Raw genomic sequence first — 72,089 nt, forward strand, 5'->3', positions numbered from 1 at the left:
CCGCGGCCTCCAGACGGGGTCCCTCTGCACGACAACTACAGATGGACAAGGTTGTGGAGGAGTACGAGGACATCTTCACCTCCCCTGCAGGGGTTCCTCTGCACTGTCAGGTCAAGCACTCCATCGATCTGACCCCAGGTGCGCCGCTACCCAATGGACCAATTTATCGGCGCTCCATTCTAGAGAACAATGAAATCAAGAGGCAGATTCAGGAGCTCCTGCAGAAAGGTCACATCCGTCCGAGTTCATCGCCTTGTGGGAGCCCGATTGTGTTGGTACAGAAGAAGGATGGGACGTGGAGACTCTGTATTGACTATCGGGCGCTGAACAAGATCACTGTCCGTAATAGGTACCCGATCCCGCGGATTGATGACCTCCTGGACCAACTAAAGGGGGCGAAATATTTCAACAAGATCGATCTGAAGTCAGGATATCACCGGGTACCAATCGAACCCTCTGATGTGTGGAAGACTGCCTTCAAATCCAAGGAGGGCCTTTTCGAATGGTTGGTTATGCCTTTCGGATTGACGAATGCTCCTACAACCTTCATGAGGCTAATGGATGACATCTTGCGGCCATTCACCAACTCCTTTGTAGTAGTATACTTGGATGACATTCTGATCTTCAGCCAGAGTTGGGAAGAGCACCTCCACCACATCTGATAGGTTCTCCGAATACTGCGTCAACACAAGTTATGTGCCAATTTGGAGAAATGCACTTTTGGCATGACCCAGGTTCAGTATCTGGGATACATCATTGATGAACAGGGGGTGCATGTCGATCCAGCCAAGATCCAAGTCATTCGAGATTGGCCATCTCCAACCACTCTAACAGAGCTCCGCAGCTTTCTAGGTCTTGCCAACTTCTACCGCAAGTTCGTGTTGGGGTTTTCTCATATTACTTGGCCTTTGAGTCAAGTCACCAAGGGAGGGGCGAAAGCAAAATTCGTTTGGTCTGAATCTCAACAGAAGGCATTCATGGAGTTGAAGGATCGCCTCTGCACGGTCCCAGTGCTCGCGTTACTAGATTTATAACAACCATTTGAGGTCGAGACAGATGCCTCTGACTATGCTATTGGGGCAGTCCTTACTCAACATGGACATCCAGTGGCATATCACAGTTAAACACTTTCAGACACAGTCCGGAAGTACCCCACTTATGATAAAGAGATGTATTCCATTGTACAGGCCTGCCGACAATGGAAGCATTACATTTTGGGGAAGGAAACGGTCATCCACACAAACCACCGACCCCTGCAGTTCATACAGACCCAAGGGAAATTGCAGAATGATCGCCATCAGAAGTGGTCTACATACCTGCAACAGTTCCACTTGAATATCAAGTATAAGAAGGGCAGCACCAATAATGTTGCATATTGCCTCAGTCGGCCACCGATCATGGCGTTAACCACAGTGCTCAACTCTTGTGGGCACGAGACTTCTGATTGGCCACTTCTCTACAAAAGCGACCCAGAACCCGGCCACACATACCAGACACTCTTGGAGGGTCGGCATGTTCCAGATTTTCACCTCCAGGATGCCTTGTTATGCCACCTGGGTCACCTTTGTGTTCCTTCAAGCGAGCATGCCAAGATGATTTGGGAAGCACACTACAGTCAGGTTGTTGGGCATTTCGGGGTCGAGAAAACAGTGGCAGTACTGCAAAATTATTTCTATTGGACGAATCTTCGACAGGATGTTGGGAAGTACATCAAATCATGTACTGCCTGTGCCATTGCCAAACTGACCATTAAGAAGCACGGCCTCTATACCCCGTTACCTACCCCTAGTCGACCTTGGGAATCCATCTCCATGGATTACATGTCAGGCCTTCCTTCCGCTAAGCATGGAAATGACTGTGTTTTTGTGGTCGTCGACAGGTTCTCGAAGATGGCCATTATGGCAGCCTGCAAGAAGAATATCACAGCAGAAGCCACTGCTAAACTCTTCTTTGAACGAGTCTGGGTGCACTTTGGGATCCCACAGTCTATCATCTCAGATCGGGACAGTCGGTTTCTCAGCACATTTTGGTCCAGTCTCTGGTCAATGTTGGACACCAAACTCACGAAGTCCACAGCCTTCCATCCTCAAACTGATGGCCAGACAGAGGTTGTCAATAGGATGATTGTGCACATTCTGCGCATGTATAACTCAAAGCATCCAAGCACATGGGACGAGAGCATCCCCTATGTTCAGCACAGCTACAACTGAGCTCTTCACAGCTCCACTGGCCATAGCCCTTTTTAGGTGGGTTGGGATTCCAGCCACTATGCCCCATTGATGTGGCCATGCCACTTGCAGCTACTCACATAAATTCAGCTCATGTCCAGTCCGAAACAGATAAGGCCACCAGCTTCATTGAGCGCATCCAACATATTCGCTAGCAGGTCCATGACATTCTTGAGAAATCAAATGCCAAGTAAAAGCAGCAACATGATCAACATCGGGTGCCACACAAGTTTCAGGTGGGCGACAAAGTCTGGTTGCATTTGCAAAAGGAACGCCTTACTGGAGCCTATCGGAAATTGAGACCACTCCGATATGGTCCTTACACCATTACTAAGGCTATGGGAGACAATGCATTTGAGCTCAGCATTCCCCCATTCCTTGGCCTACACCCAGTGTTCAATGTGGACTGCCTTCGGCCATACTTTCCACCATTGCTAGACACATCTGACATTGCAGAACAGCTCAAACCCACAGAATTAAATCCAGATTGCATGGAACAAGCTGCAACTGATCGGATCATGGACACACAGATCAAGAACATTTTCCAACAGAATATCCAACTGTATCGAGTTGTCAAAGCAGGCCAACTCCTTCAGCAGGGCAAGTGGCTCACCAGGGAACAAGTTCAGCAAAAGTTTCCTCATCTCATGGAGGAACTCAACGCAATGGGGACCATTGCTTCCTAAGGGGGGAGGAATGATCCAAGTGGATATTGGTGGCCACCTGCCAAGTCCACCTGGACCCCCACCATTGTTTCTCTCAGCATTTTCAGTTTCCTTAATTGTAGCACAACTTACTATTTTTAGCAGTTTTTCGGGTCCTGAACTTCTGGAGCCGTTTTGAGGCCCTAAACGACATTTTTTGGGAAATCTGGGGGCAACATGTGTCCATTGACCGATGTTGCCCTTCCCAAAGTGGTAGTGCACGGATATATATTTCTAACGAGCTATTGTACGCGTCAAACGGAGATCGTATGCCAAAGTTACGACCCCGGGAAGTTGATGTACCAATTTACCTAAACGAGGCCCACAGTTTGGCGTTTCATCTCCTAGGGTTAGGTTTTGGAATGTTAAGGGTTTTCCATTGTTTCTCAACAATAAATAGGCCTTTGAGCCTCATTGTAACTCAGTTTGGAGGCATGTAGCCACCACATCTCTTCTCAGAGATAAGCTACCATCGCCCTAGCTGGTTTATTTCCATTTTTGGTTGTAAGCATATTTCAGTATTTTCCATTAATGAAATGAAGTATTATTTCCGCTGCATCTTTGTGTATATGGTTATCTCTGTAATTTGTTGCGTTCCTGTTTAAATCCGGATCATCCAACCAGAGATACCCATCATGTAATAGACATAGTAACTGCCGGATAACAAAAGTGGTGATGGTCGCGTGGTGATAGTGGGGTATCTACCTTAGATTAAGTAATATCGCCTTCTCCACACCTAATAACCACTTCCGCAGCAGTAATTTGTCTTTGGCCAATTCTTGGAACTTTTCGTTGTCCGCATGGTCCCAGTCTTCGAACTTGATACTTGGAACTCATCCCAGCGGTAAACCATCGAACCTTATCTCATCTAGAAGAAGTGGGGTCTGGAGTGTATTCTTTGCAGCATCCAGGTCCTTCGGTATCTTGGCCATCCCGTTCCATGGGGAGATATATGGGGGTCGTGAAGGGATTCGGAAAACATCCTCTTCATCTTCATCTTGTGCTTCAATCTGAGCAATCAAATCTTGCAGATCTTCATCATCCTCCTTGAGTTTGGTGGTGATTTCTTTCGCCTTTTCGACAACTGATAACTTATTGAATCTTGGTGATACCCTGACTGACCCCATCATCTGCTCGTTCTTCCTAGGCCGCTGTGTGTGTGCGGATTTTGGAACTTCGAGGGCCGTAGCTACTTCGCCTAGCTCCTCCTGGGTTGAGTATAGCTCTTCCGCGAACCGTGCTCGGGTTCTCGCCATGGTACTCATGGGATGCCTGGAAACCGAGTGTTTGCTGGTCTTTACTGGTTCAAATCATGAATAACCCAGTGTTGGCGAAAGATTTTTGAATGGATCCCTTCCCTCCAATTTCAGTTCACTAATAGCAGCTAGGCTGTAGATCTTGTCGTATCTACCTCGGAACTTTTGTGTTAATGGCCCGCCGCATACTCCGCCCTGTCGTAACTTGAATTTTGTGTCAGGAATAGTTGTGTTAATGGTCACCTGTTAAAATTGGCAACCAGGGAAAAAATTCATTTGGGTCATCTTATTCATGGCTGATAATATTTTTATTAGATTCCTCTCATTGAGAGGTGTAGGATTGATATAAATATCATCCGATTCTGATAAGTATTCATGGAGATATGAATTTATTTTGATTATGGAATTATTATCAAGCCGACCAACAACTCATGTAGGCTCATAAGCCCAACAGTCACATCTATTCGAACACAACCATTGTGTATAAATATAAGAGGACTTTTCCTCATTTTCACTCACCCTTCTCATCACATCTCTCACTTTCTACTGCGCAGAAATAAGTCTCTTCTCTACTGTGCAGAAATGGGTCTCTCTCTCACACATGTGAAGTCGGAAGCTGTTGAAACTGAAGCTGCAACTGCAGAAGTAAAGATTGACCTACGTGACCTAGAATATCTCCTCATCTGAACTATTCTATAGGTTCATTTGAATCTCCACTGAAAGTTGCAACTTTTGGTGGTGGAATGAAGTCAATGCGACGAACGGTTTGCAAGATATCGACTGCCCTAGTTTGAAGCCGAAAACTGCTGAAACTGAAGCTGCAACTGCAAAAGTAAAGATTGACCTGTGTGGCCTACAAGATCTCCTCATATGAACTGTGATGTAGGTTCATCTGAACATCCTCTAGAAGACGCAACTTTTTGTGGTGGAATGAAGTCAATCTGACGGTCGGTTTGTGAGATATCCTCTACCCTAGTTTGATAATGAAGACGCTAATGCTGATGCTGTTGATCTAGGGTTTGCTACTACTAATATGAATCAGATTTATTGTACTATTTCTCTCTACTGAATTATTGAAGATAAAAGAATATTTGATCAAAGGGTTTCCCCACACATTGTGAGGTTTGTCCCTGGCTAGCCGCCATATCTTGTCTCTCTTGTCTTTGCTTGTTTTCTATCTGCATTTTACTTTATGTACATGTGATTGCTAATCTATGGAATATAATAAGAAAAAGAAGTAAATTGTTATAAGCATAGAACATACCATAACTTAACATGGTATCAGATCTAAGGTGAAGACAAAGCCCGGGCAAGAGCAAGAGCAATCACAGAAGAGAAGATTGGCGAGGCTATCCTAAAAGAACTATGGGGTCCTCAACACTCTGCCAAAGGCAAGCTTAGTAATAAAGATGACTATCACGGATGGAAGATGTCTATCGATCTAACCCTAGAAGATCCAAGAGTGCTGGACCATGTAAGAGGCAATATTGTTGAGCCTCCATCAAATGCATCCACTGCTGCATGGAACAAATGGAAAACCGAAGAAGTCAAAATAGAAGATCATCCGGGACTCTATCGACAAGCACTTGGTGGCCTACATCTCTAAACTGGACACCTCCAAGGAAATCTACAATAGACTAGGAAATGGCACTCACGTTTCTTGGAGGATTACCATCTGAATGGTACGTGTTCAGGACTACTCTTCTGAACTATAATGTAATTCCTGGTTTCGAGGAATTAATGGCTAGATGCATTCAAGAAGAAACAAGGGAAGAAGAGAAAGAAATGCCCATGCCTAAAGGTCCTCCTGCTGCCTTTTCTTCTCATGCTAAGAAAAGAAATAATTCCGGGACTAAATCAAAAGGAAAGGCTGGAACTAAGGGTGGAAGAAAAGGACGATGTTACATCTGCGATAAAGCAAGTCACTATGCAAGGGAGTGCCTTGATAGAAAGGACTCACACCGGGATGACGATCAAAATCCCTCTAATGGCAAATCAAAGGAATGACAAATTCAATAGCAAAGGTAAGAGGAGAGCTAGGGATCGAGGAAGAGGACAACCATTCAAGAAGGCTAGAAAGTCTAGGATGTAATAAATGCACCTGACCTTAAAAAGAACCTAGTGTCCATCTCGGCAATCGAAGACAAAGGCTACAAGGTAACCTTCAGCAATGGCAAGGTATGTATATGGAAAAATAATGTTAAAGATGCCTTTAATCTTGGGTTTAGTGTTGATTCATTATATCAAGTCGATGGAAGTCCATTAGGTGTCATGTCTTGTGACACAACTCTTCAGTACGAACTTTGGCATCTAAGGTTTACCCACCTTCATTACAAAGCTCTACTAGATGTAAGACAAATGGTAACAGGGATGCCCGAATTCCAAGTAGAGAAAGAAGGTGTATGTTCGGGATGTGCCAAAGGAAAGCTCAAAAGGGGACCATTCCCCTCAAGCCAAAGCAAGGCCTATGATATATTACAGTTGGTTCACTCAGGCATATCTGAGGCTGGCATTAAGAGGGAGAATAATACACCACGTACTCCTGAGCAGAATGGTGTGGCGGGAAGGAAGAACCACACGATTGTGGAAGCTGTCCAGGCCATGCTACATGATCAAATACTTCCGAAGTTTCTAAGGGCTTACACTACAAACATTGCTGTATATGTACAAAATTGATGCCCTCATCAAGCATTAGGTTCCAGGACTCCTGAAGAAAATTTCACCGTAAGAAACCTGATGTTTCTCATTTTAGAATTTTTGGAAGCCCTGTATATTTTCATGTGCCGAAAGAGAAAAGAAATAAATTGGGTGCATCTGGAAAGAAGGGAATTTTCATGGGCTATGTTGAAAATACTAAAGGCTATAGAATCTATGTAGCCGATCAAAGGGAAGTCGTAATTAGTCATGATGTCACCTTTGACGAAGATATGGCTCTCAGCAAGGTGAACAATCTTCCGACTTTGAGGAGCTCTCAAGAAGCCGACACCAGGGAACCGAAAGAAAAGGATGATGAATCAATTCCTGATGTAGAAGAACCCATGGATTCGATTGATCCTCCTCCATGTGAGCCTTCCTCTTCTAGGAAGAGGCCTTCATGGCTTAGGGGGCTACTTGATGATGCTGAAGGACATGTTGCACCTCGAGGAACCTTTCGTGAAAGTAAGAAACCTAATAGGTATCAGGGATACCTGACCATCATGAGCACGATCATACAAAATAAGCCTTCATCATTCTCAGACGCCGTCAAGCATCAAGTATGGAAGGATGCTATGACCGAAGAATATGAGTCTATCATGAAGAAAGATGTCTAGGAAGTAGTTCCCAGACCCCAGGACAAGACAATTGTTACTTCCAAATGGCTTTACAAGATAAAGCATGCAGCAGATGGAAGTACGGAAAAGTATAAGGCTCGTTTTGTTGCTCGTGGTTTCTCCCAGAAGGAAGGTATAGACTATGATGTGATATTTGCACCTGTTGCTAGATATACGAGCATCCGCTCGATCATAGCCCTTGCCGATTCACAAGGATGGAACCTACTTCAGATGGATGTCAAGACTGCGTTCTTACACGGCTCGATCAAAGAAGAGGTCTACATGGAGCAACCCGAAGGATTTGAAATTTATGATCGAAAATCTCATGTATGCAGGTTGAAGAAGGCTCTCTATGGGTTGAAGCAAGCACCCTGAGCATGGTATGAGAGGATCGACAGCTACTTGATGAAGCTAGGATTCACTAGGAGTGAAGCTGATCCTAACCTTTACTTTAAGGTTGAAGATGACAAGCCTCTCATATTGGTGCTGTATGTGGATGACCTCTTTCTAACAAGTGTAGACCCTCTCATTCACAAATGTAAGAGGGACTTGGCTTCTGCATTTGAAATGAAGGACCAAGGACTTGAAGTATGGCATAAGCCAAGGGAGATTTTCCTATCTCAAGGAAAATATGTGGTAAAGATATTGAAAGATATGGTATAATGGACTGCAAGCCTGTAACCACCTCGAGGATCTTAACTTTTAGAAGTTATATGGTAGTGATGTCAGACCAGATTTGGGAAATGCCTCTGAGTTTCAAAAACTCATTCGCGTTGATGTTCTTGGTGAACCTCCATCCAAACATATGTTTTGCAGTTAGCACTGTTAGCTCATATTTGGTTAAGCCTCACTGCATTGATGCCAAGAATCTTCTAAGATATCTTCATGGCACAATTACTAATGGATTGAGATACACTATTGGAAATATGAAGCTGCATGATTATTCGAATGCTGATTAGGCAGGTAGTGTGGAGGATCACTGGAGCACTTTTTAGTGTTGTTTCTCTTTGGATTCTTCTTCGATATAATGGATGAGCAGGAAGCAGAAGTTAGTCGCCATAAGCACCATCGAGACCGGATACATATCTACGAGTATGATCTCATATGAAGTTGCCTGGTTGGGGAAGCTCTTCAGTGAGCTGTTTGAATACATACCATTGTGATTCTTTGTAACAACCAGAGGTGGGATTCGATTATTGAGGAATCCCGTATTCGTCGATTGCTCCAGCAGATAGACATCATCTAGGATATGGTAAGTCAATGAGCAAGGAGGCTCCATCGAATTAAGATGATGTACAGGTTGATATACCTTGTCAAAGCCCCGAGGAAAGATCTAATCTATGATTTTAACAAACGACTTGGAGTCGTCAAGAAACCCTTGTACAAGGGTCCTGCATGTTGCATACATTGATCTCTGGGAACTCTGGGGGCTTACGATTCTTACTGGAGCAACATACGACCACAGGGTGACTCACCCTCCCCTGGTGGTGCGCACTGGAACAAGATGATTCGCTCTCTTATGGAATATGATGATTCACTCTCTTGTGTAGCAGGATGATTAGTTCTCTTGTGAGGCCTAGATTGATGTGTTCTCCATGGCAGCCTGGATTGATGTGTTCTCCATGGCGATTGTAGCAGGATTGATGTGTTCTCCTGTGAGGACAGGATTGATTAGTACTCCTATCGAGGCATCCTACCCATGCAGTCTGGGACTCATGGGAAGTACCTCTCATCTGATCAATGAGCAAGGAAATGAAGTTAGGGACCATAGTAGTACCGATGGACGCATCGTTGTATCTACCGTACTCCCTAGACTAGGATGACCTCCATTGATCTGGGATTAATGATACTGGTCTGGGACCAGTGGTAGGAGTTGTACCATACTATGACGCTGACTTTGGTTCGGTTGAGACTGGTCTGGGACCAGTGGTACATACTCCGAGACTGACTTTGTGTCAGTGCAATACTGGTCTAGGACCAGTGAGAGTGGTACATACTATGACGCTGACTTCAGGTCGGTTGAGACTGGTCTGGGACCAGTGGTACACTCTCTGAGACTGCGATGCTGGTCTGGGACCAGTGGTAGGAGTGGTACTTACTATGAAGCTGACTTCGGGTCAGCTAAGACTAGTCTGGGACCAGTGGTACGCACTCTGAGACTGACTTTGAGTCAGTGGAGGATGATACTAGTCTAGGACCAGTGGAGTTGTACTCACTATGATGCTGACTTCAGGTTGGTTGAGACTGGTCTAGGACCAGTGGTACATACTCTGAGACTGACTTTGAGTCAGTATGATACATCCTCGATCATTTCTTCTTCTTCATAATTCAGACAAAAGAAGAGCAGGGCAAGGGTCAGGCTATACAGGGCAGTGCATTTGATGGATGAATAGTAACGACCGATAGACAGATTACAGATGAAGTTCTCCCTGGTTGTGAGGGAGTGTTAAAATTGGAAACCAGGGAAAAACTTCATGTGGGTCATATTACTCATGGCTGATAATATTTTTATTAGATTCCTCTCGTAGAGAGGTGTAGGATTGATATAAAGATCATCCAATTCTGATAAGTATTCATGGAGATATGAATTTATTTTGACTATGGAATTATTATCAAGCTGACCTAAAACTCATGTAGGCTCAGAAGCCCAACAGTAGCATCTATTCAAACACCAACGTTGTGTATAAATATAAGAGGAATTTTCCTCATCTGAACTTACTCTTCTCATCACATCTCTCTCTCTCTACTGCGCAGAAATGAGTCTCTTCTCTACTGCGCAGAAATGGGTCTCTCTCTCACACATGTGAAGCCAGAAGCTGCTGAAACTGAAGCTGCAACTGCAGAAGTAAAGATTGACCTATGTGGCCTAGAAGATCTCCTCATCTAAACTATGCTATAGGTTCATCTGAATCTCCTCTGAAAGCTGCAACTTTTGGTGGTGGAATGAAGTCAATCCGACGAACGTTTTGCAAGATATCGACTGCCCTAGTTTGAAGCCGGAAACTACTGAAATTGAAGCTGCAACTGCAGAAGTAAAGATTGAACTACATGGCCTAGAATATCTCCTCGTATGAAATGTGTTGTAGGTTCATCTGAACCTCCTTTGGAAGCCGCAATTTTTGGTGGTGGAATGAAGTCAATCCAACAGTCGGTTTGTGAGATATCCTCTACCCTAGTTTGATAATGAAGCCGCTAATGCTGATGTTGTTGATCTAGGGTTTGCTAGTGCTGATATGAATCAGATTTATTGTACTATTTATCTCTACTAAATTATTTGAGATAAAATAATATTTGATCAAAGGGTTTCCCCACACATTGTGGGGTTTGTCCTTGGCTAGCCGCCACATCTTGTGTCTCTTGTCTTGGCTTGTTTTCTGTCGATCGTTTAATGTTCTATCTGCATTTTACTTTATGTACATGTGATTGCTAATCTGTGGAATATAATAAGAAAAAGAAGTAAATTTTTATAAGCATAGAACATACCATAACTTAACATGGTATCAGATCTGAGGTGAAGACAAAGCCCGAGCAAGAGCAAGAGCAATCACAGAAGAGAAGATTGCCGAGGCTATCCTAAAAGAACTATGGGGTCCTCAACACTCTGCTGAAGGCAAGCTTAGTAAGAAAGATGACTATCACGGATGGAAGATGTCTATCGATATAACCCTAGAAGATCCAGGAGTGTTGGATCATGTAAGAGGCAATATTGTTGAGCCTCCATCAAATGCATCTGCTGCTGCATGGAACAAATGGAAAACCGAAGAAGTCAAAATAGAAGATCATCCGGGACTCTATCGACAAGCACTTGGTGGCCTACATCTCTAAACTGGACACCTCCAAGGAAATCTACGATAGACTAGGAAATGGCACTCACGTTTCTTGGAGGATTACCATCCGAATGGTACGTGTTCAGGACTACTCTTCTGAACTATAATGTAATTCCTGGTTTCGAGGAATTAATGGCTAGATGCATTCAAGAAGAAACAAGGGAAGAAGAGAAAGAAATGCCCATGCCTAAAGGTCCTCCTGCTGCCTTTTCTTCTCATGCTAAGAAAAGAAATAATTCCGAGACTAAATCAAAAGGAAAGGCTGGAACTAAGGGTGGAAGAAAAGGACGATGTTACATCTGTGATAAAGAAGGTCACTATGCAAGGGAGTGCCCTGATAGAAAGGACTCACACCAGGATAATGATCAAAATCCCTCTGATGGCAAATCAAAGGAATGACAAATTCAACAGCAAAGGTAAGAGGAGAGTTGGGGATCGAGGAAGAGGACAACCCTTCAAGAAGGCTAGAAAGTCCAGGATGTATTAAATGGACCTGACCTTAAAAAGAACCTAGTGTCCATCTCGGAAATGGAAGACAAAGGCTACAAGGTAACCTTCGGCAATGGCAAGGTATGTATATGGAAAAATAATGTTAAAGATGCCTTTACTCTTGGGTTTAGTGTTGATTTATTTTATCAGGTCGATGGAAGTCCGCTAGGTGTCATGTCTTGCGACACAACTCTTCAGTACGAACTTTGGCATCTGAGGTTTGCCCACCTTCATTACAAAGCTCTACTGGATGTAAGACAGATGGTAACAGGGATGCCCGCATTCCAAGTAGAGAAAGAAGGTGTATGTCCGGGATGTGCCGAAGGAAAGCTCAAAAGGGGACCATTCCCCTCAAGCCAAAGAAAGACCTCCAATATATTACAGTTGGTTCACTCAGGCATATCTGAGGCTGGCATTAAGAGGGGGACTACTACACCATGTACTCCTGAGCAGAATGGTGTGGCGGGAAGGAAGAACCGCACGATTGTGGAAGCTGTCCGGGCCATGCTACATGATCAAAGACAAGGCTATAGAAACTATGTAGCCAGTCAAAGGGAAGTCGTAATTAGTCATGATGTCACCTTTGACGAAGATATGGCTCTCAGCAAGGTGAACAATCTTCCAACTTTGAGGAGCTCTCAAGAAGCTGACACTAGGGAACCGAAAGAAAATGATGATGATTCAATGCCTGATGTAGAAGAACCCCTGGATCCGATTGATCCTCCTCCACGGGAGCCTTCCTCTTCTAGGAAGAGGCCTTCATGGCTTAGGGGGCTACTTGATGATGCTGAAGGACATGCTGCACCTCGAGGAACCTTTCGTGAAAGTAAGAAACCTAATAGGTATCAGGGATACCTGACCATCATGAGCACGATCATACAAAATAAGCCTTCATCATTCTCAGATGCCGTCAAGCATCAAGTATGGAAGGATGCTATGACCGAAGAATATGAGTCTATCATGAAAAATGATGTCTGGGAAGTAGTTCCCAGACCCCAGGACAAGACAGTTGTTACTTCCAAATGGCTTTACAAGATAAAGCATGCAGCAGATGGAAGTATGGAAAAGAATAATGCTCGTTTTGTTGCTCGTGGTTTCTCCCAGAAGGAAGGTATAGACTATGATGTGATATTTGCACCTGTTGCTAGATATACGACCATCCGCTCAATCATAGCCCTTGCCGCTTCACAAGGATGGAACCTACATCAAATGGATGTCAAGACTGCGTTCTTACACGGCTCGATCAAAGAAGAGGTCTACATGGAGCAACTCGAAGGATTTGAAATTTATGATCGAAAATCTCATGTATGCAGGTTGAAGAAGGCTCTCTATGGGCTAAAGCAATCACCCCGAGCATGGTATGAGAGGATCGACAGCTACTTGATGAAGCTGGGATTCACTAGGAGTGAAGCTGATCCTAACCTTTACTTTAAGGTTGAAGATGACAAGCCTCTCATACTGGTGCTGTATATGGATGACCTATTTCTAACAAGTGTAGACCCTCTCATTCACAAATGTAAGAGGGAGTTGGCTTTTGAATTTGAAATGGAGGACCAAGGACTTGAAGTATGGCAGAAGCCAAGGGAAATTTTCCTATCTCAAGGAAAATATGTGGTAAAGATATTGGAAATATTTGGTATGATATACTGCAAGCCTGTGACTACCTCGAGGAACTTAACTTTTAGAAGTTATATGGTAGTGATGTCGGACCAGATTTGCGAAATGCCTCTGAGTTTCAAAAACTCATTCACGTTGATGTTCTTGGTGAACCTCCGTCCGAACATATGTTTTGCAGTTAGCACTGTGCGCTGATATTTGGTTGAGCCTCACTGCATTGATGCCAAGAATATTTTAAGATATCTTCATGGCACAATTACTGATGGATTGAGATACACTACCGGAAATATGAAACTGCATGATTATTCGAATGTTGATTGGGCAGGTAGTGTGGAGGATCTTTGGAGCACTTTTTAGTGTTGTTTCTCTTTGGATTTTGCTTCGATATAATGGATGAGCAGGAAGCAGAATTTAGTCGCCATAAGCACCATCGAGACCGGATACATATCTACGAGTATGATCTCGTATGAAGCTACCTAGTTGGGGAAGCTCTTCAGTGAGCTGTTTGAACACATATTATTGGGCCTCAAAATAGTCCCTATTTTCACTCCATTATTCACCAATATTTTCACATTTTACCTTCATGTCACCTCCATTCCACCTCCACATCATTCCATTTACCTCATTATTGGGTTATAACTATGCTTTTCCAAAGTTTATTAATTCTTAACATTTTTAAGTGAATTTATGGCTAAACTTTAGAAAATAATATGCTTATACTTATACCTAACAATTAGAATGAGTTTGTTGACATGTGTAGGTACAAAGGAAGCTTCCAGGGCATCTTTATGTGGCCTTGAATGATCAAATTCGAATTTGATAAGATAAGCCTCATGGAAAAGATCATGGAGAAAATCATGGACCTCATGGAGGAAATCATGGAGGATAGGGTTATGTGTCTAGATGGTTGAGAAATGTATGGAACTAAAAGAGAGATTAGTGGATCATCATTATGAGTTTGTTATCTCATCCTATTGTATAAATAGGAGTACCTCCTCCATTCCAAAGGGAGGACTCTTAGAGCATTGTATCCAATTGATGATGGAATAGAATAAAGCTTCATTTTACATATATGTTCATTATTTAGTTTTAGATATAAGTTTTACATGTATTTCCATTATGTAGTTTTAGATTTAATTTTCCTTAATGTAGTATATGGAATAATTTGTCTTGTTCTTAAGAGAATTGAGCTCACTCTAAAAGGATGAGAGAAACATTTTATTTCATATTAGATCTTATTTCATTTAATTGCTTAGATGTTTGATGTTTGAGGATTTGTTTGAGATTGATGACTGAGTTTTAAATTAGAATCTTATCAGCATATGAGAGGACAACTAAGGGTCTAAGTTAGACTCTCTCTCTCTATTTGATTTGCATGATAATTGAAATTCATTCTTTTGCTTCTATGTTTCAAGTATCATATGAGGAGATACCAAGAGTCTAAGTTAGGCTCTCTCTCCATTGATTTATATGGTAATTGAAATTCATTCTTTTGTGTTTATGTTTCAAGTTATTTCATTTCTTATGCTTGTGAATGAATCTTAGTTTAGTTTGGACTAGTACATGAGAGGACAATCAAGAGACTAAGTTAGTCTCTCTCTCTACTTGAATCTAAACAACAATTAAGTTCATTCTCTTGTTTTCATTTCAAGTTTCTTGTTTTATGAATGATTTCTCTATGATACTGTAGGGAAGGACAACCAGGACCTCCTTAGTTAGGAGCCTCTTCCCTTGCATATTATATTGAATCGTAAATAATTTAGTTAGACATAGGTTAGTTGCCTACTCCTGCATATATTGTGCTGGCATCATCACAAGCTTACGAGTTTCCCTGGTCGATAATTTATGCAGCAATTTAAGTCCAATAAATTGCCCAACACATACCATTGTCATTCTCTGTAACAACCAGAGGTGGGATTCGATTATTGAGGAATCTCGTATTCGTCGATTGCTCCAGTAGATAGACATCATCTGGGATATGGTAAGTTGATGAGCAAGGAGGCTCCATCGCGTTAAGATGATGTACAGGTCGATATACCTTGTCAAATCTCGGAGGAAAGATCTAATCTGTAATTTTCCAAAATGACTTGGAGTCATCAAGAAACCCTTGTACAAAGGTCCTGCATGTTGCATACATTGACCTCTGGGAGATCTGAGGGCTTGTGGTTCTTACTAGAGAAACATACAACCACAGGGTGACTCACCCTCCCCTGGTGGTGCGCACTGGAACAAGATGATTCGCTCTCTTGTGGGACATGATGATTCTCTCTCTTGTGGAATAGGATGATTCACTCTCTTGTGTAGCAGGATGATTAGTTCTCTTGTGAGGCCTAGATTGATGTGTTCTCCTTGGCGGCCTAGATTGATGTGTTCTCCATGGTGATTGTAGCAGGATTGATGTGTTCTCTTGTGAGGATAGGATTGATTAGTTCTCCTTTCGAGGCATCCTACCCATGCAGTCTGGGACTCATGGGAAGTACCTCTCATCTGATCAATGAGCAGGGAAATGAAGTTAGGGACCATAGTAGTACCGATGGACGCATCGTTGTATCTACCGTACTCCCTACGCTAGGATGACCTCCATTTATTTGGGATCAATGATACTGGTCTGGGACCAGTGGTAGGATTTGTACCATACTATGATGCTGACTTCAAGTCGGTTGAGACTGGTCTGGGACCAGTGGTACATACTTCGAGGCTGACTTCGTGTCAATGCAGTACTCGTCTGGGACTAGTGAGAGTGGTACATACAATGATGCTGACTTCAGGTTGGTTGAGACTAGTCTGGGACCAGTGGTACACTCTCTGAAACTGCGATACTGGTCTGGGACGAGTGGTAGGAGTGGTACTTACTATGAAGCTGACTTCGGGTCAGCTGAGACTAGTCTGGGACCAGTCGTATGCACTCTGAGACTGACTTTGAGTCAGTGGAGGATGATATTGTTCTAGGACCAGTGGAGTTGTACTCACTATGACGCTGACTTCGGGTTGGTTGAGACTGGTCTGGGACTACTGGTATATACTCTGAGACTGACTTTGAGTCAGTATGATACATCCTCGATCATTTCTTCTTCTTCATAATTCGGACAAAAGCAGAGCACGGCAAGGGTCAGGCTATACAGGGCAGTGCATTTGATGGATGAATAGTAACGACCGATAGATAGATTGCAGATGAAGTTCTCCCTGGTTGAGAGGGCGTGTTAAAATTGGAAACTAAGGAAAAAATTCATGTGGATCATCTTATTCATGGCTGATAATATTTTTATTAGATTCCTCTCGTCAAGAGGTGTAGGATTGATATAAAGATCATCCGATTTCGATAAGTATTCATGGAGATATGAATTTATTTTGATTATGAAATTATTATCAAGCCGACCTACAACTCTTGTAGGCTTAAAGCCCAACAGTTGCATCTATTCAAACATCAACGTTATGTATAAATATAAGAGGAATTTTCCTCATTTTCACTCACTCTTCTCATCACATCTCTCTCTCTCTACTGCGCAGAAATGAGTCTCTTCCCTACTGCGCAGAAATGGGTCTCTCTCTCACACATGTGAAGCCGGAAGCTGCTGAAACTGAAGCTGCAACCGTAGAAGTAAAGATTGACTTGCGTGGCCTAGAATATCTCGTCATCTGAACTACACTATAGGTTCATCCGAATCTCCTCTAAAAGCCGCAACTTTTGGTGGTGGAATGAAGTCAATCCGACGAACGTTTTGCAAGATATCAACTGCCCAAGTTTGAAGCTAGAAACTGCTGAAACTGAAGCTGCAACTGCAGAAGTAAAGATTGACCTGCATGGCCTAGAAGATCTCCTCATATGAACTATGTTGTAGGTTCATCTGAACCTCCTCTGGAAGCCGCAGCTTTTGATGGTGGAATGAAGTCAATCCAACAGTTGGTTTGTTGAGATATCGTCTACCCTAGTTTGATAATGAAGCCGCTAATGTTGATGCTGCTGATCTAGGGTTTACTATTGCTGATATGAATCAAATTTATTGTATTATTTCTCTCTGCTGAATTATTGAAGATAAAAGAATATTTGATCAAAGGGTTTCCCCACACATTGTGGGGTTTGTCCCTGGCTAGCCGCCATATCTTGTGTCTCTTGTCTTCGCTTGTTTTCTGTCGATTGTTTAATGTTCTATCTGCAATTTACTTTATGTACATGTGATTGCTAATCTGTGGAATATAATAATAAAAATAAGTAAACTGTTATAAGCATAAAACATACCATAACTTAACATCACCTCTGGACCTTTTTGCGCGGCAACGCAACCCTTGTGGCACAGCCACGATTTGGCGGACCGAATAACTCTGTATCGAAACTATTTTCCGCGCTAGCTTCCCGTAGACTTGTTTATACTTTCGCGCCTTCTTTCAACTGCTTGAGATGCTGGGACTATGCTTTCTACGGGTGGTTAGGTGGTCACATCCCCAGTGCGATGTCTCAACTTTCCTGCTAGCCCGGGTTGCGATTACCTTTCGAGTGCCTTTGTAGTTGTTATCTCTTTGTGCGTTATTGTGTGGGGTGTATCCTTCCATAGGTGCGGGCACAGCCATGATAGCAAGGTTGCGGCTCATTCTAGTTCTGCGGGAGACCCGACCGAGCCTAGTTCCCTTATGTGCAGACTCGCGCGGCCGACGTGGCTGTCGCTACTTTCCATATTGTTGATTCCCTCCCCTACTAGCGCGCTTTTCTTTTGTAGTTGCGCCCATAGTTCATTGATTTCGCGAGGCCTGCTACTACCTCGCTTATTCTGGGCTCCTTCCTGTCTTATTATTGACAATCTCATCTTCGCCTCCCTTCTATTATAGGCCCATCGAACCTGTGGTATCTGCAACTTCCCAGTGGGTTGTTTTATCAGGTGAGCACTGTGCGTGCTTCCCCCTGTTCCCCTCCTGACTTTGTGGCAGGCCGTTGGTGAACTGGATTGTTGTAGTGAATTCGGACTTATGATTTTGATTTGGTTGGGTGCCTGCACAACATATACCTGCAACCTATGCTAGCGATGGATGCTTACCCCATTTTTCCCTCCAACCCATACGCGCACTTGCCTCCAACATCCACGCCACTTTCTCTGAATCTTTGGGCATGTACTCCATTTGTGAGCAATTGTTGCGCATGGTACCTTCGTGGGGGCATCCTGCGGCTTTTGTCTCAGATTTGTTGTTGCGCATTGGTCGACTGGTTCCTCCGCCTTCATGGCATCCTCATCAGTTGGCTGCCCCCTTGCCTCTATTGTTACTCGGCATAGTGATCTAACCATCATATTACAATTTAGTGTCGTTACCTCATGTAATCGGTTCTGCCATCGCTCAATCTCTTCATCTGAGTCTGACGTGCAGGAACTATCACGGTCCCATGAGATTCTTTCATCTATTGTCAGATTCACTCAGTCCTGATCTTGCGCTGTGATCTGGTAGATACAGTCCAGTTCATCGTCATTGTCCTCATCGCGCACCGGCTCAGTATAGCGTGCCCCTTCGGCTGGGTCTAGCGGAACCACTACGCGGAGAGATTTTTTTTCGAATATCATTTTTTGTTTCTTTAGGTTGATGACTCCATTCATATCCGTGGCCCAGTCTATCCATAACAATGCAGGATAAGGGTTATTTTCATCCACAATTTCTATGACCTCAAAATCGATTTGTGTGCTTGCACTGTCGATGTCTACTGTAACTCCTTGTAGTATTCCCATTGGCAAGATCTTCTATTGGTTCGCCATCGGTAATTGGATACGAGACCATTGTAGTGCGGGCCTGCCCATGCGCTCCCAGGTCTATCTAGGTAGGACATTCACATCTGACCCCAGGTCCAGAACAACCTGATCCATCTCATAGTCCCCAATCTAGACAGTCAATCGCATCTCCCGCCCAGTGCGCAACGCATGCTTGCCTAGTTTCTGGACCATCTGAGGTTCATCCGATCCTGCACACCTAGTTATAAACTCTTGTAGTCCCTTCACCACTTTAGTGTCCCGTAGTAGCTTCATGCATGTCTCTAAGAAGGTAGTTAACATAGGAGTATCCTTCTCCGGCTCCGTTTGATCCTTGCTACCTGAAGTAGAAGTTTCCACAAATCTCTTCTTAGCTTCCATAAATGTTTCCTTCACACGCTCCAAATCAAATTCAAGTTGTTTTGTGGGGGCCTTACGAACCCATGCATCCTCCTCTAGTTGCTTCCCCTTGTCTTCTCCTGTAGTTGCACCACTCCTGAGCATCATATTCACGTTAGGGTCTTCCTCGTGCGGTTCAGCCTTCATCATTTGGATGTTCTGAGTGGGAGTAGCTAGAAGCACCCCTTTTTCCCGCATCTGAGCAATCAGTGTGGGGCAATCAACTGCTTCATGGTCAAATTAGTAATAGTAAGGGCAAAATGCTTTGGTAAGGTTTGTGCAGTCACGCGCGTAGTGCCTTGGTCCTCCACAATTATAGCAAATTAATTGTCCCCGTCCGCATCCTTGGAGTCTGCCCCGCACTATTGCTGCGGCAGGATCCTACCTGCGCGCCTCCATCTGCATCCTATAAGCAGGTGTTCGATCCATCCATAACTCATAACTTCGGCAATTTCTTTCATCGTGGCCCATCATCCTACAAAAGTTTCAAAATAACTGCGGGGAGTTATCTCAAGTTCTGCAATAGATGACAGTTTTCCGTGGCATGCTTTCCTCCCACCTAACAGATCACGCACCAAAGTGCGGCCACCGTGCTTGGCCCTGTTTGTACCTCTGGTTGCAATGGTATAGGTCCCCCCGCTGCCACATAGTTCGCAAAGACCAGACATTGATCCTTATCATGTCCTTGGCCCTTACATTTGATACACCACACCTCTTTGCACACTTCTGATAGAGGCGCATGTCCTTGTTTCAAACTTCGCATCTCTAAAAATAGGCTTTGTATTTGTACGTGGATTTGCTGAACTCCCAACCCCGGATCCTGTATTGGGGTTTCGTGCAACCTCATTGTGGTCTCTAATGCTTCGGCTTGGGTTGAGATCTTTTGTTGTGATAGCGTCATCCTTAGATGTGGTGTCAAAGACGCCACAAACCACGCGTAGTGTTGCGCATCCATCAATGTCATGTTAGCCTCGCAGATTGTGCTTTTCAATCTCTGATCCAGATCCCACGGGGTTTCACCAAGTAACATCATGATTTCCTTGAACCCAATGACCGACTGCGTCTCTGATTTTGGCTGACCAAATTCTCTGTTCAATGCATCCTAGATCGCCGCTATTCCCGCATTCGGATGATCGCTTGAGTACTTTATATACCACGTCAACGTGCGGTCTTGCAGCGCGCTAACCAGAGTATCCTTTTTGATGTTATCATTTGTTCTACCTTGGGATTCCCATACAGCCTGTTAGTGTCAGTCTTTGCAGCCTTCCTCCAGTGATCAAACATGCTCTTACAAAGTGATTTTAAGGTTTCAAGGTCAAATTTTGTCATTGCAATAAGTCTTCAAGAAAAATTTGGTCACTAGGTATTAGGTCTAGGGTTTGCCTTTACTCCTTCCCAAGTTGTCGAAATGTAGGTCCATGTCACCATTTAGATGAGTGTGCCATCATTCAAAGGGTTTTCATCATCACGTCAGGTTCCACTGGGTCATTTTACACCTTGTTCATGCTTCAGTTGCGCCTAGGTAAGGTTCATTTCCCTCTCCTAAGGTTTTGAAGGAAATTTCTCTTGGATGGTAAAATCATCAGCAAAAAGTGTATCCTGATATTCCTACACCTTCCCCTATCCTTAATGTACCTTATTAAACACTTCCCATCACTGAGATCCCTCAAATTCCTCATTTTTGCACAAGCCCTAGTTTCTTGCTACAACTTGGCAATTTTCTAGGCTAGGCCTGTGTTTTTCCCTTTTGGACCCCTTCCCCTCACTCAATATTTGAAATTCCACTTTCCCCTGCTTCCTAACATCCTTCCCCACTTCGAAAATTTTTCTCAAGAATTTAGAAGCCCCTTATCACCTTTATTTCGCTTCATTTCGACAAATCCCCCGTTCCACACATCGGGATAGGTTTTACTCCAATGATGTTTCTGAGCAAGTAAAGATGAATTTACAAAAAATTAGAGAGGTTTTTTTCCACAACATGCCAAGGAAGAAAAACCTCCTTCACTTTTTTCACTGGTGTCATGGTTTTAGAGAAATGTCAAAAATACAATTGCCTCGGGAGAATTGATGCACCTCTGAAGTGACCTTGGGAAAATAAAGTTTTCTCCTAGCTTGGTTGGCCAAATGACTTACTTGATGAGTCAAATGATAACTAGACACAAATATTTTTCCAATGAGCTATCATGAGCTCAATTTGGAGTTGAGGAAGACCTTCCAAAGTTGACTGTAATAGCACTCTGCCTTGAGGCAGCCTCATTTGGCACATTTTGACTAGTCTTGGAAGATTTGATTTTTGATAGGAAAAATGAACTCCAAATTGAAAAATTCCAGTTTTTCTGGAAATTAAACTAAAATACCTTTCCAACGAGCTATCCTGCACCCAATTTGGACACCGGGAAGGCCTCCAAAAATCTCCTGCAAAAATCACTAAAACACAGGGTTTGGTGGCGCGGTGCATTGGGTTTGTGCGCGGCGCACATAGGCCGTGCGGCGCATTGGGCAATTTTCTGCAGTGTAAGAATAAACTGGCACGGTGCACATGGCCTGCATGGCGCGTTGGGCTGGTGCACGGTGCATAGAGCTACCAAGGCCAATTTTTTCAAAAATTGCTCCAAATTGCCAATAACAAGCACAGATTTGCCAGTTAGAGTCTTCATCTTTGTGTTTCATCCAATTTTGTGCTAGGCTATGGTGGTTGATGGATGGTAATGGTTCAAACAAAATCAAACCATACCTCCTAAATTACCTCAAGGAAACTTGTTGCTAGGGTTTCAAAATCACTGTTTTGTCACCAAAATTCACTCCCTCATCGCATTGGTCCCTTGTTTTCATCATTTCCTAAGTTTCCCTATCCCCCTAAGCTCATTAATTCTTTCTCCAAAATTCCCTTTCCCAAATTCTCAAATCCAAAACCTCAAACCCTAACCCTATACATAAATTCCCAAACTCTCCCATATTTCCCTAACTGAGTTTATCCCAACGGTCCCTAACCCTCACTGTTTTCCCCTCCCTTTGCAGTCCCTTATTTCACCGTTTTCCCCTTGGTTCCAGAGCTCAAATACATCACCAAAAGGTAGTCCAACATAGTTTCACACATTAGCAGCCATTTCTCCAAGGAGACCTCATAAAGGTGGCAAAACATCAGGGAGAATCGTCAAGCTGCTCAAAGGAGGAGGATTGAACTCTCTTCATTGGAGCAAGAGATAGAGGTTGATCGAGAGTCTTGGCTTGAGAGGGCCAATACTCATCTTGAGAAGTTGTTGGCGAAGGAAAACAAGGACAATGACATGCTTAGGCACATGAAAAACCATTATTGGGCACGAAATCACGTTTGCAATGCAAAGATCAAAATCCTGAAGGCAAGACTAAGGAAGGCACTAAAACGACGCAAAAGGCATGATAGGCTCCAAATCTTGGCCGAGGCTTCCTTGGCTGAACATGATACTCAATGATAGACCTCCAGCCCAAATTTCAAGGAATTTGGAGAAAATTTTGTCAATTTTGAATTTTTTGGCTTTAAAACAGGTTTTTCTGCCCAACGCGTAGCGCCACTTGGCGCGCGCTTATAATTGGGAGATCCTTTGGAGGAAAACTTTGCATTTCTGGATTTTTTATCAAAATTTATGCATTCTCATGGATTACCTAAGGATTTCATCAAGTTCTGGGTTGCCTAAAGGGTCAAAAACACCCTAAAAATGACCTCACTGCCCCTATTTTGACACACAGGAAGCAGTCTTGGGAGATTGAATTTTTGGAGGGGCAAATGGAGGCCAAATTTAGAAATTCCACTTGGGTTGGAAAGTATACAGGTAGGGCTTTCCAACAAGCACACTTGGTCTCAATTTGGACTTCGGGAAGTGCCTCAAAATCAGCTCCAAAGTGGCGCGACGCATAGAGAATTTGGGCGCGGCGCATAGAGAATTTTGGCCTGTTTTTCACTGTTCAGCTCAGAAATTCGCCCAGTTTTGACCAGTTTTGCTTTTTGATGTTACTCTTGATCCACCATGATGTAATTTCATAACCATGATGTAATTTTGGCACATATTTACTTGTTCTAGAGGATTCATTCACTAAAAGGTGAAAATTAAATGAATGAATCAGTTTCCCAGCATATAGGGGTAAGTTGTTTGACTACCTAGATTTCAGTTCCTTGTTTAGAATTAGTTCAAACAGCTCCTAGAATGATGAGATCGACCCTTAGAGGCAAGGGAATAGGTTTGGCTTGTCTATATTATGTAATTTCTAAGTCATTTTCAGGGTTGGATACTTGGGATTGCTTGGCACTCTATTGTACATTTCATTTCTGCAATTTTGGCAAAGGAAAGACCAGGGTTTTGCAGCACTTTTTGGGATCCATGTGGCTCTATGTTTTGATGGTGTGTTTCTCTATGTATTTGTAAGTTCGCTGATGTTTATGTGTATCATTTTCCCTTCTCTTTTCTTCTGCAATTAAACTAATGAGTGATTAAGGTAGAATTCATTGGACTGTTATGCTCTGCCTGGATATTTTGTTTAATTCTTCATGTTTTCATCCGTTTGAGGAGGACTCTTGAGACTTTCTTGCCCTCCTTAGCTCCTCACCGGTCTGATTCATCCATTCATTCAATCCAAAGCATCAAAACTACTGCCTATCTTGCCCCTACCTGAACTCTGCAAAAATCTGGCCTCATCCCCGGACCCAAAATTTGCCTGTCCCTTTTTTCTAACAAAACCCCCAAAAACTCAAAACAAATCCTTGTACTTCATACCTAGCCTAAAATTAGTTTATATTTTCAGTCATCTCAAGCCCCATCGTTTATCTTTCGCTGAGATTGACCCGGAGAGAGCCCTCTCCTGTCTTCGTAGGGCTAGCTACAAGGCTGAGCGTGGTTTGATGTGGACCTAGACCCTTGTCTTTTCAGCCTGAGGCAAATCTAGGCTCTAACACAACCTTTACCACAAACCAGAACTAACCTGGTTCCTCATTTCCTACACCTTTAAATACCAGCAACTTGACTGCTCTCGCCATCCTAACCTTCGGTGGTGGTGGAGGCGGGGTTGGTGAAGATGGATTTGATGTAGGTGAAGTAGGTGATGGCATAGGCGATGGTGGTATCAATGGAATGCACTGCTTAATCAACTAGACTGCGCTTCTTGGAGAGAACCCTGCGAGTTCTTCCTCATTTTCTCGCGAAATAGAAATCAAAGGACTATTCTCTAATCCTCCGGTTCCTCGGTAGCCTCTTCCGCTCCATGTTACGCCAGACATCAATAAATGCGCATAACATGTTTTTCATATAACAACATGTTAATCCAAGTATTCAGCGATTTGATGTACTTACCCCGTGGTCCTTTGGAGAAAACGCCTTTCTGCTTCACTATAACTCACAATTGTGTCTATCGTGAGAAAACGCCTTTCTGCTTCACTATAACTCACAATTGTGTCTATCGCGAACTCAGTGATGAACCCTCCTATTATTTGATCCAACCAGTGATCTACTACGTCTACAATTTTATCTTCAAATGCTTCTAGCTTGCGCACCAATTTTGGAGTCCACACAATGGGTTGATCTAGTCTACACCTTCCCACGCTGTTAGCTAGCCTCGCGATCCACTCGTACAACTCTGTCGAGAATGACGCAAAGAAGATCTCGTGGATCTCTATGTATATGTAATGATTCAACCACCTTTCTTCTGATATCCACGGATTTCTGTTTTCCTGAACCACGAACTCCTGAAGCTTCTAGTCTAGCTAATCTTCAAGCTCTTTCTTTGTAGGGTTTCAGTGTTCCAACATTAGACATCCATTAGGCAGATCCTGGTCCCGGCAACGGAACCATTTGTTGGCTTATTAGGCCCTGACCCAGATTCGGAAAGGTTATTAGCCAAACAAATCCGTAGCTACCAGCCCTTTTGGCAACAGCCCGTGGAGCACGGATTGAGGTCTCACCCGAGGTAGTAGGGGAGGGTGCTAGAACCAGGTTTCCACACCCTTGGGATGTCTTGATGTGGTCTGGAGGGGTCGCAAACCGTTTTGTGGCCTCACGCCACTTTGGGTAATTATCATACTTCTGCGAAGATCCATGTGGGCGTACTTGCTTATCAATGGAATCATTAGAGATCTAATCTTCTTGTTATAGTCTTTAAGCAAACATTTAAACTTAAGACCCCGTGCGTGCAATTATAAAGAAAGATATAAACCCATATAACAGATCATGCATAAATTCAAAACATAAGCAACAGACAGATCCGCAAGAAATCACGCAATGATTCAGAAACTCTTATCTTTATTGATATTCTCTTCAGTACAACCAGATCCACCCTGCGCACTCAGCTACAGGGGTCCACGCACACAACTGCGGACTCTACTAGGCCTCTGCGCACACAGCTGCAGAGCCTCTATCTCTCTACCAACTCCCTTAACTCGAACTTACAGACGCTCCAAGACTTCTTACCTCATAAACCCATTACATTCTAGATAAAAAATAATACTTACCAAAAACTACCTTCTAACCATAGAGCCTTGCTCTATTTATACATTTCCATGGTCCGCAGACCATGGACAGGCTGACTCATTTTACATTATTTTTGGGTGGACAACCCTTTGACTTGACTCATTACACTTCACACTCCGCGCATCTCGCGGAGTCTTTACCATACCTTTACCCAAAATTGCGGGCTTTGAGCCCCAAAACTGTTATGCGGGGCCTTTGCTACCCAACAGGAGCGTCATTGTTGAACCGACTGAAATATGGGGTTGGGTCGAATGCAGACAAACCAACCAAGCGTTGGTGCGACACGACCATTGATAAATGAGGTAGAACAAACATAACCTTGAACCACAATAAGTAAACCCCTATACCCCCCACAAACCACTTCACTCAACACACAAACCACTCCTCTCAGCAAAGAAACCAATTGAGTGTGATGAACAAGCATTGGGTGGCCAACATTGGGGTGTCAACCGTACAACAATCGAGGTAGCAGAACGCCCACACTTCGGCCCTAGGAAAAATAACTTTGTGTTCATGAGAGACTATACCCTATACCCTAAAACACCACCAAAAACACACGAAACAAGGCAAGAGTTAATTCCCCAACTACCGTGACAAGTGGGACTCTCGGTTGGAAACATGTCATACATGCATATCGGCGCTGACATGGTCCATATCCTACGTGGCAGGGATGGTGCCAAACAACTAGTGTCCCTCCCCTAAATCAAATCTTAATATTAAATTAATAACGTACTAAAAATTTAAATAATAAGTTAAATATAAAAATAAACAATAAATAATAAAATAAAATTTAAAATTTTATAGACAAATTTTTTAATACACTATAAATTAAAATCATTAAAAACACAATATAAATTAAAAATACATCAATAATATTTTTTTATAACCAGTCTAGATGCAATTTTAACTCTAGATCTACTAAGGGTCGAGAGGGATCAAATCTCTTTTCACTCTAAAAAAGGTTTACACCTCAAGGGATTTGACCCCTATTGGCGCTTGGTAGCTCTGGAGTTAAGATGGATCTAAGCTGATTTAATTATTGATAATTGATAATTATAATTATAGTTATAATTTTATTTTTATTTTTATTTGTATGTAATTTGACCTAGTAAACTTTTTTTGATTAATAATTATAATTATTAATTTTATTAATTATTTTGATGATGACAATAATGATTAATGTCCACTAAGACCAATATGGTCTATCAGACCTTAAGAAAGAAGTAGTTAAAAGGGATTATTTAAAAAAAAAAAACTTGTGATAAAAAAGGAGGGAGAGAAGCGTTCTGAGGTCACTATAGTTTTGTTGATTGAACAAGTCGAGGAGGTCGGTAGTGAGGAAAATGTTTTGGAAATGAGGTTAGATGTGAGTAAGGGTTGGGCAATCCAAGAGAAGGTGTTTTTCATATTCGAATCTCTTAGTATTGTAAAGGAGGCATATTCTCTCATCCCAAGGTATCTTGGGAGTAGACCAATGTCCGGTTTCACTCCAGAGTTCATGAGAATTAGTTCTAATCCTCACAATATTCATTCTCTTCTTAGCACTGGTTAAGATAGAAAGGTAATTCTGGTTAGCAAGTGTTGGGTTGATAACCTCCTTATAGTATCTTAACTTTATTTTCCCCTCTAACTCCTTATCACTCCATAACTTATCCTTAAATTTGGAAGTAGTGACATTTTTAGTATAATCCTTATTCCCCAAGATGATCTCCTCCTTTATCTCCCAATAATGAAGCCAGGACTCGGGATCCTTATGCCACCCTCGCTTGAGTTGAAGGTGGTTTTGAATAGAGTTAGAAGTAATTTTTTGGAGTCTCTTGGCTTCCGTGTTGTACAACTTCTTCTTATACATCAAATACCTAAACATAGTCGTGCATTCAATGGGGGAAAGGCTAGCCTCAAATAAGAGAATAGGGTAGGGAGTATTACCTTTAATCTTGAGGTTGTAGGTTATGATTTTTTTTTTTTATCATTTCAATCTTTCTCCATGAATATCTAGATAGAATGTAGCCCCACACCTCCCATCTATATAAAATAACCACGGTGACGAAAGTCTCGAAGAGGAACCTTTTGTTACTCCAAACCCAAAGATTAGTCATCTTATAATTGTTTTGAAGCCCATAGTAAGCTTTCCATCCTCCTATAATCCTTTTCCTAATGTTGTAGTTCCATTTGAGCTAATGGTGGATGTCAATACCTAAATATTTGTAAGAAGAAACATTCTCTATGTAATTGTTATCATAAATGAAACTAGCATTTGCACCAGGTGTTGCAAAGAAAACGTCGTAAGGCATAAAGTGCGGAAATCCATTATCCATGTAGTGTGTGCATTATTCAACAGGGTGGATCTCTCTAAATTCGTTGCAAACATTTATGTTGTTTCATTTCTAATTTATTTACAATCTACTACTACCTCCTCTTCTTGGAATATTAAATTTCTTATCACCCCATGATGACAATCCCTCTAATTATTGGCATCACAGTTTTTTCCACTTTAGTGGGTTTACCTTCAACCTAAAGAAACATGAACTTGAGTCACTCAATTAAAAAGAAATTGATAAATTGCTATTTATCAGGTTTTGAGTAAAAACAGTTAATAACTCATATTTACAACCCTTTAAATATTTACAACCTTTTAAGTCTTGTATTTATAACTCATATTTATAACCCTTTAAAATGAAACTGACTATCTATATTTTTATTAATAATAAAAAGAATCTTCTTTATAAAACTAACACTCACATGCTACTCCTATATATTTATGTTATATTTAATATTCAGTGTCCATCAGTTGAATGACAAGATGAAAGCTCAACTTAATTGCACCTTTAAAATGTGACTTAAAAGTTTAATTAGTAATTATTTATTCAATAATTTGTACATTGTTAATTGCAATTTCTCTTGAAAACCAATGTTTATATCAAAATTTTAAAAATTAACACTCACTTCTCCCGTAGTATGGTGTTTCTTTATTTGATCATGGTACTCAAGATTGCCTTTCTCCAAAGTATCCAATGTGAAGATGATATATTATGTGTTTCCGCTTTCTCAGTAGGTTCATGTGATTATTATTATTTTTGGTGTTAATGTTTATGTTTTTTTTTATGCCCATCCATTATTTATTATCTAAACATTGATGTTTGAAAATCCGTAAGTGGCTAGTGTGGAAATTGCAAGGTATGCTGAGAATTTGGTTATCTAGTAAGCTTAGAGTCATTCTTGAGTCATTATCTTTACCATCTCAGGAAGAAGAAGAAGAAGAAAAGCCTATTGAATTGAAAAAGAACCCTAAAAAGTATTAGGATCCATGGGTCATTGTTTTTGCATCATGTAGCAAGATCACATGGTTAATTGATTATGCCACATGAAGAATTAGCCTTTGCCAATATTTAGGCTTATGACTAGGTGATTTTTTCTACTAATATTCTTATACCAATTTACCATGATAATTATCTTTTAAATTAAAAGGCAAGCACCGTTTTTTAGTGTTTCAACTTCATTGATAAAGAGTTTAGTGCTGATAATTAGTAGATTATATGAAATTTTGAAAATTGCACTAATATATTATTATTGTAAGGCTCTACATTCCCAATGGAACTCATATAGTGAGTGGATAAAGAAATGATAAGTTTTTCAAATGGTGAAATAATTTTCATATGCGTGATATTGTGATCTAGATAAATAAAACCAAACTCTTCATTTATCATGTGTCTTAACTCTTTTATATCACCAGTGTATTTTTCGTACAAATAAGAAGCATTTGTTAATCATGCATCATGTAATATGATCTCCAATCAATAGAAAAAACTTAATATCAAAGAAAGAAAGACAAAGGAAAATGCTTTTAATGGCCACAAATGACTCAATGTTACAAAAGAGATGCTTGCTAATGAACAGGATAAGGTAGCTTGGGAAAAGTGTAGTAACAACTTTTATAAAGAATCCTATATAGATTTCCTGTTAACAACATATTAAGATATTTTAGAGAGTAGTTAAGTATGTTTAGAGATGTGCTAAAGAAGATAAGGTCACTAAATAAAAAAAGAAGATAAACATCAATTCTTATTCGAAAATAATGCAAAAAAGAATTTGTGGGAACTTACTACTCTTGAGAGAAGCTTCCTAAAATTTCCTAATGGTGCTTCTCCTTAAATAAATAGGTTTAAGGCTACATCTAATTACATCAACATGGATAAGACAAGCTCTCAAGGATATGGATGTAATTTAATTACTAGAGTTGATATTCATGAAGTGAGAGTGCACACATTAATATCTCCTAAGATTGAGGGAAGTGGAGGTTAGATTAACACATACATGTCCTTTGTTGTAAAAGGGATCAAAACAAACAAATAGATTTTCAGGAGTGCATCATAAAAACCTATTAGATGATGAAAAGTAGGCATGTAGGCATATTTTCCCTAGTGTGGAAAATGAGTAAATTATATTTTAGTAGAAAATATTTTCCTATTATTTATAAGGTCTAATATTTTAACAAAAGATTGGCCAATATTCCACAATTTTTTATAATTTAAAGCAAGATTGGTTGAAAATATAAGAGATTTTATAATTGAGAGAAAGATACGTCTAAATAATATATACATATTTGGTTATCAATAAGACATACATAGATATATATATATATATATATATATATATATAGAGAGAGAGAGAGAGAGAGAGAGAGAGAGAGATTTTGTAACTTAAGGTTTTATATTAATCAAAGACCATATTTACATGGGTTTATAAGGATTTCTAGACTGACCATGGAGGATACAACCTCTCATCGTTTGCTCCCTGAAAATATACCTTCAAGGTTCCTTAGGTGGATAGCAGAGCTACTATACTTGACATTGGCAGTGTCCAGTAGCTTTTCTAGCCCAAAATCTGCTATGTATGGCTCCATGTCAAAGCCTAGAAGGATGTTGCTTGGCTTAATATTTCCATGAACAAACTTCCTTTCATGTAAATAAGCCAGGCCTCTGGCTACTCCCTTTGCAATTTTAAATGATAAGTCTATGTTTACAAAACATAATCTACTACAAGGATGCTAAGCTGGAAATGGCTATCTACCTTTCAGCGAGCATTGCTGACCCCTCCTCAAAGATTTCCTGGACAATGTCTATATTTTGTTGCTTTTCAACTGACTTAGACGATGAATCAATGGATTTCCTTTTGAAAATTTCTTAAATTTTCCTTCCTTCTTAACTGGAGCTGGTGGTGTGGATTTCTTAGGTGGGATCAAATCCACTACAATGCATGTAGTGTCGTCCATAAGTCCTCTTATCCTCAAAGCCTCCTACAGCTAAAACGGTTAGGCTATGATAGAAAATAAACTTAAAGATGGTGACATTGATCGCTTATCCTTGTCAACAGTATTTGTACCTTAACAATTTGTTTTGCAGCAAGTTCTGCTGGCAAGCCTCGGCAACAATTTGCAGCCTTCTCAGAGCTCAATGCATCCCAAACACCGTCAGTTGCAATGATAAGCCTTCCTCCAACATTCGATAGCTATTGAAACAAAAAATTACCAGTCTAAATCAAACAGACACATTGTGACCAGTTATTTTTTTCCTCTAGTAAATGGATAAAATCCATCCCCTGCCACTACAACAATAATACACCATATATCACCTTCCCATTAAAACTGAGAATGCACTGCAAGTAAACAGTGAGAATGTGGATGCCTCATAAGCATGGAGTTAAGTTTGATCCCTGAGCTTTGCTACAATCCTCAACTGTAGAAATATTGAAATTTTTAAGAAGACTCTGGCCATTTCATAAGCAGCTGAGTTGATAGCAGAGTTTGTCTGTTGTTGAGTCCCAATCATAGAGATGTCTATATGAGTTATGTCAATGTCTAAGTAGAGCTGTTGAATATGGAATGTGGGTGTAAGTCCTCATCTCTGTCCAACTTATGTCAAAGCAAGGATGCTACATAGGAAGAAAGAATTGGTTAAACGGTTGTGGATGATGGCATTTTTTCTAGAAAATGCAATACCTCCATCATTGATGGTCTCTTTTGAGGGGAAGCAGAAGCACAATTCAATGCAATCCCCACAGACACTGAGATTTCTTCCCTTCCTTCAACCTCTGGTTGAAGAGTAGGATCTATGATGTGTAAAAGGCGATGCTTATCATCTACAAAGTTTTGACCCCATGCTGCAAAATCCTTATCTGAAGGCCAGCATGCACAAAAATGCCCTCAATAGGTGTGATGTCAGTTTGACAGACAGCACAAGCAAACAATCCTCATACTGTTTGCACCGTATATTCCAAGCCCAGCCTACAATGTGAAATACTCAATTATTAGCATGACAGACTTGCAACAAGATGCATTCTACAATATTCTCTACAACTAGTTTTTATTTCAGTACATCACATGGAAAAGCAAGGATTTATGTCTATATATCCCACAAAATATTATGCAGATTCCTACCTCGGCTCCACCAACAATATTCAATCTACCAATCTCACCACCACTGGCCATTATGCACTCTCTCCTACAGTATCATATATCAATACAAATCAAGAGCTTGAAACAATAAACTGGCTAAACAAAGACTGGTTTCCACAATCAACCGACCAAAGGAATACAGACACTCGTATAGCACAAAGGGTCATGGTTTGTTCTGCATCATGGCAAGAATCTTACTCTTCAAGATTGGCCTCAAGCCTGTGATCAGCAGTTAAAAGAGAAACCAACCCTCCAGGCGATTCAAGAATGCAGCGAGAATCACCTACAGATGCTACCGTGACTGTCCAGCCATCTATTATCACAAAAGTAATGGTGGTTCCCGATGTTTGTTCTGGTAAAACCAACAGATATCAAAATGAGAAGGATAGGAAGCGCCACTAGTAAAGATATACAAGACATGCAGCTAACAAAATATTAATGGCACATCCACAGGCATATATCAAGGAGGTCTCAGGATCAAATGTCATTCAATATATAGTGGTTACCAGCAGTAGCTAAACAAGGGAAAAGTGTGGAATCCATAAGGAACTCATAATATGCAGGCTTGTGATTACCAACAGTAGCTAAACAGGGGATATTGTGGAATCCATAAGAAACTCATAATATGCAAGCGATTGAAGGGCTATCTTTGTAAAAAAAATAAAAAACAACCATTCAGAAACGAATTGAACGAGATTTCCTGTAGATATACATGAAATGGAAAAAAGAGAACAAGAGAACCCACCATAATAGGCATTTTCCAAGCTTCCATGTGGAATGTAGTCATAAACCAACAGTTTTTCCTTTATACCCCAATAGAAAGCTTGGAGGCGAACGATGTTGGGATGTTTAACCCTATCGATTGCTTTAGCTTCTGCTTCAAAATCCTTGTACCTTTCCAAACCACCATCACCAAGTCGCCTTTCTACAAAAGTCAGCCCATCTTCCAAAATTGCCTTATACAATATAGTATAACCACTGGCACCCAATATATATGCAGAGGCTCTGAGTAGCTTATCTAATTCCATGTCAAGATCTCCATTTAATGTCACAAAAGCTCCTTGATGTTGATCAAAATTGTCCGAGACACTTCCATCTGAGCTCTCATCAACTTTTTTAAGGCAGAGCCATCCAACTCTACCCAAACTGGAAGAACAGTCTCCATTGTCGTCCAACTGAATATTCCTGGTATTAGGCCCATCCTCTGACTCCTTCTTTCTTCTTGTTCCCCAGTAACGGTACATAAAAACTGCGCAAAGGAGGCTTATCCCTGCAAAATTGCCAACTACAATGGCAGCTATGGTGCCTTTACTTAGACCTTTTCCCTTGTTGATAACATACATGGTTGCAATTGCTGAAGGTGAGCTGATTTTTGGAGGATCCGAGAGTGTTCAAGGAATTGAACACAAATTTGTCAGTGGGTGACCACAAAGACTTGGATTACCAACAAAAGAATCATTTTTCTGATGCAAAAGAGCTCCAAACTGTGGAATGGGTCCAGTCAAAGGCACAAGGTTACCCCAGCGTAAAAATTGCAGACGAAAAATTCGCAGGCGTCTTCAACAACACCCAACACGAATCTGAAGAAAAATTTCGACAACGGCAATGGATTTCTCAACGGCTTTTCTTCCTCTGGGGCAGATTCACCCTCGACTCCTGCAGATTCAATCACAAAAACCATTTGGACACAACAGTCGTCGTCAGATGATTCATCTCTGACCTTATTTGATTTGGATCTCATTTCTACATTCAGGAAAGCCATGGATGAAATTTGCCCCAGAGATTCGATGGATGGAGCCCGTTTCAGAGGTCTGTCAGGGCAGCACGGGAAGCAAGAGCGGAGAAGACGAAAAGGGTACCCCAGGCAAATCTTTCAGGCTCCGATCTAGCAGAATTCAAGCGAGGGTTTGCAATTGTTTCAAAAATCGTGAACAATTGCAACCACTCAACTACCTTCCCTTGATCGAACGATTAACAATCTTCTAATCGTCTAACACATAATCTAACAGCACACAGGGATGACACGTGGATTTTAGGGAAGTTCATTTCAAAGGGAAACGCCTTACGACGTAATGAATGTTATAAATAATAATGAGGAACTTATTAGAATTGGAATAATCTCAAATCCCTAGGAAATTGGTGGTTGGGGAAGCGTGACACAAATATATATTTTTTTAATTTATTAAAAGTCAATGCAACCTAACAAACTTATGCTGAGCATATTCTCTCAATCTATGCCCTCAATTAAAAAAAAATAAAATCAACAGATCCTCATCCACCTTAAAGTTGAAATAAGAAGCCTTCGCAAAAATGAAACATTACAATGTAATAAAACTCATATCATTCAAATTTAATCTAAACAAACAAAAAAATCACCCCATTATAATTACACCAAAATTATAAATAAGTAAAATTATTTTCAAATATCATAAAATTTTGGATATTAAGCTTTAAATAAATAAATAAAAATACAAAATTATATTTTACCATTTTTCAACCAAAAAGTCTAAACAAGTAAACTAGCAATTGTCCCAAAAGGTTCAAAGAGAGGCCGATAGGATTATTAAATTGGAATTGTTGAATTTTTATAAAAGAGTTAATTGGTTTGTCGAAAACCTTGTTTTCTTGGACTGGAACATTGTGCAATTACTTTTCTTTAGATATTTTGTTTATATCTATATTACAAAGAAAACATTGAATGTCTTACTTCATTTTAGAGTAAGTTAATTACCCAAAATCAAGAGGTTAAATTAATTACCCAAAATCAAGAAACCTCTATAGATGGCCAAGCATATACAAAGCTTGCTAGTGACCAAGGCAATAACCACCATGACTATCGAGTGCCAATATATTTCATTGAAAACCATAATTGTATATTGCATTTAGAAAGTCAAAACATAATATTAGAAAACATGTTGATATATTGCTATTAAAAAGTTAATTCCATTACAAACCATGATATTATTATTATATTTTATAAATAATAATATACATATATAGAATGATACTACATTGAAATCCATAATTGTATAGTGCGATTAGAAAGTCAAAATATAATATTCTTAAACCAATACTTATTGTATTCATATGTGATGTTTAATAAAATACAATTAAATTTGTGATGTATAATTAATTTTTTAACTATTTTTATTTAAATATTAATAATAATAATAATATAATTAAAATAATAAATAATAATAATATAATTGAAATGATAAAATATAAAGATTCATAGGAATGACCAAAACAACCCAATCTGCAAATTGACAATTGGACATCTTAATAGTAAAGGCATTTTAAAAATAAGCATGACTTTGAAAGAAAGTTGAAATTGATTTGATCATGTAAAACCTTTTTTTTTTAATAAAATACAATTAAATTTGTTATGTATAATTAATTTTTTTTTAGCTATTTTTATTTAAAAATTAATAATAATAATACTATAATTAAAATAATAATTAATAATAATATAATTGAAATGATAAAATATAAAGATTCATAGGAATGACCAAAACAACCCAATCTGCAAATTGACAATTGGACATCTTAATAGTAAAGGCATTTTAAAAATAAGCATAACTTTGAAAGAAAGTTGAAATTGATTTGATCATCTCAAGCCTTTTTTGACCTATGCAAAAAGTTGATGTACAGTTTTGGACATATGCAAAAAGTTGCTAAGGAGAGGTTGAGATTGAAAATATATAATCATTTTGGACGTATGTGGTGGGTGAGAAAGTAAAGGTTGAAATTGAATTAATTTTTCATAATTATAATTATGATATTATGTGATAAAGGATTAAAAAATATAAAATCCCAAAGTAAAAGTTGTTCCAATTAAATTTACTTTATCATAAAAGAACGTTGTATCTCCGTGCATATTGTTCTGTATCTACATACCTATTTGAAAATGGAAAAACACCCACTTTAAATTCAAATTATACTCGTCTATTAACTGGAAATACTTTATCAATATGAAATCATATACCATATACATGTCTTAACTATATCCACTTTATTAATGTGGATCCATGAGCTGGATGACACTTGTGGCCATATAAAAGTTTAAAGTCAAGAAGCTTGGTGATAATCGAGCATTTAAATAATATTTTTGAATTTTAAATATTTAAAAATGGTATATTTATTCTGCATCAAAAGATACCTTTAATGACAGAAAAGGGAAGCTGCCTTGCTTTTATAATTTCTAACTTCAAAAAACAGGAAGCTGCCTTTACTTTTATAATTTCGAAAAACAATGTGATAGAATTGAATAAAATATCATAGACTGAAATGAACAAAATTATAATAAAATATAATATAATAGACTGAAATGAATAAAATTAAAATAAAATATTGAACAAAGAAAGTAGTAATCTTTCCATACAAGTAAAATTTAGTAGCTAATATTGCAGAGGGAAATCCCATCATATTACAGAATGAAATCCCATCCTATTACAAGTAAAACTGAGAAATTTCATATACCACAATACAAGTAAAACTGAAACCAATCTTGTAGAGTGAAATCCCATCATATTACAGAATGAAATCTCATTCTATAGGATTTACTAGGGTCATTACAGAGAAAATAAACATAAGTGGAGAGCTGATTCACAAGGCATGACATGGACTCTGTAGAGTGAATCCCCTAATCTTGTAGAGTGAATCCCATCATATTACAGAATGAAATAGCATTCTAAAGGATTTACCAGAAACATTACAAAGATCGCTATCACAGTGGAGAGCTGCTTCACAAGGCAGGACATGGATTCTACTTACAGGATGTAAGCCCTTCATTCACCACAGAAACTCTTGTTGTTGAAGATGAGAAGTAGCACAAAAGTTAGTCATTCTACATATACTACAAACTTACAACAATATTAACATCCTGCAAATATTCTCATCTATGAGGAGCTTTGGGGGCCTATAGATTACAAGAGAATAGCATAAATTCTTCACTAAACATGTTAGTAGCGTACTGATCATCTCGGCTGTTGAAGACAGAACTGGTGTTGAAGCTCTCTTTCCTTACAAACCCAGCAGGGGCTTTCTTGTCATAATTCTGAGTAGAGAAAGGTTGGGTAACCACGCTATATGGCATGTATGGCCACAATTTTGCACGCTTCCCAGTGCATTTCACTTTCTTCAGTACCTTGTTTGGCTTCACATATCCCGTGATTGTCACTTTCTGCATCTTTCTATTTATATACACCGTTTGAACTCCTTCACAAAATGTCCCACAGAAGAGAAACAAAAGTTATTACAATCATCAAAACCCCAGCTTATATTAACGTAGAAAAGAAAATGATGGGCCACTTTGGCCTGTGGCTTAGAGGTAGATCTCGGTTGTAACAGGTGACAAAAGTTAGCATCTCCTTACAGAAATCAGTAACAAAGCTAATGGATTGGTAATGAGCAAACATAGATCCTCAGGTGCAACTTTTCAAAAGCCCAAAGCTAAAAAAATTGGTAAAACAGAGCAAACATGAACTCTGAGCTGAAAATTTGAAGAAACTTTAAAGAATTAATCATCACACAAGTAGTTAATGCTGAAACCATTTGCAAGGAAGTGTATCATTCTTCCACTTTGATCCGCATTTCCACCATATGTGTCAGTTCTCCTTGTGGTTTAAATAACCAAGCAATGCCTCTTAGTTTTCCAGTATGGAACAGCAAATTTCAATGACAGTTTCACCAGAGGCGAGGGAAAGATTTTAGTTAAGTAGTTTTCAAATACTAGGTTTCCCTAAGCTAGATACATTTGAAGAAACATCTTTGTTAAGCCATGGAGAAGTAGTATGTAGATTTGCTTTTCAATTGAAAATACTTAGGCATCCATATGCACACAGTAAAGACATCATAACCTACAGCTATGATTTACTGTATGTGCTTTTGTGAAGATGGACATTGCAGTTCATAAGATACTTTTGTTTGGAATTAAATAATCAAATAGCCATTTGGAAGATGGAAACAAGTATAAGAGTTTGACACAAGCTACACCATAGTTATTATGATTAATGCGTGTGTAAACTAAAATGATTCAACGTAAAAGTAGGGTATTGTTCTGTAGTAGGTTCTTGATCTAGTCTAAAAACTATGTATGCATATTCGTTCCACAGAAAAGATTTCCAAAGCACATTGAGATGCATTGCCATCTGCTAAAAATTGTTGGGGATGATAAAGCAACTAGTCATGACATGGGAAGGCAACATAAAATTGGATCATCCTTTGTGATTGCAAACTGGAATTATTTATCTGCTCTTGTGAAGGTGGACACTGCAGTGCATAAGATACTTTTGTTTGGAAAAATAATCAAACAGCCATTTGGAAGATGGAACTTTGCAATGCCTACACATCATTTTTACCAATTGAATATCTTTGTTTAGGATCTGTAATTTGCAATTTGTTATGGATCATTGGAAACAAGTATAACGGTTTGACACAAGCTACGCCAGAGGTATTATGATTAATACAAATATAAACTAAAATGGCTCAACATAAAAGTAGGGTATAGTTCTCGAGTAAGTTTATTCTAAAAACTATGTATACATATTCTTTTCACAGACAAGAATTCAACATCACATTGTGATGCATTTCTATCTCCTAAAAGTTTTTGGGGCCCAACTATAGACTATACCTAACTACTCAATACTAAATAGTGCTTGCTTTTCTCTGAGAATGGTCAATTAACTTGCAGGAGATATTGGGAGCACGAAGAAGTATTTACAGATGATGATGAAGCAGTTGGATATGATCCTGCTGAGAGAGAAGATTTAGCTCCTGAACTTCCTGCCCCACCCGAGATCAAGCAAGTATGATTGTATTTAGATGATTTGCTTATGATATACTAGGTTTTATTTGATAGCTGCAAATGTTGTTTGGTTATATCAGGTAACTAAGTAAGTTGTTTACTGTTTAACCTGCTATGAAGCTGGTTAGACACCCTTATAAGTTATGATAAAAAAAACTTAGTTTGTTTTGTTACTTATACATGAGATCATGCAAATCAAAGGAAATTTTCTTTAGTTTTGATCTGTCTCGCTCTAACACCCTGACACATTATTGGCAAAATACCTTCTCAAGTTCTCTTCCATGTGAGGTTGCCTTGCTGCTACGCTTGTAGTTCTCATTTTTGCACTGGAGTTCATGGCCCTAACCTAGATACATTTGAAGAAACATCTTTGTTAAGCCATGGAAAATTAGTATGTAGCTTTGCTTTTCAACTGAAAATACTTAGGCATCCATATGCACACAGTAAAGATATCATAACCTACAGCTATCATTAGAAAATCTAATTTTCAGATTGGAACCAGTTATCTTTATCAAAGATGAATAGGGTATTATCAAAAACAAAAAAATATTCAACAAAATGCATTTTACCAGTTTACTGACCTGCAAATCATGTGACAGCATCCAGATGTTTTTTCAACAATTTGTCCACATTTTCCACACAGTCGCCAATCTTTTTTTTTGGCGAGCTTTAAGAGCAACAAATCATCTTTGTCTCTCTCGGGAATAGACAATTTCTCCAGGTCAGAGCAATCCAAACCCACATGCCATGGCACACCACATTGAGCACAAAACAACCTTCTGCATTCAGGGCATTCTGACTCTTTAATAACAACAACAAAGGGCAATCGATGAATTCCACGATTTGGAGTTTAGATAATGTACTTTCATTCCACCCATCAGATCCAGCTATATTCTCTAACTTGTTTAGTTCATCCAATGTTAAAGACTCTAACATTGGATAACTGCCACTGCCAATGTCCAGCTCCATCAACTGATTGCACATAGTAATTTGTAGTTCTTTTAATTTAGGCAGCTTCATTCCCTTTGGAAACCTTTGCAATGATGGACAATTGATAATTACCAATAATTGAAGTCGGGACATTGTTCCTTCATTCCACTCACCAGATGACCCTGCAACTAGGGATTTTAACTTGAGCAAGTTTCTTAAAACTAATTTTTCTAACATGGGAAAAGACTTACCTGCAGTTTCACTTTTGGTCTCCTCCAAGGCAGACTCACCTGTAGTTTCACTTTTGGTCTCCTCCAAGGTAGGAAGAGCCTCCAATTGGTAACATGAGCGCAAAAGTAACACTCTGATATTTTGTAACTTACAAATACTGTTGGGTAGAGTTCCTTGCTAATAATTAATGAGATGAAAATCCTGCAATTTCTTCATATTCCCTATGTTTTGGAGAATACCACGCTCAGGGGCTGCACCATCTCTATCTGCACCTGCATCAGCATCGTTGTCACATTCTAATGTTAAGCTTCTCATCTCATCCATTATACCCAGTGCAGTTTTTTATTTCACCACCGTTGTCAGCTCCATGAGACTGGAGAGCTTTGAGAGATCTTCCACACTCATTGCACAAGTAGACTCCATTAATGGCAAAATGAGAGGAAGTGAGCTGAGAAATATTTTCCGGAATCTTCTTGAGACTAAAGCATGCATCCAGCTTGAGATGCTTTAGATTCTGAAGACCTCCTATTTTATTCGACAGTGCATCCAATTCTATACAAGAATTAAGATTCAAAACTTGAAGACTAGATAGATTACAAAAGTTCTCAGGCAATGAATTTATTGGAGTGTATGACAAATCCAAACCTTTAAGTGACAGGATACTACAGAGGCTATCAGTAAAATCAGCAAGCTTGGAGCAGTTAGACAAGTTGAGAAACTGAAGCTATTGAAGTTGATTCAAGGTTGGCAATCCTTTTATTGGAGTGGATGACAAATCCAAAACATGAAGAGACGGGGTATTGTTGAACAATTCTTCTGTAATCTTTTCCAAACGAATATTGGAGGCTAAAACCAAATTCCTCAATTCTGAACATCTCAAATCATTTGGCAAATCACGAATAGCATTATAGCCCACCGATATTCGTCTGCAATCCCTGGAAACTTTGTAAGTCGGAAAGCTCTGCAACTGTTGACCTACTGCAAATAAGCATGTTCCCTCCTTTTGGCCTATGTCAATTTCCATGTCACGAAAAGCTTCATGAATCTTTAAATACTCGACAATGTGATAGTCATCATCAACAATATACTCCACACGCTCCACCAAGCACCTTCTTACCAGTTCATCAATGCATTGTCGCCCAACATCCATAAAATAAGGTGTCCCTAGCTTGTTGAGGAAGCCTTCCGCATCCCACATCTGCACCAACATCTCCACAGCAATTTCTTTTTCTTCCAGAAATGCTGCACAATTTAGAAAAAAAAATCTTTAGATGGAATTCTGACAATTCATTGCAAGTCCATCTTAACACCTGATAAAGCTCTGCGTCAATGGCCCTGAGATTTGTTGGGACGGAAGCATCTCTCTTTCTCATCGAATTTAAAGCATGGCTCCACTCATACTCATTCTTTTTAAACCTCATCGCTCCAGCAACTGCATTTATGGCCAACGGCAAGCCTCTGCAATCCGAGGCAATTTCTCTCGCTCTAGCCTCTACAATATCATTCTCAGGTCCATTTTCAAAAGCTCCTTTTCTAAATAAGTCCCAGCCTTCATCTGAGGACAAGGGTTCTATCTCCAGGGAGTAATCCTTTGCTCCCATCTTTTCAATCACTTGTGTGCTGCGGCTGGAGACTAAGAGTTTGCTACCAGTATTATCCCCAATTCTGACGCCCACTTCACTAAGATCTATTTCCTTCCCAATGTTGTCCAATATAAGAAGCAATTTCTTTTTGTCTAGAGATGCACTCAATTTCATCTTTTTCGTCTCAGGATTATCATTTTCCTCCATACTTATATTCAGAGCCTCCACAATGGAAGCCTGCAACTGTTCAATTTCAAAGTTCCCACAAACTGTAAACCAAATGACGAGATCAAAGAAACGACTGACCTCTTTCTTGTAGGTATTGTAGATTATTTTGAGCAAGGATGTCTTACCCACACCCCCTTTACCATATACACCGATTACACGAGCTTCGCGACGAGCTCCCTCCAACCAACCCTGCAGCTTCTCCCGGGCAGATTTAATGCCCGCCCCTACAAATCTGGAGTCAGGCACAGGTTGAAGAAGGCGCTGTGCTCTAGGAGCAGCTGAGGACACAATCTGCTCTGCATTGGAGGACATCGAAAAAACCATTTCAAGCTCTTGCAACAGGGAAGCAAGAGCGGAGAAGACGAAAAGGGTACCCCAGGCAAATCTTTCAGGCTCCGATCAGGCTCCGATCTAGCAGCATTCAGGCGAGGGTTTGTAATCTTCTACCTTCTCTTGATCGAACGATTAACAATCTTCTAATCATCTAACACATAATCTAATGGCACACCGGATGACACGTGGATTTCAGGGAAGTTCATTTCAGAGGGAAACGCCTTACGACGTAATTATCACAAGAAATATTTTTGGATTTAATAATCATAACTTTAGTCTTATCACTATTAACTGTCATACCCATCTTGGAACAGTAATCATGGAATGTTTTAAGCTACTTATTGAGATTGTTGGGACTCCTGGAAAAAAGTATGATATCATCATCATAGAGGAGAAGTGTAATGACTATACCAGTGAGCTTAGGTCCTTCACAACCAACAACTTCTAAGAATTTCTCAAGCTTGTCAATGTAAATGTCAAAAATGGTAGGGGATAGGGGACACCCTTTCTCAACACCGATGTTGCATTTAAAATCAGTGGACCAACCCTCAGTTCTTTTAATATTGGCAATAACATTCTCGTATAATCTAATAATAATGACCCTTAACTTGCGAGGAACCATGTCAAAATATTTTCTAAAGTCAACAGAACAAAAAAAAGGATCAGTATTACTGTTACAACATTCCTCGGCAATGGTCCTAAGAGTGACAAGGTGGTCAATTGTAGAGTGATGCCTTTAAAAACCAACTTGCCCAATGGCTCTTTTACCATAAATATCAAGCCAAGTGCTAATCTTCTTTTCTAGAATGATCCCATACAACTTGGCTAAAATGTGGCTAATCATGATAGTCCTATAGTTAGAGGGAATGATTTTATCCCCACTTACGAGAAGGATTTGCATCCACATCTTAGGGGAGCCTTGTTTGACTGCCAAGTTGAGGAGATTATGCAAGTGTGGGGTGAGGATGGACCTTCCAATTTTGAGAATTTCAGCTCGGTAGCCTTCGATATCACTAGCTTTCCCATTAGAAATCTTCTTAATCCTGAATTCCACATATTCCAAAGAAAAGGTATGTCCCTCTATAGGAGTGATTTTGATGTACCTCATGGTGTATGGGGAGTCATAGAGATTCCTAAAATAGACATCCCATTCCTCTAAGGGGATCAAATTATTTTCTTTCGATTTATGGACAAGAATGTTCCTCTAGAACTTTCTAGGCTCAACTTTAGAGAGGTTAAGGAGATGACCTTGCCTCTTGTTTATATGCTCTCTCTTTTTCTCGTTGAAGAGCTTTGTACACTTTGATTTTATCATCCTTAATAGTTTCGTTGGGAGAATCTCTAATTGATTTCTTGGAAGATTTACAATCATTGTCATACCGTGGGTTGGAAGTCCTATTGTTCTTATTATATGATACCTCCTTAGAGAAGTTGTTAATAATAATGGAGTGGATAGTAGTAAAATTGTGGTATATGTGATCAATGTTGTGAGTATATGTTAAGGAACCTAGATCTCTTGTTAAAACTTTTAAGAAGAGATCTACCTTTGTCAAAATGCATGTTTCTAGGATTCTCATCATTCATATTCATGTGGTTGGTGTACATATCAAGGTTAAAGGTTAATGAGAGATATCTATGGTCAAAGTCAAGTTCATGGTCATTTAAGAGGTCAAAATTAACAATACGGTGAGAAATCTGGGTATCAGATATCACATAATCCAAAACATTGTTGCCACACCCATGAATACAAGTCATCTGGCCAGAGGACGGCCACTTCAGTTCCAAAAAGATTCTTGGTATTATCTTTAGAATTTCTTTGGAATTTACTAGACAGAACATAATCCTCATCAAGCCATAAGGGGTTAGGGTTAGAGGTATTACTTAATAGAGTAGCTTGGTTATTGGCAGTATGAGCATTAAAGTCCCTAAGCAAGAGAATGTTTTCCTCATTCCTTAGGTTGTGGATATCACGCTCTAAGTTAATGAAGGGATTATCCTGATTTAGGTTATTATTCTTACAGAAATTAGAGTTGAAGGGAGAGAAGTAGCAAGTTGCAAGGAAGATTCTATTGGTATTAGAGTCAGAGATGTCAATCCAAACGTACTAATTAAGGGGGTCAATATTATGAAGTCGCATGTGGGAAGAACTGTTATTTTTAATATAACAGACTATACCACCACCCCCGAATGAGAAGATCTCTTGTTCCAGGTAGACCAAAGAGTGAACCCATCAATTTGGGGAACCCTAGATTCGTCATGCTCCCAGGTTTCTACTAAGGGAATAAGATTAGTATCACTCAGGATGAAACTTAACATAGGACCTTTGTGCCATGGAAAACCATGCCAGTTCTAGAAGAGGATCCAGAGTGTTCTTAGTTCCTATTTATCACTTTTATTTCAGACTCTATCTTTAATAATAGTTTTTTATTTCTTGATTGCCCATTTTCCTTCCTTTCTCACCTCCTTTACCTTTTGGACCTCTTTCCTTAGTTCAACTTGGTCTTCTTGAATAAGATCCTCATTTATAAAGATTCTTGACCCTTTTAGACAGGTAGATTTTCTAAGTATATCTAATTTGTGGTCATTGCAACTTACCTTAACATGAATTAATTGGTGCTTATGCTCAAGAATCTTTCCCACCTTTGTGCTTCTGTTAGATATGTTGTTTGAATTTGTGAGTGGGTTTTCAATTGTTCTTTTATTATTGTCAATGTATCCTCATCTTCTTGCTCTTTTATACTAGCAATGATAAGGTTTAGGGCTCTTTTATGTCATTCATGATTTAATTCGATTAATTTGTTCATTTATTCTTTTATGGGTTTGATATCAAGTTGACTCATTGTGCTACTTAAGGTTGAGTTATCATCTAATTTTGCTTTTAGAGCTTTAATATCATCTCTTAAGGTGAAAATTTTTTCAGCCATTGATTATTTTTCATGTTCTAAATCTTGCATCCTATCTTTCATTTTTTGAATTTCAGTTTCGAATGTTGAAATTTTATCTTCTAATGATTTGTAGTTATTGATAAGCATTGTGGATAATTCATCTTTATGTTCTGTAATAATTTTCAACAATTCTTGTTTATATTTATTGTCTGTTTCTTCCCTTCGTTATTCTAAGGACTCAATGTACTCATAGAGACTCTCTAGCATAATTTTTCTTGGCCTCCCTCTACTAGAGGAAGGCTTATAAATATGGGGAGAAGTACTCATATTTTACCCAAATATAATTTAATAAAAGGAGGAGAGAGAGAAATTGATGCACCTAGAATGTTTGAGGAGATCACCTAGCTTGCACTATGCAAAGCCGCAGAAAATAAACTCCCACCAAGATCCACAAAGAGGTTGTCTTATATATGCGAGAATGAAGAGATGTTTATATGCTGTAGAGACCACCGAGGTCGTAAAGTTATGCTGCACTGAAAAGATGTATATATTGAAGAACACAAATGCATATAACTTTTGTTAAACTGGAACTGTTTCCTTGAAGGTATCAGCCAAATCGACTCTTAGCATAGGTGAATCCTCCACAAATTTGTGAACAAATGTAATACCACCATACTTAAACTGCACTAGAGTATGCCTTTTTCTATTCTAAAGAATATGTTAAATGGGTTTAATAAATGTGCCCTTGTGTTACAAATATTGTCCTTCAATGATGCAGAGAAAACATCCTTTAGATACCACAAAATTTGGAGCCTCAAGATTACAGATGAATGAACGATTAATTTGAAGTTTGGTCGTAACCCTTCCCTATGTCCTTGAGAAGGCTGATACTAGATAAAAATTATGAGTGGAGATTCTAGGTTAGTCCTTAATCATACGCTTTTGTTGTAGCGGCTACAACCACCCTCCAAATTTTTTCCTTAGCTTTGTTTTGGAGCCTCCATTCCAACTTTTCACAGCAGCTTTCCTTGCTTCGTCAAGTACACAAGCTTCAGTGTTTTGCTTGCACAAAGGCAGCCTTTCAATCATAGCTTGATCCATTCCCCTCACAGGCTGTTCACCCGGACTTGGTCCAGTTGTAGGCTGAGCAGATTCCCCAATAAAATAACACATTTATGGATGGAAACCAACCTTCCCTCCAGAAATTGCACAATCATGTCTGGCAGCTTGTTGGGCTCTTCTGCCAGTCAACACTCCTAGCAGGAATTGTGCAATTTTCCCCAGCAGGCTTGCTCAGCCCAAAATTTGCGCAAATCTGGGTAGCACTCAGCTTCTTTGCCCAAAATTGCGCAAATCTCTTGGGAAGTCAGCCCAGCTCCCAGCCAGAAATGCACATTTTCTCCCAGCAGTTGAGCATTCTCTTGCATGTGCAGCTAAGTTGACCGGTTCCCTCTGAGATCGAGAAAAAATGACTTGCATGCATGGGTTGCTTCTCCCAAGGCAGCATGCAAAGGCATCCCTTGTTTCAGGGATATTTTTCTAGCAATTGGAGGTTACATGCAAGGATCATTTCAGAAACCTCCCACCAAGTGTCGCTTTCCCTAGATTTGTGACATGCGCATCACAACCTCGATGTTATAAAAACTCATCAATGAGACAATGCAGAGCTCATTCCTCACATCAACCTTGCATCTCTGACATCCCACGTCACATCTAGGAGTTGTCAGCACATTCAACTCAGCTATTTTGGGATAAGCTCGCTTCCCATGCCTTGTGTTGCATTTCTGTCGCTTTTTGTGTTTTCTCTTGTGTGAGTATTGTTTGCTTGATTTCAATGAGCGCTTGCTGTTGTTTACATGTATATTAGCTTGTCCTAGCACTATTTCAATTTTCGTTGTTATCTCACTGTTGTCGCATACATGAAATTGTTTTTCACGAACGGTCATTGATTCGTCGACTCGCCTCACCCACATGCATGTGTTCCATTTTGTAAATCTATCATTCATTGTTTGCATGCATGACCATTCACTTATGCTTACACTTAGTATCAACATGCATTCACATTCACGTTCAGTAGCCCGTCGATGAGTTTGGCCAACCTTGGCCCAGACTCTGCCTCACCAAGGCAGCATTGCATAATCCTAAGAGGGAAGGCTCTACTTTCCTTTCCAGAACTATGCATTTCTGCCCAGCAGCTGTTCCCCAGGCCTGCTTTGCGGAATTCTTGAGGGACAGTGACTGCTAGACAAAAAAATTGCGCAATGCAGTCACTGAGCCTGCAGCCATTGCTAGCTGAGATTGCGCATTGCATGATTCCAGCAGCCAGCAGCCAGACTGGACTGTGCATTACGCAGTTCCAGCAATTAGTTAGTCTCCCAGCAGCCTAGACTGTGCCTTGCAAAGTCTTGGCAGTCAGTCTCCCAGCAGCCCAAATTATGCCTTGTGCAGTCTTGGCAGTCAGTCTCCCGACCTCCCGACCGAAATTGTGCAACCTTCATGATTAGTCACCAAATATGATGCAAGTCAGTTCTCAAGTTCATTTTGGCTTTCGACTGACAAATTTCTTGCCATGAGTGTTGCCATGTCTCTAGGTATTACAGGTGTTCATCTACCTCTCAGCAGTGCAGGTACAATGGTTTCAAGAGAGCAGAGTCGGAGACATAGTTCAGAGCACACTTGGGGATGCAATCGATCAAGTGTATATGAGCTTGCCTACGCACGAAGACATCAAGTTGTTCATAGAAAAGGACATCAAGATATGACAGCAACATCATCACAACAAGTAGCATCATGAACAACAGCTGAAGGCAGCATACCGAATGCGGCGAACGCAACGAATGCAGTGAGTGCAGCGAACACAGCAAACGAAATGAATGCAGAGGAAGGTTGTTGAAAACATAGAGGCAGAACAAAGTTAAAAGATCAAGCAAATCCACTGATGATGAAAGCAACTTTGGAGACTCGGGCTATGAGGTGATGGTGTGACATGAAGATCACGTGAAGACAAAGAATTGAACAAAGAAGGAGTTGCATGTGTTGAAGAAGCAACTCAAGGAAGAACACGAAGCTTCACAGACATACAAATGAGTTGTAGCAGGAACAACAGTGGGCACAACATCCACTCAGAGATGAAACTGCGCCCGTACAAGTTAAAGATCCATCCCAGTAGCTAGCACAGAAAAGACATGGTGAGCAGTGTTGTTGATCGCATGCAAGGAATTCAGTAGCATGCATGTCATTGTGTGCATGCATGTAACCCAACCCATTCAAAACACTCACCAAGGCGAAGACAAGAAACAAGTCCAACTGGAGTTGAACATGTACTTCGGCAAGTTGATGCGCATGACCACCAACACACACTTGAAGATCAGCACGGACACTATGCATTAGTGTGTTGTTGGTTCAGCCACACCCAAGAAGACCATACGCATGTTAGCAGATGAGTTGGATGAAGGAGCTGAACCAATGCACCGGTTGCAACAGAGGCAAGAGTTCGCTTTAGCAATATGTCATCATGAGGTGCATTCACACCATCACGAACGACCAAGCTTGGCATCATCTCACCACCTTCACCATCACAAGCATGCCAAAGAGTTGGTCCCATCACAACAGACCAAATGTCAATGATGTCTTGCATGGCTTTCTCAAGCCATGTTGTCTCACATGAGTACATGTGCATTGTAATTTTGAGTCATGTCAAGTGTAAGTCAAGTGTCAATAGTGGATGCAATAGTCATAGAGTAGGTGAAGAGTCATGAGGGTATTTTAATGGTCACAAAGGGGAATGTCAAGGGTCACCCCACCCTTTGCTACAAATAGTCCCTCATAACTCATTATAATGGATTTTTGGTCAGCCAAGCTTCTATTAAGACTACCTTGAAGAAAGCTTGGACAATATTGTAAAGCACCTTGGCTTCTCCACTGCACGGAGCTAGTACATCTATTTGGAGGAGCAGGCGGATGTGGTTGTAACATTCCACTAATGGGGCTAGAAGGTTTACATGGATGTATTGTATGATTGTAACTCACACTTCTTTATATAAGAATAGACAACACATTTTCATGCATATGTTGTTATTGTAGTTGGACTGTTCTGATTGCCTTAATGATATATGTTGTTTAACTTATGTATTTGTGTATGAACTGATTCATATGCAATTATAAGAATCTTGTTGCAAATGTGTTGTTGGTTTAACCATCACTTTGGATTGTCGACTGCTCTACTTTCCATCTTGTGATGCATCTTCACTCGTGTGTTCCCTTCCCAGCTGAGTATTGATACAGGTTGTTAAGGGGTGCACTCATCCCACCCCCTTTGTGGTAGAACCTCTCATACACCTTCCTTAACTCAGTACAACGGTCACACCCTTGCTACTGACAGAGTTATCTTACGTGCCTCTGTGTGATATCGCAGTCAAGGCATTAACTTATGACCCACTGCTGGGACTCCTACACCAAATGGTCTGAGGTCTAATTGGGACTTCTTATCGGGGAGATCCCCTTGACATGTTGGGGGATCCAGCACCGCCAACATTTATGGCACTAGAAGGAGGGCCTGATAACAATTTGTGTCCTCTCATCCAGTTTTGAACCTTTGCATATCTTTCATGGAGTCTTGCACTCTTCTTCCCCTGTGATGTTTTTCGAATCATGAAGATGTCTCCATCACGGGGAAGCTTTCCAATCTCTTGTTCACTCACACGTATGATGGTGAAGGCGAAGTGGCCTAGCCTGAGCACTTACATAAATTTATTTCCATGCATCATGAGGAAGATGAGTTTTCTGACGAATAGGTCGGTTTGTTGCTTGCATACACACTTCGTGAATCTCCATTCCGTTGGGTGCTCAGCCTACCGGCTGACATCATGCACTCATTTGAGCACTTATGTGATCTTATTCAAGACATGTTCTATCATTTTCATCCAGACCATCTTGACCGGAAACTATTACAGAAACAAAGGGCTCCGCATGAATCAGTTATTGATTTTTGGCTGCGCTTATGTGACTTGTAGTTTCAAGTTCCGAGGAGCCAGATGAAATTTTCTTATCTTTGGGACCAGTTCGAGTATTGCCTTAAGAAATCTGCTCGTCCCAAGAGAAAGCTTGAAATCAAGCCTCGCTCAACATTCTTCATTGATGGAGCTACACAATCTCATGTGGATGTGGGCACTGTCTCTGGTGACTGTCCACCTCTGTCTCATTCAACAGCTCCACCATTGCCCAATGATGTTGAGGATCATGCTCACACACCTGTCCATCTTTAACACTCTCCCAAAATTACTTCAATCAATTTTCGCACATATTTGGTTGTGAGTCCTTCGAGTTCTCATATGCATCCTTTTCTACGACCTCTGTCTTCACACTCTCGTGTTCCTCCAGATGATGTTGTCTTGTATTCGTCCATTCCGAACTCTTCATTTTTTGTGAACGAGGAGCAACCCATTAATGGAGTTGGTGTTGCACAACCAACATGTGTTATCATTCATGAAGAGTATGAGTGGGAGCTTGAGCATCAACACTCGGCGAAGGATGACTCCCTTCCATCTGAGCCCCCTCCATTCTTTCTTAACCTCTTTGGTGAACCTGCCATCCATGATTTTGCATGAGTGTCTTCATCCACGGGTGCACCCATTATTGATCACTCACGGATGTTAGTCCATCATTCGACAACAGAGGAGATAAGTTACTCATTGCAGATCCACTTGATCCTTCATCTGTCTTTTTCAGAGATATAGAGGATGAGTTTGATTGCTTTTCATTTACCCCTCTATTTGATTCATCTAATCATGAGGATGCCAAAGAATTCATTGATTTTTCTGATCGTGGCGGTCATGATCCATTTACTTCCATTTTTTATCATGACTCTATCGTAGTTTATCTTTCGAAGCCACCGATTTATAATGATCTACCTGATGATGAAGTTGATGCACCCAATACTGTCGAGGCACTTCAGCCCGAGCTGATGGTTATGTCAGGCCCTCGCTCTCTTGGGGTTAGTCTCACTTCTGATCATGAAACTGTTCAATCACCCAAGGCTCCTCATCACTCATCTATATGCATTGAAGATCCATCTCACACACAGATCACACTTCCTCCACTCGAATTGCACAACCCCATTTCTCATGCATTGGAGGAGTCTTACATTGCAAGCACTTGTTCGCAACACAAGTTATCTTTGTTTCTTTCATTTGCTTGCATGTCACAGTCAAGAGTGTGCTTATGCTTCAAATTTGCATGTAGTGTCACACAACACCATGATAAGTCCACAGACTGCTCGCCATGCACTTGCACTCATTTATGTCCTGTGGGCACTTTGAAACACGAAGTGTGGTTGTCTTCATTATTATATCTTTCTTGTTTGTTGGTTCGCACAACTGGCTTGCTCGCAGACCAAGCCTTCACCAACATGGGTCTACCAATGCGTCAGTGGCTGCATTGGAAGTATCACTTCATGTGATCAGGCCCATGCAGCATTAGTGTAGGAGTAGGAGTAGTGTTTGCTTACATGCTTTGTTTTCTAGTTTGTTTGCTTGCTTGTTTACTTATTTTCTTTACTTTCACTTTCTCTTATGCTTTTGCTTTGCTTTGTTGTTTGCCAATGGCTTGTTTTGTTCGTAGGTTAGTTTTGCATGAAGCCATGTATGAATCTTGAAGCGAGCTAGGTAAAATACAAGAGGGATTGTACAACTATCACTACTTGGTTATCTGTCATCTTGCCTCTGTATGATGAGCTTGTTACTTCTAGTCCATGATACGTCGAAGGAAAATACATATTGTTCGAAGTGAACCTTGGTGATAACACAATGCTTGCGTGCTAACTAGTGTCACCTTCTCTAATTGGTTGTTTTTGGGTTAACCCTTATCAGCTCAGTCAAGTAGAGTAAGGTGAGGGGGAAAACATTAATAGGCACGTCAGAGATACAACAAACTAATTCTCTGTTGGAACAACCTCTTCTATTCTCAATAAGTTAGGATCCCTCTTCCGCCTTTGAAATGAATAAGTGTTATGCATAGTGAAAAAAAAAAAAAAAAAAAATGAAAATTCAAAATGAAAATTGAATAAGGTGAAAGAAGAGAAAGGCTTCTTGCATAGGGAGGTGATGCAAGTAACTCCATTGGGGTACTGACCAGGCTCGCTGGCAGCAGAGCCATGCTTTTGTTCCTATGTGACTCCACCGGGGTACTGTTCAGGCCTGCTGGAAGTGGAACAACACCAAAGATGAACTTAACACTCTAACAACTATATTGCTTGTGCACTTATATACCCCTCGACCCCAATCGAAACAATTGTGTTGTCTTGGCTTGGAATGTGTGTTAATCAACCAAGGGTTTGGCAGATGCTACACCTTACAATAAAGCTAGTGTGAAGCCAAGATGAGCTAAGAGTTGAACAATGCTTTCGGAGGTGTTAGACTTGCTTTTCACGAACAAGGTCCATTCAGAGAGCTGGAGTTCTACAAGTGTGTCGCCAAGTGTTGTAGTGGCTACAACCACCCTCCAAAATTTTGCCTTAGCTTCATTTTGGAGCCTCCCTTCCAACTTTTCACAGCAACTTGCCTTGCTTCATCAAGTTCACAAGCTTCAGTGTTTTGCTTGCACAAAGGCAGCCTGTCGATCACAGCTTGATCCATTCCCCTCACAAGTTGTTCACCTGGACTTGGTCCAGCTGCAGGCTGAATAGCTTCCCCAAGAAAATTGCGCATTTCTGGAGGGAAACCAGCCTTCCCTCCAGAAATTGCATAATCTTGTCTGGTAGCCTGCTGGGCTCCAAGATTGTGCAATTCTGCTAGTCAACACTCCCAACAGGAATTATGCAATTTTCCCTAGCAGGGCTGTTCAACCCAAAATTTGTGCAAATTTGGGTAGTAGTCAGTTGCTCTGCCCAAAAATTGCACAAATCTCCTGGGCAGCCAGCCCATCTCCCAGCCAGAAATGCACATTTTCTCCCAGCAGTCGAGCAGTCTCTTGCATGTGCAGTTGAGTTGACCGATTCCCCCCATGATCGAGCAAAATTGACTTACATGCAAGAGTTACTTCTCCCAAGGCAGCATGTAAAGGCATCCCTTGTTTCAGGGATATTTTTCTAGCAATTGGAGGTTACATGCAAGGATCATTTCAGAAATCTCCCACCAAGTGTCGCTTTCCCTATATTTGTGGCATGCATGTCACAACCTCGATGTTATCAAAACTCATCAACGGGACGCTGCAGAGGTCATTCCTCACATCAACCTTGCAGCTTTGATATCCCACATCACATCTAGGAGTTGTCAGCACATCCAACTCGGCTGTTTTGGGGTAAGCTCGCTTCCCATGCCTTGTGTTGCATTTCTGTCACTTTTTGTGTTTTCACTTGTGTGAGTACTATTTGCTTGATTTTAGTGAGCGCTTGCTACCATTTACATGTATATTAGCTTGTCCTAGTAGTGTTTCAGTTTTCGTTGCTATCTCACTATTGTCGCATGCATGAAACTGTTTTTCACGAACGATCGTTGATTCAGCAACTCACCTCACCCACATGCATGTGTTTCGTTTTCTGAATCGGTCATTCACCATTTGCATGCATGATCATTCACTTATGATTACAGTCAGTATCAACATGCATTCGCATTCACATTCACATTCAGTTGCCCGTCGGTGAGTCTGGCCAACCTTCGCCCAGACTCTGCCTCACCATGAGCCTCACTAAGGCAGCATTACACAATCCTAAGAGGGAAGGCTCTGCCTTCGTCTCCAGAAATGTGCATTTCTTCCCAGCAACTATTCCCCAGGCATGCTTTGTGCAATCCTGAGGGACAGTGATTGCTGGACAAGAAAATTGAGTAATGCAGTCACTGAGCCTGCAACCATTGCTAGCTGAGATTGTGCATTACGCAATTCCAGCAGTCAGCAGCCGGACTGGACTGTGCATTGCGCAGTTATAGCAGTCAGTCAGTCTCCTAGCAGCCCAGACTGTGCCTTGTGCAGTCTTGGCAGTTAGTCTCGCAGTAGCCTAGACTGTGCCTTGCGCAGTCTTGGCACTCAGTCTCCTGACCTCTCGACCGAAATTGTGCAACCTTCATGATCAGTCACACAGGTATGATGCAAGTCAGTTCTCAAGTTCATTTTGGTTTTCAACTAATATATTTCTTGCCATGAGTGTTTCCATGTCTCCAGGTATTGCAAGTGTTCATCTACCTCTCAGCAGTGCAAGTACAATGGTTTCAAGAAAGCAGAGTCGGAGACACTGTTCAAAGCACACTTGGGGATGTAGTCTATCAAGTGTCTATGAGCTTGCCTACTCATGAAGGCATCAAGTTGTTCGTAGACAAGGACATCAAGATATGACAACAACAACATCATAGCGATAAATATCATGAACAAGAGCTGAAGGCAACATACCGAATGCAGTGAACGTAGCGAACACAACGAATGCAGCGAGTGCAGGGAACACAACGAATGAAATGAATGCAAGAGGAAGGTTATTGACAACACAAAGGTGAAACAAAGTTGCAAGATCATGCAGATCCACTGATGATGAAAGCAACTTTTGAGACTCAGGCTATGAGGTGACAGCACGACATGAAGATCACGCGAAGACAGAGAATGAGACAAAGAAGGAGTTGCATGTGCTGAAGCAGCAACTCAAGGAAGAACATGAAGTTGGACACACAAACAAATGAGTTGCAGCAGGAACAACATTGGGCGCAACATGCCCTCATGGATGAAACTACGCCCGTACAAGTTAAAGATCCATCCCAACAGCTGGCACGAAGCAGACATGGTGAGTAGTGTTGTTGATCGCATGCAAGGAATTCAACAGCGTGCATGTCATTATGCACACGCATGCAACCCAACCCATTCAGCACACTCACCAAAGCGAAGATAAGAAGCAAATCCAACTGGAGCTGAACATGTACTTTGGCAAGTTGATGCGCATGACCACCATCACACACTTGAAGATCATCATGGACACTATGCATCAGTGTGTTGTCAGTTCAGCTGCACCCAAGAAGACCATGCGCATGTTAGCAGATGAGTTGGATGAAGGAGCCGAACCAATGCACTGGTTGCAACAGAGGCAAGAGTTTGCTTCAACAAGATGTCACCATGAGGCGTATCCACACCATCACGGACGACCAAGCTTGGCATCAGCTCACCACCTTCACCATCACAAGCATGCCAAAGAGTTGGTCTCATCACAACGGACCAAGTGTTAGTGATGTCTTGCATGGCTTGCTCAAGCCATGTTATCTCACATGAGTACATGTGCATTGTAATGTTGAGTCATGTCAAGTGTAAATCAAGTGTCAATAGTGGATGTAACAGTCATAGAGTAGGTGAAGAGTAATGAGGGTAGTTGAATGGTCACAAAGGGGAATGTCAAGGGTCACCCCACCCTTTGTTACAAATAGTCCCTCTTAACTCATTGTAAGGGATTTTTGGTCAGCCAAGCTTCTATTAAGACTACCTTGAAGAAAGCTTGGACAGTATTGTAACACGCCTTGGCTTCTCCACTGCACAGAGCTAGTACATCTCTTTGGAGGAGCAAGCAGATGTGGCTGTAACGTTCCACTGATGGGGCTAGAAGGTTTACATGGATGTATTGTATGATTGGAACTTACACTTCTTTATATAATAAGAGCCAACACATTTTCATGCATATGTTGTTATTGTAGTTGGACTGTTCTAGTTGCCTTAATGATATATGTTGTTTAACTTATGTATTTGTGTATGAACTGATTCGTATGAAATTATAAGAATCTTGTTGCAAATGTGTTGTTGGTTTAACCATCACTTTGGATTGTCGACTGCTCTGCTTTCCAGCTTGTGATGCATCTTCGCTCATGTGTTCCCTTCCTAGTTGAGTACTGATATAGGTTGTCAAGGGGTGCACTCATCTCACCCCCTTTGTGTTAGAACCTCTCATGCACCTTCCTTGACTCACTGCAGCGGTCACACCCTTGCTACTGACAGAATTATCTTACTTGCCTCTATGCAACATCATGATCAAGGCATTACCTTACGACCCACTGCTGGGACTCCTACACCAAATGGTATGAGGTCTAATTGGGACTTCTTACCGGGGAGATCCCCTTGAGATGTTGGCGGGTCTAGCACTGTCAACAACTTCATAAATCGTTGAAAAGAGACACAAACACTTCAATCAACAAGGCTGCATGAAAGGAGTGCAAATTTTATGATAGAGTTTGATAATAAAAAAACATTGGTCCTTTAAAAATATGTGCCATGTACTTAATTCCCCATCGTAGAAGTTTAGGGCTTTGGATTCTTCATTGTGCAATGGTATTAGATCACAAAAAAGGATACCCTTGTGCACTTGAATCTGCAAGAAGAGAAACACACCATTGAGCCACCAAAACCAAAAAAAAAATGTATTTTATTTTTATTTTTATTGTTATGTAAATTTATAGAGTCAAAATGTTTGCATAACATAACATAGCATAACTCAAAGACAATCAAACATTGATAGCTTGGATATATAGATTGATTCTATACTATTTTTGGATGGCTTATCATGATGTTGGGTGGCCAACAGATCTGGTTCCCCCCTGGGAATGTTGAGGCCAGCTAACCATTATGATGATGGATGTATCCTGCCCATTTTTGTGAAAATCAATGAAAAAGAAAGGAACTACCAAGCTTACAAAAAGGACATAACATAACATAATATTACACCAACCTAGATCCATCTTAACTCCGGATCTACCAAGCGCCGAGAGGGATCAAATCTCTTTTCACTCTAAAAACGGTTTGCACCTCAAGATATTTGATCCTGACGTTTGGTAAATCGAGAGTTAAGATGGATCTAGGCTCGTTTAATTATTAATAATTGATAATTATAATTATTAGTTTATTTTATTTTTATTTTTATGTAATTTGACCTAGTCAAAATGTTTTAATTAATAATTGTAACTAATATTTTTCAATTATATTTTATTTTTAATTTTATTGTTATGTAATTTGACCAAGTCAAAATGTTTACCTAACATCACATAACATAACCTAACCTCAGATCTTATGCTTTTGTGATCCATGATAGAATGCTCAGATTTTTCGGAGAAATCACAAAGGGTCGACACGTTTCGAACCTAAATCTAGGTTCATCATCAGGACCAAGATGAGGAGCAAGATCAATTGATCATTAATATATATCTCAGAGATGCAACGGTAAATTTCCAATAGTCAAAAAATAAAAATTATTAAAAAGGAACGTTAAGGGTTAAAAAACAATTTATTTATTAGTTAATTTTTTGTTTTTTTGTTAAGCTTGGTAGATCCTCCTTTTTCATTGATTTATATAACAAATTTACACCACATAGATTTGGCTAGGTGGCCTCAACTTGCCCAATGGGGAACCAAATATGTTGGCCACCTATCTGCATTGTATGCCATCTGGTAGTAAAATTTTATGAGTCTCTCTATCCAAGCTATATAAGTCTCAAATTCTTCTCCATACTCTAGAGATCTACATACATATATAATTGCATAAAGAAATTTAAAAGCTATCCACATATATAAACAAAAACATCAGAAAGTAGGCTTGCTAGTCATGTTGTTTAGCAGATGCTGATTCCACTGGTGCTTGATCTTAGAGTTTGTACCCAGCAACTCTGTTTGGACCAAGATACAAGGCAAGTACCTCTCAATTCGGTCAAGCTGAACATCCTGTTTGTGCAGTTGGAATTGCACCTTCTGGAATTCATGCTTGTAATTCAGCATGCCTTGGACAGTAACAACCATGCCAATTGAAAATTTGTTCCATTGCCTTTCCCAGTAGGCTTTTCATCAACCAGTAGAGGTAGAGGGTTTGCTTGAATTAAGAGATTCTTCCTCTTGTATTTCCAGGATCTGGGATGAGGACTCTCCAATCCTCAAGTTCTGTATCTGTCTCTCTCCTGCTTCACTTCTTCTTCCCAATCATCTAACATCTTGCGAATTTCTTCATTGGTTCCCTCTCGATATGTGGTTGTCGCTTCACTAATTAACCTTTCAACAGACTTCTTGCCTCTTCGGCCATCTGACGAACCCAGTTCCATGCCTTTCATGGTCGCGTGATGCTTCTTGTTGCGGCCTCAAGTTTTTGCAGGACGTTCCATGGCCTCTCTAGCCCAATCCTGTACAGTGCAACAAACCACATTCCAATTACATTTCATCGTATTACAATAAGGTTTATGCACATAGGTTGTAGGATTGAAACGCTCCGACCCGCCAACATCATAGCCCCCCTATCACTTGCAATGCCCTGCCCTTCGAGGTCGCGGGTGGTTTCCCTAGGGAGGATCATCCGAAGACCTGCACTAGGGATTTCAGTTCACCACAGATGCCCCCTCTTAGCAGTAATCCAACATGCATTGTCTCCCTAGTCCTAGGTTGGGAGGTGTAATTGCCTACAGGCTATCGGCCTACATAGGCTAGCATATTCTTTATTATCTGCCCAGTACTCAAAAGGAGGACCCAACCCAGGCATCCACCCATCCCTGAGCCCCATGATGCTGCCATCGCCATCTCGCCTTCCATAGCCAATTCCAATTCCTTGCCAGATTTCCTGTCCGCAGTGGTTCTCTTTCTTCTCCCTCATTTCCAGATTTCTACAAACCCCCCTTCGACTATGCATGGTCATACTGCAGGGGTTACCTTGCAAATTGCAGTTGAACTGACTGACGCTAACCCCATGACCTAACCCCCCATCTTTATCGACGACATGCCTACATGCATCCACATTAATCCCTTTACCTAGCATCATCAAAATTCCCATACAGGAGAGCAAAATCTCAAAGCAAAGTGGATGGAGAGGTTGCATATCGGGTGCAAGAGACAAACGTAGAAGCCTACATACGCCACCAACCATCCCCCTCAACACCCCTTAATTTTACATTCCTCCCCCATAATTCCTTCTCTCCCTCAAGCGAAACCCGAAGCAGGTCAACATTATGAGAGCGGAGAGATTACTGATAACATACCCGTAATCCTTTGTGTGCAGCCGATGGCTCATTATGCCACAGAACCAGCCCACTGCACCAGTCTCCTTGCCCATAGTCACTCCGATAATCACCACCCTTCTCTCTTGAGCAAATACAAAACCCAACACATCCCTTCCTCCTGCTGCCACCTTTCCCATATATAGTACTCGCCATCATGCAAGGGGTCACCGCACCCATTGCCTCGAGCATGTGGGGGGCAGTGGTTCTGTACGTTGAAGTACACCCCATTAACCCTGAATTAAATTGATAATCTGCCGGCTCGCACCCTGATTGGGGCTTTATTAGTTAATTTTGAATTTTATTTTAATTTATTTTATTTTCAATTTTAACTATTAAGAAAATTGATAGACTCTAACAATTTCTATTAATTTATTATATGACCCTAACAATTTCTAATATTTTATTATATAATCTAATAAGATACAATTAAAATTATATTAATGATTGTTTAAAAATAATAATTAGCATAATATGATCAAAATATTATTACTAAAAAGCTAATAATGCAATAATTAAATAATACAATAATAATAATACTAATAATATTAACCGTTAAGTGACTATCATGGTTGAATTAGGTACCATGATATTTTTTAATAAATCATTATAATATAATTTTAGAAATCTAATAAATACAAAAAAAAAAATCAACACAATAAAGGAAACAATGCCTTAGAATAGAACTCACATCAACTAAGAAAGAAGAATAAAACCAAGGGGGTTAAGAACAAAGAGAAGGGACCCACTAGCTGCTTAACTTCCATCCATTGTCCCTATTAAGAGTCTGACTCCTCTTTTCAATTTCAATAACTTCTCTTAATTTTCGATGATGGAAATGATCAACCTTTGGGAGGACTTTCAAATCCTCTAAGCAAATATGGTTCTTCGTTCTATATCATGGTTCCTATTCAACCATAATAGTCACTTAACAATTGATATTATTAGTATTATTATTATTGTAATATTTATTTATTGTATTTATTAGCTTTTTAGTAATAATATTCTGATCATATTATGTTCCTTTATTAATAGATAATTATTATTCCTAAACCATCATTAATATAATATGGTTCTTCGTTCTTGGTTGATGTGAGTTGTGTTGTAGGGCATTGTTTCCTTTATTATGTTGATAATTTTTTTTGTTTGTATCTATCAGATTTCTAAAATTATATTAATAATGATTTATTAAAAAATATTATGGTTCTTGATTCAACCATGATAGTATTATTATTATTGTAATATTATTATATTATTTAAATATTGTATTTATTAGTTTTTTAATAATCATATTATGCTTCTTTATTAATAGATAATTATTATTTTTAAATAACCATTGATATAATTTTAATTATATCTTATTAGATTATATAATAAAATATTAGAAATTGTTAAGGTCATATAATAAATTAATAGAAATTGTTAGAGTCTATCCATTTTCTCAATAATTAATATTGAAAATAAAATAAATTAAAATAACATTCAAATTAACTAATAAATAAATTGATTTTTAATCTTTAACTTTTTTTTTTAATAATTTTTATTTTTTGAGCGTTGCAAATTTACAGTTGCATCTCTGATATATAGATTAATGGTCAGTTGATCTTGCTCTTGATGATGAACCTAGATTTAGGTTCGAAAAGCGTCGAACCTTTGTTTTCAGAGCCTCTCTCGACACTATATATATATATATATATATATATATATATATATATATATATATATATATCTTCTTCATTTTCATGTCCAAAGATGCTTTACTGTATTTTATGGAAGAGATGTTGTCCTGTAACATTATAGTAATAGAATTACCTTAAAAAAAAAAAAAAATATGTTAACAGAAAATTTTTTAATAGCCATAAACAAAACATGTCCACTCTAAATAACATAATTACATCAACTTTATATATAGAGAGATAAGGTAATTGATAGTAAAAAGTTTATAATTTCATCCATAATATGAATAAGATGTGTAATTCCTTCACTACTCAACATGGAGATTACACAAAATATCTAAAATAATATTGATATTACAACTCATTATGAAATATATGTGAAATTCATTCCATACTGTATATAGAATTGCCATGTAGTATTTAGAAAACAAAAAATAATAAAAAGATAAATTTAGTCTCCCTGAATAAAATATTTCAATTTCCATGATGATGATGATGGTTAACGTCTGCTGAGACCAAATAATGGTCTATCGGACCTAAAGAAACAAATTATCTATTTTGATTTAAGATTTTATTCCTATGCTCAAAAAGCTTGGAGAGAAGCCTCCCGAGCTCACTATAATTTTGACATTGTAAAAGGCTAGGAAGGTCAGTATTGTAACAAAGATTGTGAAACTGAGATCTAATGTGGTTATACGCGGGGCACTCTAAGAGGAAGTGGTTTTCATCCTCGATGTTCATATTAAGTGACCAAATTTTATATAAAGAGAGAAAGAAATTGAATGCAAATTTTTTCTTATATTGTTACTTTCGCTGTAATATTTGAATTTCTATATTAAGTAACCTAATTTTATATCAACTTTGTATGTAAAGAAACAAAGAAATTGAATGTTAAAAAAAAATGAAACAAGATTCTTAACCATGGAGATTCACCCCACATTACCATAGAGATTCTTAATTACAAATAGGCTTTGTTACAAAACCATAGGCTTAATCTAGTATGGTAGAGATGTTGTAATATAATGTTTAACATTTTGACTAAGTCAAATTAGATAAAAATAAAAATTAAATTAAATTTAAAAATTTGAATTAAATAAAAATATTAATCTAATGTAATGTAAACATTTTAATTCTGTCAAAATTGGCAAAAATAAAAATAACAAAATAAAATAAAATAATAACAAAAATAAAAATGGCTCATGGTATTGAGAACCCATGGTATTCATGTGGAATATAGCATATTTAAAAGGGAAAATTAAACTAGCCTAGATCTCTCTTAACTCCAGATCTACCGGGCCAAGAGAGATCAAATCTCTCCAGATGCAAATCTCTAATAGAGTGAAAAGAGATTTTCCCTTAGCAGTTGGAGAGTTAAAATGGATCTAGGTCAGTTAATACCACATACCTAAAAACCCATAATTCATTTCATATGACATTTTTCCATTAAAAAGGCAAAAAGGGCATAACTACTTTCTTAGCCTTTGATTTGTGACTACTACTAAGAATATTCTAGAATATGTGGAGGTTAAATCCCTTCTATCCACTTAATAATTATTGGTAAATAAAATTATGGAAGCCATATTCCAAAATAGACACCCTTATCAATTTAATTACAACCTATTATGAAAGAGATTTGAAAATCTTTCCATGCTTAATAAAAAGTTAACACCTAATATCTAAAAAATAAATATTGATTAATAAAATTCAAGGTCAACTATAATTTTTTTTTTCAATTTCCATATTAAATATCATAGTTTTATATCAACTATATATACAGATAAAGAACAAAGTAAAATTTTTCACATATTTTTACAATGAGCAAAATGTGTAATTCATTCAATGAGTACCTTGAATAAAATAAAGAGATTTTAATTCATGGATATATGTTTTTTTGAGGAGACATTTTTTTTTTTTCGAGGAAAAAATACCGCGCTTTTCTATTAATCGAAAAATAAAAAAGCTACAAAAATGAATGTGTAAACATTCAGCTGAGTTTCTTGTGCCATAGAGATGTTTGGATCTCCTCAATGTTTTCGTCTTAACTTAACTTTTTAAACAAGAGACTTTGGGAGTTCTCCTGTTCGCGGCCTGAAACAGTCCTATCAAAATTTGAAAGTTTCAAAACCTGTCACCATAGTATCTGGGCCTCCTTTATAACAGGAAAACAACCCAATACATAGATCAAAATAATTCAAACAAGTTCATACAGATGTAGAAAAAAGAAAGGTAGAGACTAAGAGTATGGGGGGTGATCCGACACACGGATCTGATCCTGAACTTGCTCCGTTATCCTCCAAGATCCCAGAGTCTGCTGTAGACCTGTTTTAGAATACCGGTCGGCTTCTTCATTTTTTTCCCTGTAAATATGAGCAATGGAGAAGATATTAAAATGTGACTTTAGTCTTTGGACTTCTTCTAACAGAGGCAACATCATATAATTTCTGCAAATAAATTTCTCATTGACCCAGTTAACCACATTTGCCGAGTCTCCGAAAATCTGAACTGTGAGGATATTCCTATGGATGAGCCAGCAGAGGAGCAGCTTTAAAGCTGATAATTCAGCGAAATTGTTTGTACCCGACCCAAGACCTACTGAGGCTTTTAAAGAATGCGAGGGACTTAGGTGGATTATAATTCCGGCTCCGGTGATATTGTTTTGGGCTGCCCCGTCAAAGAATGCCCAGGGAATTCCCTCTCTGATAACGACATCCGCTCGCTGGATTGTAGATTGTGGGCCCTCCGGTTCAGGTAAGCTGGCTAATATGGCTGAGGCCTGTAAAGCAATGACATTCACTGGTGTGACCTTTTCATTAAAGATGCAACCATTGCGGGCTATCCAGATACCCCAACAGACAATAGGAGGAAGATTTCTCATGTTTTTCTCAGGATAGTGAGTCCACCAATATTCCCATGCAGCTGATAAATTCACCCCTTCCCAATTCCCGGAGAAATTCAGGAGTCTTTTTGTTTCCTCTCAAACTGATTTAGTGAAAGGACAGCTCACAAAAAGGTGCGAGATAGATTCAGAGTCAGATATGCAGAGAGGGCATCTGCTCGGCCCCAGCTGGAAGCGAGCTTGAAGAATATCCCACGTGGGAATTTTGTTTTTTAAAGCGCACCAAAGAAATATTCTGGCTTTTTTGGGGCATTTTAACTTGAAGAGTGGCTTCGCCCACCAAACCGGGGGTTCCCACCCCTTTCTTTTCATCAGAAAGTCATAGCCAGCCTTTGGGGAATAACGACCTGTTTCTGCATGTGCCCAAACCAACGAGTCTGGAGAATCCTTTATCCTGACATTTGAGCGACTAAGTTCCTGTATGAAGCCATGCCATTCATCTCTCCAAAGGAGATCCAAGTCCAAATCTTCTGCTGATTTCCAGCCCTGCCCCCAAATGGACGACAAGCCCATGTTTGCTATCTGATAGAGATAATTAATTCCCTTTGTTTCAAGATGCTCAATCAGACCAGGAGATAAAGCATACCGCTCATTACACCCTACCCAAGGGTCCTTTCCAATCCGCAAACTTTCACCATTCCCCACTTGCCATGCTAGTCCTTGTTCTATAATTTTAAAAGCTTCAGTGGTAGCCTTCCAGATGACCGAGCAATTTCTCCCTTTTTTGTTTGGACTTCTGATCCATTCTTCAAGGGGAATTGGATCAATATATTTCCTTTTGACAACTCTGGTCCAAAGGTTCTCTGCTACTACAATTCGCCAGCCAGATTTTGCCGCCAAGGATTGGCAAAAGTCCACGAGTTGTTTCACTCCCCAGCCTCCCCATTCTTTTGGTCTAGCAATCTTGTCCCAAGCAACCCATGGAAGCACTGAATTTTCCTTTGAGCCTGACCACAAGAATCTGCTACAGATCTGCTTAATTTTATGAATAATCCCTTTGGGAATCCAAGTCAGTGCTGCCCAAAAGACAGGAATGGCTTGGAGGACTGAATTGACCAAAGTCAATCTACCAGCTCTTGATAACCACTTGAAACTCCAGTGCGATATCCTCTGTTCAATTTTTGCCACTAACCAGTGCCAATCTTGTTTTCGGTATGAGGATGGCTTTAACCAAAACCCCAAGTACTTGAAAGGCAGGTCCATCTGACAGGTTTCAAAAGGCAAGATTGATGTAATTGCAGTCTCCTCTTGCCTGGTGAAGCCCTCCATAATAAAATGTGACTTTCTGGGATTAATTTGAAGGCCTGTAGCTTTCAGAAACAGGTCAATGATATCTTTAAGAACTTTGACTTCGTTTAAGTTCCCATTCAAAAATAACAAAATGTCATCAACAAAAAGAAGATGAGAAATGAACAGGTTTACAGCAACCTCCAAACCTGTAAACAAGCCTGAATGCTTAGCTTTTAAGATCAGTCTACTGAGCCCCTCAGCTGCCAGAAGAAAAAGCAGCGGAGAAAGGGGACATCCTTGTCTCAGGCCTCGCTGGCCTTTGAAGAATTGAGAGGCAGCCCCATTTATCAGCACAGCAAAACTAACATTCGTAATGCACCCCATTATCCAGTTTATAAACTCCACTTTAAAACCAAGATGAGTCAATAATAATCTAAGATACGACCAGCTGATCCTATCATAGGCTTTGGATAGATCAATTTTTAAAACAGCCCCTTTCTTCTTTGCTTGTCTGATGCTGTGGATGGTTTCCTGGGCTACACCTATAGCTTCATGGATTTGCCGACCATCCAGAAACCCAAACTGCTCGTTTGAGATACACTCAGATAGAATAGGCTTCAGTCGTACCGCAATGATCTTTGCTATAATCTTATAGATAGTATTGCACAAGGAGATAGGCCTGAAATCTTCAAAGGAGGCCGGATTCTCAGTTTTTGGAATGAGTGCTATAAAGGTAGAGTTGAATGAACTGAATATTTCACCTTTCTTTCTGGATTCCTCCACCACCTCAGTAAGCTCATCACCAATCAGATCAAAGAAATGAGAGAAGAGCTCGATAGTCCAGCCATCCGGCCCCGGGCTTTTGTCTTTTGGCATTGCCTTTATAGTACGTTCAACTTCCTCCTTATCCACTTCCCTATATAGCAGATCTGCATCCTCCTCTTCTACAAATCTAGGAAAAGCTTGAGCTGTTCTGATAATTTCGGCTAAAGAGATCCCCCCAGGGTCAGTAAAGAGGGATTGAAAATGATTCTTCCCCAAAGAAGAGATCGCTTCAAAAGATGACACCTCCCTTCCTTCGGGGTCTCTCATCTTCCAAATGGTGTTTGCATTTTTCCGGCCTTTTGCGTAATTATGAAAAAAATTTGTATTTTCATCCCCAGCTTTCAGCCAAATGGCCCTACTTTTCAGCCTCCACTCCTCTTCTTTATCCAACAATATCTTTGCTCTACTCCTTTCTAAAGTCAAAATTTTCTCTTTTGATTCCTGAGAGACATAGGCATCCGCTTCAGGATCTTCCAGCAGGCTGAGAGCCTCCTCAATTTTTACCAACTCCTCGTTCTGTTTTCTTCTCCTCTCAGAAGCCCATTCAATGGTTGCTTTCTTAAGCCTTTTCAGATTCTCCATAAAGTGGCCTCCTTTGTTGACGTGAGAATTTGGACCCAGATGTCTCCAAGTACTCCTGAAAAGTTGTTGATATGACTCCTCCTGCAACCAAGAAGCATTGAATTTGAAGGGAGAGGCCGGCTTTGCAGGGGGCTTTGAGAATTCTAGAAAAATTGGAAAATGATCTGAGTTCCCCCCGTCCCCCACCCATTGTCTGAACAAAGGGATATATGCAGCCATTGTTTCATTGATGAGGAAGCGATCCAATCTCTTTGCAATTCTCCCCTCTCCCGTTCTTCTGTTCCTCCAGGTCGGCTTCGCCTTTATAATGTTGACATCAATCAACTTTGCATTCTGGAGAGCCTTTGAGAAAAAATCTGTCAAAGGATCTTCCCTCGCAGAGGGTCCCCAAGCTTCAGCCATCCCCAGAGAGAAGTTTAAATCACCCCCAATTATCAGATTTTTGTTAAGCAAAAGCTCTTTAGACAATAAATCATTCCAGAAAGGGACCCTGCCCTGACAAGGTCCATATATATTTATAAACAACAGAGGTTGGTCAAAATCGACCGAGAAAACCTCCATTCCAAGGGCTTGAGTCGAGCCCCAACAGTTTTGCACCTTAAAACTTCCATCCTTGAACCCAATGGCGAGACCTCCAGAATGACCAACTGCATCAAGTGCAAAGAAAACCCAACCCGGGAAGAAGGATCGCAGGGTGGATTCAATTTCAGTACTTTTACCCAAGGTTTCCTGTAGAAAAACTACATCCGGCCGATGGCGGGAAATGAGATCTTTTAGGGCTAGTTTTTTGGGTTTACTAGCTAAACCCCTGCAATTCCATGACATACAAATCATTTGATAACCGTCTCAGGGGATTTCGCTGCTCTAAGCGCCCCAGGAATCGACATTTGTTTCCCATCTGCCACATCAAATTTTGCTTTAACTTGAGCCTTTGAAAAAAGTGATTTTCTACCCCTACCTTTCTTTGAGGTGCCCTTAGAAGTCTCAGGGCTGAGACCACCCACCGATTCCAGAAGATCGTTTGTGTGGGCGGGGCGCTTATGGAGGGATCTAAGGTTATAATGACGGGCGACAGATGGGCTACCCGTTCCCTGACCTTTCTTAGGAGCCTCCTCACAGTTCAGATTTAAAGACGGAATGGCTTCTGATAAAGATTCTATATTTTGAAGGGGATCAGCTAAATTTGACATCATAGAAACATCTGCCACACAAGCATCACTAAACGATACAGAATTTACAGGGAACATTAATGGAGAGGACTGCATACCGGAAGAGGGATCCTCCGATGGGCCGACTATATCTGCAGCAGGAACTTCCCGGCATGGCTGGGCATCTGCTTCTTGAACCGGGATCTCCTCCATCTGCTTCACGCCTACCTCCGACTGGGGGCTAGGGGCTTCATTCTGACGATCTACCTTCGTGCCTTCATCCATCTTCTGAGCTTCGGGATATCCCGACAGATCCTCCCATTCCTCCGCCTTTAGTTGTACCCTCCTTCTTCTTTTCCCCAACGGGCAATCCCTCGCTAAGTGCCCGTATTCATGGCAGCAGTGACATCTGAAGGGAAAGAGTTCATAGTCTAACAGCTGCTCATAAACATAGTCCCTGTACTGCAGCGTAAACGATTCAGCAAGCCCTTCCGTCGGATTAAGCCTGACTAAAATCCTTGCGACCGCTTTTTCATAGGTATGTAGATAAGATCTATCCACGTCCAGGAATGTGCCCAAATGGTTTCCAATTGATTTAAAAACAGAGTCCACCCATAAGAAAGGCGGAAGATTTGGTGCCCTAACCCAGACGGGGATTTCAGCAACTTTCTCCTTCGAAGCATCGAACATGGGGGTCCATCGTTTGAAGAAAACAGGTCTGCTCCCGAACGCCCAATTCCTCCCCTCAACCCATTCCATCGCTTCCTTTGAGTCAAATTTAACCATAAACCATCCTTTTACCAGCGTTTCAGTCCTGAAAGACTTTGCCGGGGTCTCCAACCACTGACTCTCAGCCCACTGCCTTAAAAATTTTCCGGAGACATATCTCCCTCTTGCTCTGCCGACAAGCGTGCATTCTGCAACTTCCAACGCGTCTTCGACTTGAACGTCCATGCCTAGAACCAGGTTTGAAACCCGCTTCTTTTTCCACGTCTTCGCCTTCTTTCTTTTGTCCCCTACATTCTCTGTTGCCGTCTCCGGATCTCTACCACCAGAGGTAGGAAGAGAAAAGCCTTCATCCCGCTCTTGGGTATTCCCAACATCCACGCTGTTTTGAAGCTCTTTGTCTGGAGGGGTTTCAATCAAACCCTCCACAGGACTGCCCGCCTCTCCTAGAGCAGAAGGGCCTCCTTTCTCCGGTATCCCAAGACACGGGGGATCTGTAAAAACCCCCGAGGACGATAAATTGCAGAGACCCGCGAAACCCTCTTCCTCTTTAGAGATACTCTGCAAAGATTCATTTGAAAATAACTTCCTATTTTTTCCCGTCTGATGGCTTCGCTCTCCCGAGCCTTTCCCGACGCCCTGAACTCCACCCACCGACCTCCAAACTCCGTGGGTTTGGGGAAAATTGATAATGTCCTCAAGCCCGCCCGAAGAAACGAAATTTTTTACAGGAGAAAGCGACTTACCAACCGTTGAAGGACAAAATTTGTCATACAGCGTGCTTGAGTTTGTAAGGGAGCTTAGTACCTCCGGGACCTTTCCTCCTCTTCCGAAGCCGCTCGCAAGCTCCAGACTCTCTTCCAAAAGCCCCTTTGCCGGATTTTGACGCCACGAGACACCACCCGGGAAAAACGCAGACGGTAAACTGTTTGAATGCCCGATGATCTCACTGATATTCTTCTCCGTGACTTCCTTTCCCCAGACAGCAAGGATATCTTCAGGGGCTGGGTCCAGGTCAACCGATTCATTTTGTTTTACCATAGTTAAAACGCCCCGTAAAAACTGCAACCGCCTTACTCCCGGAGCCCGAAGAGGAAACTGCAGAAACCGCCTCAGGCGTCCGTTTCAAGGAAAAAACCACAGTTATGTTGCCGTCCGGGTTGTTTCACCTTAACCTAAACGCCGCGTAAAGGGAATCCGTAAAACTCCCAAAAGCTAAAGAACCCCGTTTGTCGTTGTCGAAAACCGCTTCTAATTCTGTCCCCAGCTGTCACCTACTCCAGGAGTCTGCCCGAACCGTCCTCGATGGTAATGCCAGCTAGCTCTGAAACCTGTACCCTAGCTGACCTCCCTGCTCCACCTGCATCACCTAGGCCATAGGCCTAGGGTTCCCGGATCAAACCCTAGCGGAGCCATTACTAACATAGTGACTTATCCCATCCCCCTGAGGAGACATTTATTTAAGCTCATATAATAATAACAAAAAAAAACATATAATGTGGACAATGTGAATAAAATATTGCAATGTCCATGTTCAGTAAATTGTTTCAATCTCAACTATGTATATATTATATAAAACAATAAAAAATAAGAAATTTCTTATGGTTAAAACATCTTATTATTGTGTTGGTCAAACCAAGGACTTGACATATGGTGTGTGTGTATATAAAACTAACATGGATCCATCTTAAGCTTGAATCTACCAAGAATGGAGAGGGATTAAATCTCTCTAGGTGCAAACTCTTTTTCAAGTTTTGCACTCTAAAAGAGGTTTGCACCTCAAGGGATTTAATCCCTCTCATCTCATTTCTTGATTAACCTTAAAATGAATCTATAGTGGTGATATATAAAATGCTGAAGATGTGCCCAAAGAAGATTAATTAAATTTTATATGAAATAATTTTATGAAATATTTACGTCGAAAAGCGCTTTCTAACTCACTATGTAATAGATGTTGTAATGTCATTATTATATTATATACAGTTGGCTCAATAATTAAAATTATAAAGATAAAAAAATTCGATCCCTCTTATAAATCCAAAATTAATAAATATCTAAACTTATTTTAACTTAATAAAAATAACTATTTTAATTATGTAAAATATGCCTCCCTTTATTCCTAATTTATATGACATTTTTCTTATAAATGTTGTAAGGCATTTGGTTATAAAATACAACATTATAATGTAAATTAGAAAGTAAATCGGCCCACATTACATACAATTTTTGCACAATTTCACATTATCCATGATTATATTTATTTTCATCTTTTTTAACTTATTTATTTATTTTATTATGTTACAAGATAGGTATATTATTTTTTTATATTCTCTTTAATGCACATAAGCTACATAATAAAGACGGGAAAAAGTTGAGCATACCAGCATAATTGCCCCATAACCATAGCAACTATCTCCATAAGTGTCGTAAGCTACATAATAAAGAGAGGAGAAAGTTGAGCGTACAAGTATAATTGCCCCATAACCATAGCAACTACCTCCATATAGGTGTCTTTGTTCACATTAGTATTATAATAATATTAAATTTGAGCTATTTCTTACCCTAAAGATAAGAGGGATAACCATTTTAGTTATAAAAGCTATTATAAATTTGAATTCTCTCGAATGAAATTATATTATATATAATATTGAGTGCAATAAGTGAACTAAGATTTTAAAGACAAAATATAAATAATGTGGTATGGTCACGTGTTAAGATTACAAGACCTTAAAATAACAAGCAACTGTCACATGTATCATAAACATATTTTTTTTTTAATTGATGTTGGAGATTTCTATTAATATAAAAGATTGTAAATTAACATTTTGTTGATAAGCTTTTCAAAAGATATCAATATCAAAACGACAAAAATATCCTCAAATTAAAATATAGGAACAAGAAAGTTCAACATAACTAATATAGGACATACATTTAACTCAGAACAAAGAGAACCAACATAACCAACATTATAAAAAGGTGGTTACAAAAACCAAACATCAACAGTGTGGGCAAGCGCCTCATGGATCATTTTGTTGGCACAAGGAGAAGTGGCAACCAGTCATCCAAGTCGTTATCCATAACCAAATTGAGTTCCACAACAAAATCATGAAACAAAAGCACGAGCCAACACTTATAAGGCGAGGTGAGGATCAACCAGTGAGTGTCGCACCAAAACCATGAAACACAACACGAGTTAGCCCTTATAGGGTGAGAACCAACCAACAAAGCAACATAAACTAACCATCAAAAAGCTATGAGCAAGCCCATATGTTCCAAGATGCTTTAACAACCAACAGTGAGGAGATACAACGAAATTTGACCAACTAAAACACAAGCGAATTTTGATGGTCAAAGAAAAAAAACTTTTAACAACCACTCAAGGACTGTGTCCCAATACCATCACTGCGTTTCTTGACCAAAACATGAAGAACAATTGTTGTAGAAACACCGGGAATAGACCAAAAAACTTCAAAAACATGCATCATTGTGAATAAGAAGAAATAACTGTAAAATTGGGAGGATTGTCAACA

At 40.0% G+C, this 72,089-nt stretch overlaps 2 protein-coding genes across 2 annotated transcripts; both read right to left on the reverse strand.

The window, feature by feature from the left end:
* Nucleotides 1-4,242: 4,242 nt before the first annotated feature.
* On the reverse strand, nucleotides 4,243-33,845 carry LOC149211038 (receptor protein kinase-like protein ZAR1). The gene is made up of 8 exons (XM_089399172.1): nucleotides 33,248-33,845; nucleotides 32,701-32,854; nucleotides 32,485-32,548; nucleotides 32,304-32,331; nucleotides 32,047-32,222; nucleotides 31,680-31,703; nucleotides 31,431-31,556; nucleotides 4,243-4,431 (listed from the first exon to the last, which is right to left on the reverse strand). The coding sequence occupies exons 1-8, from the start codon at nucleotides 33,843-33,845 to the stop codon at nucleotides 4,243-4,245; spliced, it is 1,359 nt and encodes a 452-aa protein (XP_089255298.1).
* Nucleotides 33,846-41,192: 7,347 nt separating this feature from the next.
* On the reverse strand, nucleotides 41,193-42,591 carry LOC149211039 (putative disease resistance protein At5g05400). Its single transcript, XM_089399173.1, has 2 exons — nucleotides 41,779-42,591; nucleotides 41,193-41,666 (listed from the first exon to the last, which is right to left on the reverse strand). Exons 1-2 carry the CDS (start codon nucleotides 42,589-42,591, stop codon nucleotides 41,193-41,195), a joined length of 1,287 nt encoding a protein of 428 aa, XP_089255299.1.
* Nucleotides 42,592-72,089: the final 29,498 nt, after the last annotated feature.

This window comes from Pinus tabuliformis, chromosome 1_2 (genome assembly GCF_031772625.1).
Source record: "Pinus tabuliformis cultivar Carrire ecotype Pingquan chromosome 1_2, CPIR1, whole genome shotgun sequence".
Taxonomy (NCBI): Eukaryota; Viridiplantae; Streptophyta; class Pinopsida; order Pinales; family Pinaceae; genus Pinus; species Pinus tabuliformis.

Bases quoted from the DNA above. Each gene is read 5' to 3' on its own strand.
- LOC149211038 (XM_089399172.1), bottom strand. From the start codon at position 33,845: ATGTATGTTATCAACAAGGGAAAAGGTCTAAGTAAAGGCACCATAGCT. The intron at 32,855-33,247 runs GTGGGTTCTCTT...TGGTTTTACCAG, and splicing joins CTTGGAAAATGCCTATTATG to AACAAACATCGGGAACCACC. The intron at 31,704-32,046 runs GTATTGCATTTT...GTTTACTTGCAG, and splicing joins AGAGACCATCAATGATGGAG to TGCATTCTCAGTTTTAATGG.
- LOC149211039 (XM_089399173.1), bottom strand. From the start codon at position 42,591: ATGTCCTCCAATGCAGAGCAGATTGTGTCCTCAGCTGCTCCTAGAGCA. The intron at 41,667-41,778 runs GTGTTAAGATGG...ATGTTGGTGCAG, and splicing joins TTGACGCAGAGCTTTATCAG to ATGTGGGATGCGGAAGGCTT.